The sequence below is a fragment of the Centrocercus urophasianus genome, unplaced genomic scaffold (genome assembly GCF_019232065.1).
Source record: "Centrocercus urophasianus isolate 14NV4802_14NV808 unplaced genomic scaffold, USGS_Curo_1.0 seq_43, whole genome shotgun sequence".
NCBI classification, from domain to species: Eukaryota; Metazoa; Chordata; class Aves; order Galliformes; family Phasianidae; genus Centrocercus; species Centrocercus urophasianus.
Window position 1 is genome coordinate 2,131,131 of NW_024885011.1, and position 70,171 is coordinate 2,201,301.

Below are 70,171 nucleotides of genomic sequence, written 5' to 3' on the forward strand. Positions count from 1 at the left end.
TATGCTAGAGGTGCTGAGGAAGGGAGCCCAGCCCTGCTGCTGGATGCAGTGCTCCAACCCTGCGTGCTGCCCAGCTGGGGTAGCTCCAGTGTAGACATGCATGTATGTGTACATCACCAGAAGGGTTCAGAGAAGCCAGCATAGAAAACAGGAGCATCACATGGGCAGTTCATTGCCGAAATGACAGTAAGATATGATGGGATTTAGTTGATGCACAGCAGACAACAGGAAGAGCTGCTATTGCTGTACAAAGAGCCTTGCGACTTCGCCTTAGGCACTCCCTGATGCTTGGCTGAATTTTTGCCATGCCCCTCTTGGTGAGATTTGTGCCCAATCCCCACTGGGGGCTGCTGTGCAAAATGCACGCCACACCTGTAATTCACTTCCATCTCCATAAATACATAAATGGCAACTTTTTATGGTACATAATGAGTTGTAAGAGGTTCCAGCAGGCAACGTGTCTCTCCTTCACTAACAGCTGAGCAGCTCTGGCAGTCTCAGCGTTGCTCTGTGCCAGCCCTGCAGTTGCCCATGGAGGTTCCCCACTGGGTTCCTGCAGCCAGGGTTGTCCTGCAGACCCTTTGGTAGGAGCTCCTGCCCCAGTGAGCAGCACCGACCTGCGGCTCCGTCCATCTGAAAGGCTGAGTTTTGTTCTTGACTCTTCCCGGTCTTTCATTTAATCTCGCTGCGGTGTTCACTATGACAAGATCATTAGAAACCGAGTTAATGTTGCAGAGCTCTTCCTCCCGAGCAGTGTGTAACCACGCAGACGATGCCTGCAAGACAAGAGACTTAATTGCGTTCTGTCAGTATCCAGGGGGATGTCAGCCCGTCGAATTTAAAGCCAGGCGGGATGGGGGTGGGAAACGCACCTCCATTACTCACCCAGGTTGAATGAGGTTTCGGTTTTATTATCTCCTGAAATAGCCAGTGCCTGGGAGGTGCTGATTGAAGCCATTTGAAAACATGACAACATCCTTGGGACAATAGGTGTCTAATCTAATGAAGCCAGAATGCATTAGCTAAGAGCTGCGTAAAGCGAAGAAAATGCAATTAAAGCATTCCTGAGGACAGATGTCGACCTACGTAGGGGACACTGATATGAGGACGTCGGCAGAAGTCTAATGAAAATAAATGATCTGTTTGAAGCATTCCTCAAATCAATAACGGAGCCCGAGGCACTGCTGCTCTGCCCCATTCCCCTCCGGTGATGCCGGCCCTGGCTGAAGTCGGGCTGGGGGCAGTGCACCAGTTGAGGAGAGGCTGTGGGCAGAGCTCCCCACCGCCCTGCTCTCCTCCTCCCCTCTCTCCCCACCTGAACCCTTCCATCAAAACCTCCATTTGTTTCCCAGCTCTGCCTGCAGGATCCCTCTTTAAGGACTAAACCAGAGAGGAGCACACAGCCATCTCCCAGCGCGGACATCCATGCACCAACCTGCATTTCAGTTCCACCATCAGTAACATCGACTTCGTGTTGCGCTTCGTATTTTAGGCTTCCAGACTGTCTCTGACTGATTTCCTTTCAGCCTCAGCTCCTCAACGACAGGGGAGCCCTGACAACATTTTGATGTGAGCCCATCCATCTCACTGTCTGTCCCCATGACAGTGTGAAGCCACTGTGCATCAGCTGCAGACTCTCCCATGGTGTCTGCTGCCAGCAGGGCTCAGCAGTGCCCCACACACGCTGTGATTGTGCACCTCTTCACCAACCAGGGCTCTGAGTGAGGGCTGTGACAGTTCACCTTCCCATTGCAGTCAGGCCAATGTAAGCAGCTCAATAATTCACGCCTCTCAAGTAAAATACTTCTAATAAAATGAAATAAAAGAAACTCTCCCCAAGCTCCTCAGTTTGCTGAGCGTGACCTGGCTGCAGTCCTGCTGCTTCGTTGACTTGTGGGCTGTTGTCCATGTACTGACAGTCCTGCTCTGCATTATTTCAGTTTCCACCTTTCTCCTTTTCTCATCACCTGGGTTGCGCTTTGGGCAAAAGAAAATGGGCAGAAAGCAGGAGCAGAAACTGCCAGGCTGTGCAGCAGTTCTACAACAGAATTCCAGGCTTTATGCAGGAGCGGACTGCAGAAGGGCCATCTGCTGCCACCTCCTAATCCCACCATCCGGCACCCTGCCTGCACCCTAACCCCAGCCCTGCCTGTTCCCCGCTGCTCTGGGGCTGCAGGGGACGATGCTCAGTGCCTGCAGAGGCACAGGGAGTGCTGCTGCTACCAGCCCTCATGTTTCAATAAATGGGAAGGGAGGAAACGTTCCTTTCCCTTATTATTCAACACAGGTTGTGTTTCGCTCTCTCTCTCTCTCTCTCTCTGCTATATTGGAGCTGTGTCAAGGATGTGGGTTTTCCTGTTGTACTGCTATCACGCACTTAGATAGAGACACCTTCCTCTCCAGACTCCTACCCCTGTTATAAATAGTAATTAAAAACACCCACTTCTGTAACTCGCATTAAATCACGATCCCTTGGCAAAGAGTTTTAATTGACAGCCACGAGTTTATTTCGAGGCCCAAGTTGTATTCTTGGGAGCTTGATTCACTGTGCCACACCACCTCTGGCTGCGGTGCCGTGCTCCCTGACACACACGTTCCCTGCAGGATGAACTGATGCACCAACGGGAGGACCATAAAGAACCTCCCTGCACAGCACTGGGGAGCAACGTGCAAGGAGATGTGCGTGCTCAAAGAGAGCAAAGCCAGAATGATTGCGTCAGGATCCCTGGTTATGAAATGATGGAGAGGAAATAACCCTGACGCCGTTTCTCACAAGAACTACTGTAATAATTCTGGTTCTCCTGCAAAGCTGCGTTACATCTTCACTTCATTCGACTTTGCCCAGAAGCAGCAGCCACAGCAGAAGCAGTGCGAGTCCCTGGGTCTGCTCATCCCCACAGACATTCAGCATTGCCCATTTACATACCACTCACCCAGGGAGCTCATATTTACAGTCACAAACTGCTATTTATCCAGCATGCCAACTGCCATCACCCCAGAGCACCTACAACTCACAAAAAGCATTTTCATTGCCCCGTTCATTTCTTCCTCTCCTGTTGGTTAATAGAATTCACTTTGAAATATTTAACAGCATAAACGCCCACAGCTGAATGCCATTCCTGTGGCTGCTGTGTCTCAGTGTGTGTTCCCAGGGCTCTGCCCCAGCTCCTGGCTGCACACTTTTGCTTTGTTGCAGGCCAGCAGTGCCCTGGGGAGATGCTCATGCATCATGGCATTGGGTTGGTTTCATGGTGCCCTTCCTCTGTTGCTCATCTGGCCCTTATAAGACTGTGCTGAGCTTTGCTTCTTGCATCACCAAATGCAAAAGCCCCAGCGATGCCCCAGCACTGCCCCGAGCACCCAGCCCACAGACACAGCATTCCCCTAGGGAGAGCATCAACCAGAACAGACCTCATTACAGAGAACATGCTCACAAAATAACCTGAATTGCACAGTTCTAAATCCTTACCCAAATGCGCAAGGCTTCTCCGAAGCAGGTCTTTGTAACAGATGATCTAGGGCTCTAGAGGGGATAAGATGCTGCTGCTTTATTTCAGCTCCATTATGGAATTTAAATACTGTGCAAGTTAATGGAGATGTTTATGCCTGCACATAAAGCAGTGAGCTGTGCTCCATCCTGCTGTGCAGTGACAGCAGCTCACTCCCTGCTGCCAGGGCTGGGGGGAGCAGTGCCACGCAGCCCCAGGCACAGGGGGGGCCTCTCCTTGCAGAGCTCCGTGTCTGGGGGAAAATATAAAATTGATCATTTGCAAAGTGTCACTTAATGACCATCCGTGCTTAGCAGCACCCGCAAGCCTCAGGTGGAAGCACTGCTAATGATTGCCTTTGCTCAGCTGTCGCCAATTCCCTGCACTTCTTTGTGCAGTTCCCCTCATGTAATGAGCATTTGATTCGGTGTCATACACACATGCATGCACCCACGGGGGCCCTCCAGGATGGCTCAGTGCTTTTGCAGATCAGTTTGAAACAGGAACTCCCTGGGCTGTCCCAGGAGGTGCCAGCACTGGTGACCCTCACGGTCTCAGTTGGTCCCTCGCCCCCAGAGGACATCTGTGTCTGAGCAGTGCCAGGGCTGCCTGCTGCAGCAGCACAACGGCCTCTGCACAGTGTGTGAGGTGCTGAGAGCCAGCGGTGCTGTGGCCCTGCTGCTGGCATAGGGAGCTGCTGAAAGATACTGCAGTCCCAGGGGATACATCACCCACAGTGATGGCAGTGATGGCACCCACATTTTGTGCCTCTTCTTTCTCCCTTTGCCACCTGATGTGTGTCCCCAGCTTGCAGCAAGCAGTTGGAGGAGGATGCGTGTCCCTGTGCAGCCCCCACCTCACACGTGCTGTGCTTCCAAACGCTGCACCGAGCTGAAAGGCCACGCTGGGGGCACGACTGGCACCCCATGGGCTCCTGTTGTCAGGGCTCATTGCCTGGCAGATAGTTGGAACGCAGCAAAGAGCAAGGCAGGCAAAGGGCCAGCGCTGATCCCCGAGGTGCAGCCGTGCAGCAGAGCCCAGGGATGCAGCTGCACCCCCTGACCCTGTTCTGCTGCTTTTGTTTGTGCCCATCAGCCGTGGGACCGCAGGCCCTGCGCCGAGCGATAACGGCTTCGCTTTGTCTGATGCTGAAGGTGCTTGTCAACCTCAGCGAGATAAAAAGGCCAAACACATTTATAATTGTGTAATTAAATGGCTCCTGTGCCTTCCAGGCGTCTCGCGCAGCTGGGCAGATGGTTCAGCGCCAGCACTGACAGGCTGATGGCACAGCACTGGGATGCATGGCCAGCTCCTGCTGTGGCTCAGCCGGGTGGCACTGTCCCCATGGGTCGCATCCCTTCTCTGTGTCCCTGTCCCTTTGCTGTGTCCCTGTCCCAACCCCAGCATGAGGGAGAGGAGCTGTGGGTCCTTGCAGGCTCTGCTCTGTGCTGGGTGGCTCAAGCACTGCGCCTGCATCCCTGGCTTCAGTCAGTGTAGTGTAAGCAGGCTCTGCTGGGAAACAGGGAAGAAAAGGCCGGGGCTGATGCTACACAAAGTGCTGAACAGTGGAACAGAACCCTAACAGCTCTCTCTTTGACTTGCTTAACACGACTCCACCGACTGTGAGGTTAATACATTAACAATGCATTTTCTACGCTTGCAATTAGCAGAATAGAGCACAGGAGCTGGATGTGCTGCAGGGAAGAGCTCCTAAAGGCAAACCCCAGAGCTGTGGGATGTGCACCCCACATGCAGACAATGCCCAGAGCTGCTCCTCTGTTTGCAGGGCCCAGGCACACAGCAGACCCAGATGTGCCACGGCACCAGAGAGGGAAAAGGTGGAGGAACAGAGGGAGATTAATGCAAGGAGGGATGGTGCATCCGTTCCTGAGACACTTCAAGTGGCAGATCACTGATTATGATGATAGATGGCACCGGTTCTTCCTGATAATTAGCAGTCGTTCTTATTTAAATGAAACTCTCCCCCCAGAGCCAGGTTTTTTCAAATGTTCCCTAGGCATGGCTCTCCCCTGCCCTCCCCAGCCCCTTTCTAAGGCTGCTTTGCCATTCACCCAACAAACAGACCTCAAAGGGGAGCAGAAGGCAATGGTGGTCCAAAGGGAGGCAGGACACAAGGCGAACAGCAAGGTGACAGATGCTGCTGTCCTTGGAGAGCGGGGACATGATTTTCCAGATGTTTTCCAGAGCTTCCTCAAAGGCACTGCGTGTGTCAGAGGCTGACACACGCACTGCTGGATATACAGACACACACACAGCTGCAGCCCAGGCTGGAAACTCCCCCTCAAACCTCTGAGGACTGGGATTAGATCATGAGACGTTTGCTTGTGTCTGTTGTGCGGAAAATATTCAGCCCACTCAGCTCCACCAGCAGAGGATGAGGGGGAAGAAAGAAGCAGAAGCTTCAACGTCAGCCCATGCAATCCATCACTGCAGCAGGACAGGCGTAAAGCAGGGAGCAATAAGTCATGCAGACAGAGCTTCCAGCTCAGAGCATGACATGCTGACACCACGCAGTGCAAATGTGTGACCCAATAAGACCAAAAATCTGCCTCCCTCATAGGTAACACATGGACCTGGCACTGGGAGTGACCCAGGGGGTGATGGAGTCCCCTGGCCCTGCTGCACATCCCTACCCCACGCTGGAAGCATCCCATCCCCACCCCAGCGGCATGATGGTATCCAAACCCCATCCCTACAAGGAAAGTCACCCAAAAAAAGGGAAAACATCCCACACACAGCCCCAGGAGGCAGCACAGCAGGTAAAGCCTGAGCAAAAAGCACCTCTGATGGCTGCGCTGTGATCCGCTATTCACAGGCCCGCTTCAGAGCTCTAATTAGTTCTTTATAGTGCCAATATAGCCCTGGCCGGGCTCCTAGTGAAGATTGGCTGAATTAATTGATCGACAGAAGGCAAATAGACTTCACCCAGTTTAAGCACCCATTCAGTTCCCTTTTTGGAGCAGCTGTCACTGCTGTCAGCACGCTGCAACGAGGCTTTGTATGCACTCCTTGGCATTAAGCAGCCTAAGAAAAAGAGAAGGAATGGGAACTGCTGAATTAGACACAGTGAATTATTTCTTAATATTACTATTTGTGCAGTGTTTGCATTTAACGTGCTGGCCTTACACTGCTTGCCTTTTCCCAATTAAACAATTTGTTTCATGCCTTAAGTGCAGGAACTTGGCGGCGCTTCCCTTTGCTCCATGTGAGCTCCCTGGGCTGTGGGGATCCCTGCCAGCCCTATAGCCTCTCCCTCCTCAAAATGCACCAGCTGCACTCATTAAACATTATTTTTCCCCTTATGGAAATATCAGAAGCAAGAAAGCACCACTGCACCCTCAGCAATAGGAGCAGGAGCTCACTTGCTGTTTAATAAAACAGGGCATCGTTTTACACCTGGCTACTGCTTAAGCTCTGCATGACCTGGCACCCCTGCTGGCACTGTATTTTCCATCAAGACACCTGAAATAACCCACACAGACAAGCCAGGACAGAATTAGTGTTGTTTTTACTTCGGTATTTAGGCATCTCATTATTGCAATCTTCAAACGTAGTTCAATAAATACAAAATTAACAAAAATGTCAATAGATCTTTATTTCCTTCTATTATTTTTATTATTATTCCAAACCAACAGTGATTCCCTGGAGATGTCTGACTATAGCTCAAACATTGAATGCACACAGTGTTCCCTTATGATCTTATATTACATTTGTTTCAAGCTTATAAAAATATATATTGACTTCTCAAGTATGTATTTACAGTATATAACATGTGGTTAATGACTATCAAAAAGCAGCTGGAGGTGAACCAACGTGATCTGGACTGACTCTGCCTCAACTCCTGGCTGCAGGAAACTGCCCCAGAGAGGAGCACTGCTGGGAGCTGCCCTTCTGCCCAGGGGGAATGCATGGCTCATTGCAGGAGGGGAGGATTTGCAGAGAGGAATTTCTCCACGATGTGCAGAGAACTCCCAAGGAGAGGCTGTGCTGTGCCTCTTCTCCCTGGCCAAGAGGAACATCTAGTGGAGACATCCTCCTTAGGAATACAGAGAACAGCACAGCAAGAGGAGGCTGCGTGAGAACAGAGCGTGCTGGGAACAAGGAAGGGAACCAGATCCCAGAGGCATGTGGTGCTGATGCTGCTCAGGGTGGGATGGGGGTCTGCGGACACCGACCTTGGTGAACTCCTGCATGACTTCAGCAGAAACCTAAAGATACCAACCCAAAACACCCATCAGCTCAGGCAGGTCACCTCGTGCTGCTTCCTCACCCTTCTCCAACCCAGTCACCAGGTGCCAATGGTGCAGGTGGGCTGAGCTCTGCCCCGTGCCCTCCTGAGCACCAGCACAATGCGTTTGGGGAGCTCTGCCCACATTGCATGGATGGGCTGAGAGCATCTCCTCTTGAGGTGTTTCCCTTGGCTGAGCAGCTGCACAACAGTACTGCTAATTAATTTAATTATAAGGCATTGAATACTTCCCCAAAGAGGAGGTTTAGAGGGCATAAGTTAATTTTGAAATCGTAGCAAGAATTTATAACTTAATCTGCTCAACTGATTATCTTCAGGGCCGAGAGAGCTCAGCTACAGGTGTGTTCTGATGCCACTTGTGAGCCATGAAGCATGGACCAGGATGGCAAGCACTCCTTGCTCCTGCCCTGGTCACAGAATGATGCTGTCAAGGAGAAACAGCTGTGAAACACCACATCCCTCAACCACAGGAAGTCAGGAAAGTAATTAAACACGGAATTTCTTTTGGGAACAGATAGAGAATGCAGTACAGGAGCCTCATTCTGCAGGGGAAACGCTCAAGAAGTGACTGAAAAATGGTCTCATTTTTAATTGAAGTACTCCAGCACAAAGCCAGCATGCAAGTGCTCAGCCATGTGGATCAAGAGGCTTTGTGAACTCACTGATGGGGAAGGATGAGAACAAGGACTGCCCCTTCTTCCTCACCCCAACATCCCCCTCTGCCTCTGTAGGGAATGCAATCATTCCCTGCACTGGAGCTCGCCAGGTCTGTTGCTTTTGTCAGCACTGCTTTTGGTTGTAGGTTCTTAAATGATAAAACCCGGGAGCATTCCCAAGGAATAACATTTAATCTGTCAGAAAGGAAACTCCACTCTCTCATCCACTTTTTGCCAAGAATTCATTGCTCTCAGGCACTGCTGTGCAGCTCTGCACGCATCCCTACACCTGACCTCACTCACCAGGCATACAGGGATCTGCACTGTCCCCTCACAGTCATGGGGACACTTGTGCAGGAGCACCCAGCACCTCCCAGCTGCTCCAAGGTGCTGCCATCAGAGATGAGCACTCATGGACTGGACTCCACACACAGCTGTGGGCAGAGGCTTCAGCCTCCTCAGCCTCTTCAGCAGCTCCTCAGCCTCCCCCAGTGGGTCAGATGGGTGTTAGAGAGATTGGGGCACCTCCCCAGTGATTTCCCCAGTTGCTGATTGCTGTTCTTATTGCCATAATTTCATTCCTTTTTGCTAGCTTCACTTCCTCGCCATTGCACTTGTGATGCTCAGAGCCCTCAGCACCTTCATAGAATCATACAATCATTCAGGGTCAAAAAGACCACTAGGATGATCCCAACCTTCCTGCACACTGCAGACCCAGAGAAGGCCTTCTGCATGCTCAAGGCCAGCAGTTTCCCAGACCAGGGTGCCCACCACGGCACCACATCACCCTGCACCCAGCCCATCCTACAGCCGCCTCCATGCAAGAGGGACAGGAGTGGGATCAGAAATCACGTTGGTTCAGCTCCCTGCCCAGAGAGCTCTTAATATACTTTCTCTATAGATAAAATGTAAACATAACGAGCATACAAATTGCACTTGATCCTTGGGATCTGGCATTTCTACCAAATGAAGGTTTCAGTTCATAATTATTACTCTTTTGGGTGTGATATGTCTGGATGCTGGCAACGGACCCAATAACTGCAAAACCTAAAGGCAAATTAATTCTGTAAACAAACAAACAAACAAAAAATGACCTCATGGCATTAGGGAACGATGTCCAAACTGCAGGAGAAGAGCACCGAGAGCTGGTGGCAGCTCACTGCAGCTCTGCCTTCAAATGGCAAGATGAGGCAGAAAAAAAATATACTTAGCCAGCACCTTCTTGACTCCGCTTGTTGGAGTTCAGCCAAAGAGCTCTGATCTCCAATGCAATCACATTGAAATAGCTGAACAAAGTTAAATGTAGTCCTGAGCACTCACAGCCCTGGTCTAAGAAGCCAAGCCAGAGGGCTCTGAGGGCACAGCACTGTGCTGGTTTGAAGGAACCCATCAGGAACGGGGCTTTGCTGGATCCTTAAAGCAACTGTGAAGGCTGTGGGGCCAGGACAGATGTGACCTCATTCTGGGCAGGTGGGTGCCATGCCAGTCCTGCAAGCAAGCTGTGTCAGTGCCCTGCAGCTCATTGCCTTTTAGTGTCCCCTTTTGTGTCCCCTCGGCACAGGTTAGCTGCAGAAGATCTGAATCCTACGCATACAGATTTTCAACTGCACTGAACACCTTCCACAGCACTCATTCCTTTTGTAAATCTTTGTCTTTCATCATTAATAATTCACTCGCAATACATACAGATGATAATAAAAGGCCTACAAAGCTCTGTACGAGGCTACAAAGACCCATTTAATTAACTAACTTCAAAGAATTGTTAAGCAGATGCTATTTATGCCTTCTGTCACAGATTGGGCCTGTAGCAGAAACGCCAGCGCACGAGGCACGCTGTGCAGGGCTGCTAGAAAACAAAGTGCTGTGTGCCCACCTGGCGCCCAGCAGCACCCCTGGCTCCATCCCTCAGCCACACAGCAATGCTCTGTTTCTATCTGCAGGATGGGTACCACATCCAGCTGTGCCCCCCGCCGCCCCCCTCCCCTTTCCCAGTGGTTATTTCTATACCAGTCCCCTAAGCTATGGTGCAGTGTTGGGATTGCAGAGCAAATGCAGCTGCTGGCAGACCTCACGGGGTCTGTGTTAGTGCTGGGGGTAACCAGACACCTCCACTTTTTCAGGACTCCTAAAGATGTCTCCTACCTGCAAGGAGCAGCTTGCCACACCTCGCTCCCACTGCCTTCCTGGATCTCTTGGTGCCATCACGCTCCCCCACTGCCAGCGAGGATACAGGATGCCTGCAAGACTTTGCAGGGCAAGAAGCAGGGAAAAGGGGCTAAAGGAGCAGCGGCTGCTTTAGCATCAGCCCTTCAAGGGCAGCAGGTTCCTGCTCACTGCTGCTGCTCTGTAACTCCATCCCACTTGGTGGGCTCACGCAGGGAAATGATGGACCAGGACCTGCACAAAAGGCTGAACGTGGGGCAACCCAAGGCTTCTCTACTTGCCCTCTCTTGGCTGTGGCTATCTTTACCAAAGCCTTCCATTCCCTCCTCTGAAACTGTCTTGTCAAAAGCATCTTCCAAACATTCAGCACTGCACTTCGGCAGCGAACATTTGTCTCTTGTTCACTGACAATGGTGTCAGAATTCAGCAAGGTGACTCTGAGCGGAAGGGACATGGCTGGGACAGAGCTTCCTTCCAGCGTGCCAGATGGGCAAAGTCACCTTCCTGAAGCTGGGTGTGAGCCTCTAAAAATAAAAGCAATAAAAGCTCCTGGTGGGGTTGGTAGAAGATGTCAGCCTGTATAAAAATACCCATGGATTTCACCAGTAGGATGCTAGATAGGAAAATGCTGTCAGCTCTGGATGAAGACAGCACAGAAATGTTCATCCACCCTGTTAATCTAGTTACCATGTGAAATGGTGTCATTACAGTTTGACTCATCTTACAGAGCAGCAATGGGGAGAACCATAGCCACCCAAGTACACTGTACCTGGTGCCTGGGAACACAGCTTCCCCAGCACAGGGGATGGCATGCCCTGCCCTCTTATGACTTGGAACGACACATCTGGCAGCAGCCCACCAGATCCCACATCCCACCCAAAACTGCAAGGCTTCCGAATTTGGTCCAACATGGGCCAGCACCTCCTTCTGCTCCATTGGTCTGTGCTCCACGTCACACCTGCACGCCCCTGCCATGCATCTGGATCACCTGGGCCCGCAGGGTCTGGATGCCACTCAGGATGGTCTTCTGGTGCTCTGCCTGAGTGATCCCCAGGCTCAGGACGTCTCTGCAAAATACACCCCATGATCAGGGGAACAATCCTAATCTCAGCCTCCCGTGCTGGCTGCTCTCCATCAATTAGCAGTATGAATTTCAGGCCGTTGGGCAGTAAGAAAGTCCCCAGTGCATTGTCCCAGCTGAACAATACCGACCTTGGTAATGAGCTTGGGGGTGACACAAGCCCACAGCACACAGCAGTTCCCAACACAGCTCCTGGACATGGAGGCCCCATGCTGCCCACAGTACCGCCTGTCAGCAAATCTCTGACCCCATTCTGTGTCTGGGCCAGGTAACATGTTACTGCTGCTAGAAATTATGGGTTAAAATTCCAAACCACAGCTCCAAAACGCAGCAGCTGAACTGCACAGCACAAGCAACCAAAGCCAGGCCAGCGAGCTTTCAGCAGACACATTTGGGAAGATCTGCCTCCTCCATTCGCCACAAGAGGCTGTAATTTAGAAACCTTACAAATTTCTGCTTAAACTGAACCCAGCAACACCAGGCTGCAGCCTAACGCTCTCACTTACTGCGCTGTCATCCTGGCCACGGACTCCAGGTAGCAGCAGCCTGCAGCAGTGAAGTTATCTCGGTACCTGCCCATCCCTATGGCTTCCAGCCACTCTCCCACAGAGCTGAACGCTGGGAAAGCCACGAAGGAGCGCTCGGTGAGGGGCACAGTGCTGCGGGACCTGCGGGCAGAAGGGAGGTGAGGGGCAAAGTAGGGACTTATGGCAGGGTCCCAGCCCCACGGGGACAGGCAGGCACCTGGTGCATGGAGGCGGCTCTGGGCTCTGCAGCATCTTGCTGAGGATGTCGTGGATGTGGGAGAATTTGGGGCGCTGGCTGCGCTCCTTCTGCCAGCAGTCCAGCATCAGCTGGTGCAACGGTGGCTGGCAGTGTGCTGGGGCAGGCAGGCGGAAGCCATCCTCCACTGCCTTCATCACCTGCACAGAAAGGCAGAGAGGTGAGGGGGATGGTGAATACAGATTGCATCAAATATGGTGAGCCATACAACGATATCAGGCACGCAGCTGGGGCACTCACATCGTGGTGGGACATGTCCCAGTAGGGTCTCTCTCCATAGGACATCACCTCCCACATGACGATGCCGAAACTCCACACATCGCTGGCTGGGCTGAAGTGGTGGTACTGGATGGCTTCAGGGGCTGACCACAGCACCAGGCTCTTCCCACGCTGCCAGGCAGAAAAAGGGCAGAAATGGAGTTGTCACATAGCACAGAGAGTGACACAGTGATGCCCGTGGCCATCTCATGCATCTTCTCCCCCTGCATACCACGTGCAGCTCTGACAACTCGTGCCTCCATTTATTTTAAAATGGTCATGCAATGGTATGCTGCATGGGAAGGCGAGTCCTGAAATATTAATGGCAGGGAGAATGGCTCTGGGAAAAGCTGATGGCATTTTATACATTAATATTTAACGAAAGCCATCTCAGAGCTGCACAAACACACAGCTCCTCCACCCCGGCTGCTCTCCTGTAATTAGCAGCCCTGTCCTCCACCTCTGCAGAACCCTCTGGATGCACCGGGGGAAGCAGGTGACAGACACTGCAGCTAATTGTAATTAACAGCAGAGAGACCTCAACCCCTAAGCTACCAGCTGGGCTCCTCGTGCCACGGAAAGGTTTCTCCCAAACTCTGTGAGTTGCTCAGAGCTCGGTCCCATTTCACCACACTCTCTCTAGGATGGGGATGCTTTCCCCAAGGTCTCCTTGGAGCCCATGATAAAGGCTGAAAAAATATTCTCAGAGATTTTTGCTGCTATCTGCCAGCTTAGAGATGGCAGCAAAGTGCAGCTCCTGACAGATCATGGGCTGAACCCCACACCCAGACCTTTCTCTCCCTGGCACAGCAGTGCCCAGCACTGGGGCACAGCTCCAGGTACCTGCAGCCAGCACACCTCCTTGGCACTGCCTGCATGCTCCCTGTAAACAATAAGGGCTCAGCTAAGTGCACACAATCAGGGCTTTTTAAAACCTCTGTGCCCAGTTAATGCAATGCACTAACAGGTTCAGCTGCGACAGGGTGAGCTGACGAGGTGCAAGCAAGCACCAAACAAGCAGGACTTACGTTCTTAACTGAAAACTATGAACCTCATTATGAATGACAAACTAGAGCTAATGATGCCCAAGGCTGCTCGCCATGCAGAGGGGCAGATCCCCAGCCCAACACATTGCATGTCCAAATCCCATTCCAAAAGGCACCTTACCATGGTGGAGAAGATGGTCTCCATCTTATCTTCCTGCGGCCGTCTGAATCCGGTGATTTTGCAAGCCAGGCTGCTGTTCACCAGGACTTTGTGGGCAGCCAGGCTTTTGTGTATGTAACCCATCTCTGCCAGGTATTTCATGCCAGCAGCGATCCCCAGCAACATGCTGAGGAGCTGGCTGGCCGTGAGCTGGCCCTCGTGTTTCTGCAAATAAAACCAAAAAGAAGGAAAGAAAGAAAAGAGGAGGAGGAAAAGCTGGAGCTGAGCGATGCCTGCTGAAGCCTGAGCAGGTGATGGAGCCCAGCAGCCAGCACACAGCACTCACCCTGAGGAAAGAGTCCAGCACTCCGTTCCCCATGTACTCCATCACTATCATCATGGTGCTCCCTGCATGGACAGACAAGGAGCACTGCATGAATGCTACTGAAGGGGGAATGGAAGCACCGAGCACAACTCCCTGTCCTCAAACCTCCCCACCTGCAAATACAGGTTGTTTGATAGATTTTCCACGTGGGATTTTTGGTCACAAACTCCACCGGTGAGGCGACGTATGTGACCAACAGGGATGGGTGAGGGAGGCTTGCTGATGGAAAGCAGCAGCGCTTTGGCACTGCTGAGCACATGCACTAAGAATTGTGAAGCACTGCTGAGGGAGGACCTCATGTTGGAAGGTGCTTCCCAGCAAAGATGTGATTTTCTTGTTCTGAATGATCAAAACCTAGAGATGCACAGAACTCTGGCACAGTGCTGGGCTTCCTGCACCCCAACAGTGTGGCCACACAATGAGTTCTGCCAGCATTAATGAAGCTCAACAAAGGGAAGATCTGGCTAAAAGGGATGGAAATACAATTGGCAAGAGGAAATCAGGTGAAGAGCTTGTCCTCATTTCTCCAGCTGTCCTGGAAAGCCTGTTACAAAGTCAAGCACTTTCTTCAGAGGTCGTGATATGGGCACAGACTCACATAACATGGACTTATCCAAGAGCAGGACAAGATGCTCCTGGGGAGTCTGTGTCTCTTGACACAAAGAAATCATTTCAAATAAACACATTACTTACAGAATTACACAAAAGCAGCCAGACTCAGGGCAGAGATACTTCCTTGTGTCCTGAAGGGCTGCTTCAAGTCACCACACGTGCTCACATGCCTTTGGATTTACACCAATACCCACTTATCACAGAGCAGCTCACTGCACACTCCCATGAGGGCTGGGAGCAGTTGGCCTCATCTGTTTCACCGACACCACCTCCCTCTAATTTGCTTTTATTAAAAGCACACTGTTGTACTGCTAAGCCGGTCCTACTCCTTGGATTTATTAATCTAGCTGTAAGCACTTTATTAATCATCAGAATGCTAAAATAGCTAACACTTGATTTTCAGAGAACAACAGCATTGCGCTCACAGCACCACGGCATCTCCAAAGCATCAGCTTGAGCACACTGCCCAAAATCTGCAGTGCATCACCAACATCAGCATCCTTGCACTTTGTCAGAGGGCAATCAGGCTGCCATTGCCCCCTGACACCACAGTGCTGCTGTGAAAGGTTCCAGCACTCCTTTCTGTGCTTCTCCAGCAGCACGAGGCATTTCTTGAGTACAAAGTACCTGGCTCCATCATTTCCATGCTGATGGAGTTCCAGAGACCATTGGCATTGTGCTGTGCAGGGCACTGTGGGTCAGCAGCACGGCTGCCACCATGCATAGACACTCCTACATGGGAACATTGTCAGGAAAAAGGAAAGAAAGGTGCAGAAATGCCTTGCATGGTAAAACTACAGACTGGTTTGCACACTGTGCCTTCATCAGGCAGTGCTGACATTGTGCCTCCTGCAATGTTGGATCAGCCATGAAAGAAGGGCGCTGCACACAGGGTGACTGCATGGCCCCTGAACCCTGCAGGCTGCTGGAGGAGCCACAAGCACAGCATGCAGGCAGGGCAGAGCATCCACGCTCTGCAACCTCACTCTCCAAAGTGAGGAAGGAGCAAACTGGGATTTGGGGGCTGAAAACGAGAGGACAGATGGTAAAGCCACCTTAGGTTGAACATACTGAAAAAAAGTTTACGTATATATACACACACACATGCATAACAGTTGAAATGAAAACGCCATCCTACACAGAAATCCCTTGCAAACGCACTGCAACAGCCAGCACTCGCCAGCAGATACAAACAGGGTGACAACGCAGCACAGAGGTGGGTTTTGCTCAGTCCCTCCGTGAAGCACAAAGCCCACCACTGCCCCACGCAGCCCCTTTACCTCTGGTGATGACTCCCTCCAGCCGGATGACGTTGGTGTGGTCGAACTGACCCATGGTGCACGCCTTGGCCAGGAAGCAGCGCTGCTGCTTGGCAGAACAGCCAGCCCGCAGTGTCTGGATGGCCACTGGCAGCTCCCGTTTGCTGGGCAGCTTCAGGCAGCCCCGGCAGATCTCTCCAAACTCTCCTGTATGGCACAAAGAGGGTAAGCAGGATCCCCACTGGGACATCCCTACGTTCCCAGAGGGCCCCTTGCTGTAGCTCGCACATCGCTTGCACCAAACCTTTGTTATTTGCAGACCTGTGCAAGGGTGATGCTGTCACAGCGTGCTCTAAGGACAATTTACAGCACCCACTGCAAAGCAGAGGGCAGCAGTCCTGAAGGATTTCCCTGTAGGAGTTACCTCCTTTGTTTTGGGAACACACAGTGCAGTTCTCCAGCACAAGCCAGGAGCCTCACAAGACAGACCTTCCCATCATTAACCAGAGGATTTGCCAGACCTTAGCCATGCACAGAGCACTGCCTGGATGCAGTTTTCCCCCTGCCGTCCTCTGTGCTGCCTTCCCTGACCCCACACAAGTTCTGCATCAGCATGTGAGACTAAAAAACACAAACACAATGTCTCTTCTTTCTCAGACTCCAAGCTCCATGCTCACAACGCTCTGCTCAAGGGCATATTGGACACTTCTCCATGAGAAGATCAATCCCAGCCACCACACTCACACTCTCTGGCTCCAGCCCCTTCTGCATCCAACCATAGCTCTGCTTTGTGCAGCAAAAAAAGCACAGCAGGACCTGGAGCATCCAAGCAGCACCTGGGGTTGAGCAACCCGCTCCTCACAGCCACGTGCTCAGAAACAGGAGCTACCCAACTCATAGCAAAAGGCTTTACAGCAAAAAAAAAAAAAAAAAAAAAAAAAAAGAGTAGATCTGAAAAGCTTTATCGATCTGAAAGCCAGGTGCTTGTTAGGTCAGCAGCGAGACTAATGCACTCTTAAATTCTTTATATTTAAACATCTCCCCAACTAATTTCTTTCTTGATCTTCTCAAACACCGATCTGTTTCTGGAAGCGATGTGGGACTGCGGGCCCAGCAGCACCCAGATGACTTCTGCTGCTCCTTCCATCACTGCCCTCAGAGCTGGAGGGCAACCCCCACCCCCAAATCTTCTTACTCTGCAGCTGAATTTATCTTTAGGGGAAAAAAAGAAAAAAAAAAATGACAAAGAATAATCGTGTTTCCCGTGTTCTGGTGCACATTAGCAGTTAAAGCTCTAGGGCCCAGCGTGGGGATTTTAATTTGCTTTTAAGTTTTAGGCACCGACGGTGATGAAAATCAATAAATCATTAAGTTCACATATTTATAAATAGCTCTTGTGCTGCTGTCATCCTGCCCAGATGCAGATCACTGCTGATGGCTCTGGTGCACGCCTCACTCTGCTGGCTGTACGTAGTGCCACAAAACAAAGCAGAAGGTGAAATCCAGCTGCAGGAAAACACACCAACCCCATGCCCAGAGCTGTGGGAAGGGATGATGGTGATGGAGGGTGAGGAGCTGCCCAGGACAGCATTGGCAGGCAGTGGCCAAGCAGGGGATGATGCACAGGGACACAGTGTTAGAGGCCATGGGGGAAACCTGCCTGTCCCGATGATCCTCTCGATTTTAATACTGGCATTATCCAGCTCTTTGGCAAAGAGGTGCACAGCCTGCATGGGATCTTCGCAAGTGTCCGGGTCAATGTAAGTCCTCCTGGTCGGTATTTTAACTGCAGCAAAGGAGGGAAATACACAGAGCTAACAAGAGCGACGCCGTGCTCCCCAGGCTCTGCTCTGCACAGAAACCCCCCATGGGCAGCATAAAGATCAGGAGAGAGAAGTCCCAGTGCATCCCAACAGCACGTGGGCACCTGAAATGCTCCAGGGAGCAGAAGAGCCCGTGTGTGCCGAGCAGGCATCGAAGAAATCCATTCCAACGTTGGAATTTCCTCATCTGTAAAATGACTGCTGCTCAGTCACCAGGAAGAGCCCCAGAAAACAGCGCTGCATTCTCCAACAGCCATTTAAGAAAAAAGCTGATGGAATAATCCATGTGACCCAAGGATTGCCAAGAGCATCCCCGCCCCCTGGGCACACCAATGCCCTGCTAGAGGATGGCAGCTGCTGAGCCCACTGCCCACAGAGAGCATCACTGTGCTCAGCCCTGCGCTGGGTAATGTGAGTGGGAACACTTAACATCAAAGGGTCAGGGCTGCGTGGTAGAGAGTTGGGTTATTAATAGCAATTAATTGCAGTAAATATGGGGACCCCACTGGCCATACTAACCATGCTGGCCAGACTGTACTTACAGTGGAAGTAAAGCTCCTCGTCTCCATCCTGGCTGGCTTTGCTGTACCCACACTGCCTGCAATGAGAATTAGGATACATGTCATTGCCTGGGGCAGCCTCCCATGGGGCACAAAAGTCAACAGAGCCCAGTGCCCATGCTTAGAGCCAGTGCTGCCCGGAGAGCTGTAGGTGCCCCATCCCTAGAGGTGCCCAAGGCCACGGATGGAGCCCTGAGCAGCCTAAGCTGGTGGGGGCAGCCAGCCCAAGGCAAGAAGGTTGGGACTGGATGACTTTAAGGTCCCTTCCAACCTAAGCCATTCTATGAGCCTGTTGCTCAAGGAACAGCTTTGGACAGCCACCAACCCACTCACCTCCTCCAGACCATCATGCCAACCACCATGGACACCAGCACCGTCAGCCCTGCGATGGCCACCACTATGATGATAAGGACAGGATTCTGCTCATTTGAGGCCACTGTCACTGCCAGGAGGGAAGCAGAGCCATCAGCATCATGCCTGGGGCACGTCCCATGTCCCACACCTCTCTGTGCCAGACTCTGTCCTCCAGTAAGGCTGGGGATGACCCGCCTGCAGTGCCAGGCTGCTTCTCCCCATCGTCCCAACAATTCACACTCTGGGTCAGGACACCACTTAATACTGAGCGAAGAATCCAGCTTAGTAAGAGGGAGGGGGAGAACAACAGTTTAAAATTGATGGCTATCCCACTGTTTTCCATTCATCCTTCCCCCTTCCTGCTTTTGCAAACAAGAGGGTATTAGAAAGCTACATTCTATATAAAATTTTCATTGGCTTCAATTCATTCCAAAAATGTCTTCTGTGTGGTAAATGGATGCAATTTAAAGCCCTGTTAAACACAATCTGTGCGAGTCGTAGTGAGCCAGCCATCTCAGGGCTTTCATTTCCAGCCAGGGTGGGTTATTAAACTGAAACCCTACCATCTCTCCAAGCCCACTTTTAGTCAGTGAAATAAGATGCTTCTGGACTATAGTTATGAATGGAAACTGTGAAAAGTAAAACCCAGCAAATAACACCGATGCTGGCTGACTCGATCCAGCCACAGGATGGAGAAGTGCCTGAGAGCCAGGGGGCAGCGCGTGGAGGCAGATGCCCCATGTGTTGGGCAGGCATCCAGGGCCAGAGCTGTCTCTGAACTGCTCCTGTCCCCTGAGACAGCTGCCCCTACAGATCATTGCCCCCACTGCCACGACACCATGCTCCCTTCTAGTGCTTGTTTGCAATTGTCTTGCAAACAGGACAATGCAATTAAAAATAAGCCTGGAACAGACTGCCCAGAGAAGCTGTGGCTGCTCCGTCCCTGGAGGTGTTCAAGGCCAGGTTGGATGGGGGCCTGGGCAGCCTGGTCTGGTATTAAATGTGGATGTTGGAGGCCCTGCATGCAGCAGGGGGTCGGAGCTTCATGATCCTCAAAAGTCCCTTCCAACTCAAGCCATTCTATGATTCTAAGTCCTGGGAAGAACCTGCTCTGAGATTCAGCCTTCACATGCAAGACTCACACTCAGCCAATGTCTCCACTTCAATGCTGGGGCTGTAGTTGCCGTAGTCCTGTGAGGAAGATGTCCGGATTTGGAAAATATAGAGGGTGCCAGGCTTCAGGTTATTGACTGTCACGGCTGTTGAGGTGGTTTTCACAGTTGAGTAACTTCGATCTCTTTGATCCTGTGAAATAAAGAGTTGCTTGAGGTCAAAAGGGACCAACGGCTGCACCACAGAGTCCCACTGTCACAGCCGTGCCCCCCCCTCCCATCAGCTCTCACCAGCACAACCCAGCAAACAGGCAGCCTTCACCAAAAAGGAAACTCTTACCTGATCTTTTGGATTGAAATTACACGGATAGGTCACATGAAATGGCAGCTAGAATCAGACAAGGCGCTATGAAGACAGGCAGAGGGCAGAGGTGTGGGGAGGACCCCAGCATGGCTCCTGGGGATTCTATCCACCTGCCCAACAACATGCAGATTCCTCTGTGTGACAAAGGGAGGTGGCATCAAGCACAGCACCCACGACTCAGCGTGCATTCAGGGCTGGGGATGGCACCACCAGAAGGATTTTCTGCTGGATGCACTCCTCGCCTTGCATCTCCATCACTGAAGTATGGTTTTAAAAGTGCAGATTAGGAACCAAGTTGATTTTCCTGTCAGCATCAAGAGCCTCATTCCAGCGAGTAATTGCTAAACTACAGTTTAAATTCTCCACCCAAGCAGGATGTCTCCTCGCTGCACGTACCCTGAGTATCTTGTTGCTGCAGCCCATTTGCAAAGGAATTACCGTATTACTCTCAGCATTCGCCCTCCCCCACAGATTCCTCCTTTCAAATCTATCAGATGCTGAAAATCACATTAATATGAATCAGCTTCAAGGTAGCTTGTTTCTAAATACAGAATGCCAACGTGTCACCTGCACAGTTTGCTTGACATGCAATCAGTTTCATAACGAGCCTGAGCACACGCAGATAAGGTAATTTGCGGAACTGTGTCATAAAATGCATTTATTTTGATTTAGAGCTTTGTCTCTGCTCTCTGCCCACTGGTATCTCTTCTAAAATTCTCATCCCGCTGTGTCTGTCAAATAACAGCTATTTTTTGAATTAAGAGGCTGTCATAGAAATGTTTGCTGGTGGGCTTTCCAGCGTGCAAGGCCACTCACGGCTTACTGAAGTCTGGGGCGTGTGGCACTTGACCCTAAACCAAAGACCACTGGTCCAAAACTTCCCAAAAGAGCAGGCAATGAACGTAGGTGTCACCTCTTCACAGCTCAGGAAGCACTACATGGTTTATAGTTCCTGTCTAGCTGGGTGATGGCAAGCACCCAAAGCTCAGATTTCTATTCTTGAAAAAAATCCATCCAAAGAATGAATGAATGCAAGTTATTGGCTTTACTCTTCTTCCCAGGGAGATGTCAACATTAGGACTGGAAGAAATCTAGCTGAACAGATGGGAACAAAAAAAAAAAAAACCACCAAAAAACCACCCTAATTAAAATAAACCCTCCGAACAACCCAAATTTCCAAAAACTTACATAAGCAGATTTCATAAGGCTGGTGGAGAGGAAAAGCTTTTACAAGCACCCACTGGAAGCGCTTCTGCCAGTCCCAGGTGCCAGTAAAACCCTCAGCATGCATTCACATCCCTTACTGTCCACCACTGAGCCACGGGGTGCTGAGGAACAGAGCCTCATGGGTGCTGGTTCCATCCCCAGAGCCATACCTTCTCGTAGTACTTGACCTCGTACTCGGTGCTGTTGGTTGGGAAGCCTGGCTCCTGCCACGACAAGGAGATGCTCTTCTGCTCGACTTTATCGGTGCGGATGTCAGTGACAGGAGTTGGCACTGGAAGGGCAGAGGGGAAAGCAGGGGGTGATGGCTGATGCAGAGCATCCCTCTAAGCCCCCAGCAGCCACCCCACAGCAGAGCCTGCCCGCCTGGGGACCCTGCCAGCAAGTCTGGGGCACTGCAGTTACCAACAGCCACATTAATAGCTAGGAGAGCATGAGTTAGAGGGGGTTTTACCACTGTCCTCACATTCGTGGTCACTTTGTTTCTGCTTTTGTCCTCTGATGCCAAAGTAAAAGCTTTTAATAATCTGAATGGCTGAAGAGCATTCATCTTGTGCAGTTTGTGGTTTCCTCTCTCTGAATCAGGACTGAAACAGGGCAAACTCCAAGCTGGTGATCATCCAAAATACAACTGCTTTGTGATCTGGTCAGCTAGCAAGGCTCTGTCCTAAAAGAAGCAAAAAGCCCTGATTGCACCCTCTGCCACAGTGCTGCAGGTGTCAGGTGCTCTGTGCCTGCTGCTAACGGTGTGTGGGAGCTGCAGGACACTTTGAGATCCCCAGCACTGCCCCACTCACAATCCCATCCCATCCCATCCCAACACTGGGAATCGGGCAGAGCTGCCCTCCCTGCCTGCTGCCAGCACTTGAGCTGTGCTCCAGAAGCTGCCTGGTTATTTCTGCTCAGCACACACTGCATGCTGCATCGTCCTCCTTGGCATTTCTGCCCCTGGTTCGCTCACCTCCCTGTGCAGGCAGCCCCTGCTTTCACCATGCCATATCCTGCCCAGAATAGCTGCAGCTCATCCCAATGCCCAGACTAGCAAACATACTGCAGGTTCTCCAGCAGCTCCAGCTGCATCACAGGAGCTCACCAAGGAAGCAATGCTCCCCCTGAGTCAGGAGCAGCACTGCTATGATGCTCAGCCCAAGGCAGCGCCCACCACTCACTGGGCAGCAGCAGGGAGGAGGTGGGAGATGCTATGACAGCAGTGGCTCTGGTGCTCTTTAAGACAGACAAGAAATGTTCTAGTAGGGAAAACATAATGTGAAAAATGCTTCTGCTGGATCTTCTCATCCTGGATTGATCAGAAAGCCCAACCTCCCCAGGCCAAGGATCACACCACAGCAAAGGGTCTGCAGCAATTAATCCAACACCTGCACACAGCAGCACAGGGAAAGCTGTGCAGGGAATTGGCTGCTCTCAGCCCGTGCTGCTTCTCCATCAAACCAGGACACGCACTGAGCCCTGACTGCTCCAGCAGGACTCCTGCAGAGAGGAACAAGTCCCTGGAAAGTAAACTTAAGTATCTGTGAAATTTTGTATTTATGACTTAGCTCATTAATCTCCACTGCAGAAGAACGTCCTGCTGATGTTTTATTCATGATGATTTGTTCCTTGATTCCAAGTCCTCTCAGCTTCTTCTGAGAGCACGAGGATGCAGAATACAGCTGGGCGCTCCGAGGGCATCAGGCTCAGCCCTTGCACACTGCTTACCCCCCACTGCCTAAATGTGGGTTGATATTTTAAGGAATAACCCTCTGTGTCCACACACACTGGCCCCAGAGCCGACCTTTAAGGGCATATCAAATTGTTCATGCATAAAGGAGGAGGAGCACAAAGCAAGACAAGAAGTTTGGCAGCAGCCCTGCCGGTGCATGCTCCCAAATCCAGCCTGGGCTTTGCTCCTGTAAAGGGAGCTAAGTGCCCCTTGCTGTGCTATATGATCCCCATCAATAAGATATCACACAGATGTCTGCCTGTATCTCTGAACCCAGCAAACAGACTGACAAAACATGAACAAGCTTCTCCTGACTGTTAACAGAGCCATCAGGAGAAATCATGCCCACCGAGTGCCTCACTGGAGAACAGCACACGTGGAACATGCCAGCAAAGTGAGCACCAGCCTTCACTATGCTTAAAAGGGATTAAAGAAAATCACACAGACTATAAAGCATTTCACACTGTGGGAAAAGAAAAAAAAAAAATAAAAAATAACACAGCTATGTTTCCCATCAATATTTTAAGCTTCCCTAATGTTGTCTCTATTCTGAAAAAGCAAACTTTAAATTATTCAGCGCTCTGCCTGGTTTTATAAACTCCACTCCATTGCATGTGGGTGTGCTCGTCTCCATTAACAGCACAAAGGTGCTGTGCCCTGAGCACCCCAGGTGTCTAAGCAGGCATCCAGAGGGGACGTGGATGCTCTGAGGACAGATGGACGATGGGTTTGCAGCCCATTGACTGATATTAGTATTAAGAAATGAGCTTGAATTCTTCAATTTAAGTGTCCATTCTGTACCCATTAATTACACAGTAATTCAGTATCGCTCCCTGCGAGCAGCAGATCGGGCTCAGGAGATGAGTGCTGCCAAACCTACAGCTGCAGCACGGGTGAAGGTGATGCCCAGAGTCAGAGACAGTGAGGAGAGATGGAGTCAGAGCACAGGAGTGGGAGATCTCCACCTGGGCAGAGCTCGAGGTGCACAGAGACACAGGGAGATGCTACAGCTGACAGAGAGCAGCTCTGCTCTGCTGCAAATCACTTTTCTTCTCCACCCCACGATGCAATCAGTCACCCCAGGGCCCTGATTAGTGCAATCAGCTGCTGTGATAGAGCCAAGACAAAGCCCAACCGACTGCAGGGTCACTCAGCAGAGCAGAAGCAGCAATTTGCACCTGTTAATTCCTGTGAACTGGAAGCACAAGCTGTAGATCCAGCATTTGAGGTGCCCGGGCAGTTGGAACAGCCTAAGCACAGGGCAAAGCACTGAGAGTCTCACAGAGCAGGGAGCTTCCAAAGCAGCCCATACTCAAACTGCTGCAAGGCTCCAATGCCACCACTGCAGGCAGCAAAGTGTGGGCAAGCCAAAGGAGCAGCAGCAATGTGCACACAGAGCAGCTGCTTCAAAGCACCTCATTCAGCAAAAAGCACTTCCCAGTCTCAGAGAGCAGAATGCATTCCGGCACTGGCTGCATTATTAATCTGCAACAGATTTAAAAGCCCTTTAAGACAGGAGCTGATCCCTGCCAGGAATACAAATGACATTGTCCCACGCTGTACATTTACATAGCTGATGTTGATCTGCTCCTGCAGGTAAACAGCTCCGTTCTCTCCTCAAACACTTTTGTTTAGTCCCATGCTGGGGCCAGATTAGAAAAAACACGGTATTAATTTTGCCTCCTGCCGACTAAACAGCATCTTCTCTTTTTCCTCACAAATACAATGAGCAACTGCTAATTCCCTCTTGTGAATGCTGAAGGGGAAGGGTAGCGTGAAAGATGCACTTAGAGCTATATTTAGAGGAGCTGGGATCTGACAGCTAAATAGGGTCTTGTTTCTTTGTTTAATTTTTCCTCTGAATCTGCATATCTCCAGCCAGAGCTTTCCTGATGCTGCCAAAGACATCCCCAAGACCATCATATCGCAGCCATGAAAGGAGCTGCCTCTGCTCCAGGCATCCCTGAGGCCTTCCTCTCTGCTTATCTCTGGCCCCGCTCAGCACTTTGGTGATGGATTTGAACAAAGGGGCCCCAGCACACGGGGAGCAGCTCCAGCCTGGGCAGGGACACCTTCAGAAGCAAAACACTCGAGGGTTTCAAGCAGTTTCCTAAACCTCAGCTGCTGAGCTAAATCTGTGCCACCATCTGCATCCGGAGGCTTGACAGCTCGACAAGAGACATTGATTTTGAGCAGATTACAAGATTAATTATGCCGTATTCTTTATGCATACTTCAATTCCTTCAGGAATACACAGCGTGGAGTAAGGGGGTGAGATTCCCACTTACCCAGATAAAAACTTGCATCGAACAGACTTAGAGATTCGGCACAGGCTGGCACCACGGACTTGTTGCCATGTTCACTTTGGAGCACGGGGACCTCCTGCCTCAGGCTCTGCCCCACCACCCACCTCTTCCCCACCACCCACATGGGAACCTCTGCAGCGACCTCTCATTATCAGCTATAATTAAGCTCCCACCCTCCCCAGCATACGCTCTGCTGGTTCAGGACTAACCTGAGCTTTGGGACGGCTCTTCCCAGCCCTAAATTCATCCCTGAACAGCCATGGCCCTAATGTGGAGTGACACCTCTGCTAAGGGCAGTCTGTGGCACAGCATCCATTGAGCGGATTCACAGAAATTGGGATAGGAGAGAGAGCAACAACACAGGCAAAACCATTTGATCAAGTGGTGGGAAAATTATTTATAACAAGATCAAAGTTTAATCCTTTCTGATGAAATTGTTGGCCAACTCCTGCCAAGAGGTATGTGAGGATCATCTGTCTCCATTAACCGTGGCTTGGCAAAGGGCTTTCATGCAAATTAATAACGTAGCCACAGAGGAGCAGACAAGGACACAACAAGGCAGTGCTGCACAGCCCCAGGACCATGACAGCATCTTCCCCTCATGCTAAGGCAACTCAAACCTAGAGCAGAGATGTTAGAATGGCTCCAGAGGGGACCATGAGGATGCTCAGAGGGTTGAGAGCTGTCGTGCCCCATCCCTGCAGGTGCCTCTAATGCTATAACGGGATGGTAATAGCAGGGTGGCAAAGTCTTTGACTATGGTAAACAAGAGCAAGGCCAAATGCAGCAGCTATGGGTGCAGAAATGAAAGAAAAGAGCTGCTTATCTTTGGAAGGCCTCAGGTAGGCAAGGATCTCCAGCAACAGATACCCCCACCTCCACTGCCAATCCTTAAGTGAGGTCTGGGAAGGGGTGGATCCTGGCTTCACCCCTTCAGTCACTCAGCTGCATTGCATGCACCTGAGCTCCCCTGGGCTGGCCCTGCCTTCTCACCAGGTGCTCCATCACTGTTTCAGGTTGTGACTTAGCATTTCCACTACAGTGTCCAAGGCCACAGATGGGACCCTGAGGGGGCAGCCAGCCCAGGGCAGCGCTTGGAACTAGACAGGCTTTAAGGTCCCTTCCAACACAAGCCATACTGTGAATGTATTCTATGATTCTATTATACGATCAAGTAGATAATTACAGTCAAAAATCTTGCTGTGGACCAGCACAGAGAAGAGATAAAATAATTTTGGTTTCCAAAGCATAACCAATATTCAAAGAGTCCTTTTATAAGTGGCACATCTCTTTGAATATGCTTTCCATGAGCTGCAAACCCAACCTACAGCTGCTCGAATGAGTTGTGACTCCCAGCCCAGCCCCAGCCACTCCCCAGAGTGCCTTTGGGATCAAGGAGAGCAGCAGGTGCCACAAACAAGCCAGGAACCCGCAGCACACGTCACATCCCCACCCCACCAGTACCTGCAAGCCCAGTGGAGACGTTGACCTCAGCGTAGGGCTGTCCTGCCAGCGGGCTGCCAGCCGAGACGCCATTGAGGGCCACCACGCGGATGGTGTAGTTGGCGTGGGGCAGCAGGTTGACCAGCGTAACGGTGCGCTCCACCAGTCCCGTCTGCTGCGGCACGAAGCCCACACCATTGCCACACTGCTCACAGCCACCCCTCGGCGCCGGGCAGTGGCTGCACCACAGGCTGTAGGTCAGGTCGCTGCGGCCGCCCGCGTCGGCAGGAGCGCTCCAACGCAGCACCAGCGAGGAACGCCGCAGGCTGTACACCAGGTCCCTTGGGGCAGATGGGGGGCCTAGGAGGAGAAGGGTAGCCATGTGCCTGAGGTTGCTCAGGGCTCCCATTGGTAGGGCTTGGGGACGCAGGTGATGACGGAACAAGGCCTGGGTTCAGGCAGCTGCCCCACGGCAGCTCACAGGATGGGAATGCAGGACATAGGACTGCACAGTGGGCTTCTCTTTGGAGGAGCCTCCCACTCGCATCCAGCCACAGCTCACACAAGGTGTGAGGAGCACCCACAGCACCTCTCCCTGCCATCCAACCCATGCCTGAGCTTCTCAATGCCAAGCAGGCACTTCTACCCCCATCCATCACAGAAGGAGCTGAGGTCCAATCCAATTAACTAGAGGCCAACTAATTAAAATCTGCAAACTACATTGAACAACTAACCGCCCTAGTTTTACCAGTGAGTGCCTGCATGTCTGACCACATGTGGGATGTATTGAACCCCACACCCCCATGGAACAAGGAGAGCCCATCGCCCTCCCCAGGCCCAGCCCTCCTTGGTGCTACAAAGCTGCTGTTTCAGTGAGACATACGTGTGCAGGAGGCAGACAGAGGGTCCGACGGGGACCTGGAGTAGTTCTTCTGGCAGGAGCAGAAGGTGGAGGCTTCTTCATGTGTGAAGCTGTGCTCAGGGCAAGGAGAGCAGAGAGGGAGGCGGAGGGAGAGCTTGTAAAATCCTGGAAGGCATGCTGGAAAGAGAAAAAGGGAGTTATTGAAAGAACAGCACAAACAGAACAGGGCCACAGCTGGTGACGGCACCATCCTGCTCCCTGGACTTCCTCTGCCTGTTGCTGGCCAGAGGACATCACCCTCCAAGCTCCTTGCTGGGATCCTGGCACCAAGGGAGATGTCCATTTGGTTTGACCCAGAATGGACATTTTGATGCTGTCACTTGGTGCTGGTTCCTCCAGGGCTGTGGGACCCTTTCAGTGGGCTGTGGAGGCACTGAAAGAATGATGGCTATTGGCAGGACATCAGCCAGAGTGATGCTGGAAGCTATAGAGGGATTTGGAGGAGGAGGTGGCTGCAGAAAAATATGGGATACAGAAAGCCCACAGTTTAGTTGTCAGTGCCAGGTGAGCAGAGCAAAAGGAAGTGGGAGTCACAGCAAGACTTAGCACCAACCCAAAAAGGGCAGATCAAGAAGCTGGAGAACTCATTGGCTACCAGAGCTACAAAGCTGTGCACGAGGCCACGTGCTGGCAGCTGTGGTGCCATCACTGCAGATTGACAGCAGTCACTGCAGCCACTGGGGTATGTACTGAAGTCAAACAGCAGCAGCAGCAATTTACTTTTACAGGCCATACACACAGGCTGCCTTTACCCTTTGGAAAGTGTCTTTGATATTCAAACAAGAAAGTGGTTCATCTGCTGGTCGAGGAATTGCTTGATCCTGACCACAGTCTGCACAGTGCACAACCTACCAACCCCAGCAGGACACCTAGGAGCTACTTCTGCATGAAAGACACATTACTTCACAAGAAACAACAACAAAAAAACAGGCTGTAAAACCCCACAGAGCAGTTCACAATAGCTTCACTTTAGCCCTAAAACAACATCTGAAAAAGCAGCAGCCTGCAAACAAATACATTCTGCTTGGCTTCATCTTCTTGATGTGGGGCTGCTGCCTGCTGCCCCTCCATCAGCTCCCTGAGCACGCAGCCTTGTGAAGTCCCCACACAAACAGCTCCCCAAGCACAGTCCCCTCTCTCATCATTTTTAAGGAGTTGGCTGCTGAGACTGTTCCTTTTAATGAAGATTATTCCACTGCACTCCAGTTCATTACTTTTTCTCATGACACAAAACTGGCAGCTCTGGCTGTGATCTGAGGACAAAGCACCAGGCATGGCACCGGGGCAGAGAAGACTTGCATGGGATGCTGAAAACGGGTGAATGTTTACAGGGGACATTATTTCACTGCCGTTAAATAAATCCATCTTGCTGTGATTGCATCTTGCTGTGGGTGGGATTGCTTTGTCCCAGCACACGGACAGCCAGCTGCAGGCAGAGCAGCAGCACGGGGAGATTTCTGCTTTCTCTTATGTCACAAAAGCAGCCTTTCAAGAGTCACCTGAAAGCTTTGCTCCTTTCCACACAAGGTCTCTGTCACACAGTGCAAGCAGACAGAAAGCAGAAGGTTTAGCCACCTCAAGCCCATTCCAGTTGTGCCCAAGCAAGGGGTTTCCTGGTATCTGGAATGAAAATCAGCATTTGCCAATCATAGAATGGCTTGGGTTGGAAGGGACCCCAAGGATCATTAAGTTCCAGCTCCCTGCCACAGGCAGAGCCACCAACCTCCAGATCTGATACTGGACCAGGCTGCCCATGGCCCCATCCATCCTAAACACCTCCTGGGGTGGAGAATCCACAGTCTCTCTGGGCAGGACTCAATGTTGCTTTTCTACACTAAAGATGAAAACCGGTAAAAATGGAGAATCAGAAATGAAAAGCCCTTAAAACCAGTGGGACTGGACAGTCTGCAGCTTTGCCTTTTCCTCTCCCAGTTCCCAGCACAGCTCCAGGACCAGATAACGCTGATCTTTCAAAGCACAGGCTTGGCACACAAACAGAGAAGCAGCAGAGAGGCAGTGTGCAACACACAGTAAATGCCTTCCCCTACTTCAGGCACTGGATAACACACACACAAAAATAAATAAATAGTGGGTGTTCAAACTACCTCCAAAACTTCCAGCCTCCCCTTTGTATTTGAGAAACCAAAGCAAGCCTACTGTTACACCAATACGTGTGGCAATGCATTCAGCTTGCATTTCCTTTTGTACTGCCCACAGCACAGGGCAGCAGGACTGCCATTGGCACGCAGAGCTTGCAGGCACATCCTGAGCTCCCAGGGGCTCCTCTCCTGCTCAGCCATCCCAGCCCAGAGCACGGCATGTCCTGCTCTGCAGGGAGCAGCTTCTCATTACAGCATCAAAGCTCCAACGCTGGCACCGGGTTCCTGCTCGTAGCCTCTGTCAGGCAGAACAGAAAAATCAATCTTGTTTACAAACTTGATGGGACTCGAGCAGTAAAACCAGGGAATATACTGCTGTCATCCCCCGGAGCTAAAGGCAAGCCCAGCAGTCACATAAATTTGACATCTCATGGTAGGAAATTGAGCGTTTTCAATTAGAAGCATCTTTCAGGCAGTTCCTCCCCGTCTCTAATAGCTAGGAGAAGGAAGTTGACAAAACAACATTTAGACATTGCCTAATCCTTCACTGAAATCACAGCCAATAACAGGAGTGCTGCAGCCTCCTGGCTTTCTGCACGTTGTTGTTTTTAACTCTGTTCCCTGGTTGTCCTATTCTGATGCTCCAGAAGGAGTGCAGAAGCACCCCACGACATCTGATGCATCACAGATGCATCTCAGTTTCTGAGACAAACTCCCCCTCTCTCCACCTCATCCCACAGGCGTTTTCCTTGGTCCCCAGTTAGTTTACAGGCAATTCTGTTACTTTGCAGTGCTCATTTTTGCAGAGGGTATGCGGCAGCTCTCCAGCAATCAGGCCATCCACTTACAGAATGAAACTCTCTGTTTGCTACACAATTGCCTCTCCGGTACCACCACAACTGAATTATTAAATAATGGAATCCAATAATCCCTCATCCTGGAGGAGGAGCAGCTGGGTGGGCCAGACAAATTCATCACCTCTCTGCGTTTCCATCACTGGTGCCCACGTGAGATGCTCCCCGTGCCCCCCATTCACTTCTCCAAGAGGGCACACTCCCTCCTTGTCACCACACTGCATTGCCAGCAGCAGAACCCCATGGGTTTCTCACACAGACACATCTGCTGCCACTGTTGGACATGAACAGGTGACTTCAGAGAGCAAAAAGCAGCATCCTCTCCCACACGCAGTCTTAGCCATAGGTAGATTGGAGCAATTAAGGATGCAGAGAGGCACGAAAAAGGCCTGGTTTCTGATTAAGCTATCACAGGACAGCTTTAATTCCCCCTCCCCAGCAGGATCCAGCTTGCAGCACCTCACTGCTGCCACTACTCCTCCTGCTGCAGCCCAGGCTCTGCCCCACACCCCCAGGGGCTGCAGAAGCCTCTCTGTCACCAGCACGGATCTCAGCATTCCACAGGCAGCAGCAAGCTGGGCATAGATGTTTCACCTTAAAAAATAGCAAGGGATCCCTGGCTGAAACCCTGATTTATCAGCTGTGGGGCATCAGCATCCAAGCAGCTTTATCTTGTTAACTGATGAGCAGTGATTAGAGGCAACTCGCTAAGTGCACCAAGCAGGACAACTGACTGCAGCTCTGCAGCTGATTGCATTTCTTTTCAAGTGAAGCACGGCCAGGATTTTGCATGCAGCAGTAAAATGAAGTTATTAATCACCCCAGCTCTATTTACCAGCTGGCCGGTAGCCTGGGTGATGTTGACATCCATCGCTGCAACAGCTGATTACCTCAAACAATTCACTTAACCTTTGTTTTCTTTTTGAAGCATGGGAACGTTGTCCACACTCAAGCAGGGAAGATGGGACAGGTGGGTTTGAACAGGCAAATCCAGGTAAGGAGATGTTCGCTGACACTGCCCCAGCCACTCAGCAGGGCCTGAGGAATCCAAAAATCCATTTCCTGCAGCTTATCGGTGCCTAATTAAACAGCGCTCATCATTTTGCAGAGAGGATGGGGCTGAGACCTGAGCAAACACCGAAGCTTAGCATAAAATATTGAGGGGATGAGCACAGATGGAAGATTAAATACGAGGTGGAAATTGCACTGTATCGCGGATTTAGGACTAAAGCTACTTAACCCACACAGCTTCCAGGTAGCATCAATACAGAAATCAGACAGAGCCCATCAAACACCTCCTGCCTGCCTCCACCACTGGGAAACACATGTGCACACGTGTGCCCGTGGCTTCGCCTCTCCAATCACACTGAGCTGTGCCAGACCACGAGGAAAGTTCCTTTGCAGTCCAGCAGCGTGTTTCTGCCCCCCACCTGAAAGCTTTTGATGAGTTCTACCTTTTGGTTTTCCTACCCAACTGTTTCACGCCAGCTTGCTGATTCACACACCTCACAGATCTCTGAGAACAAAGGGAAAACAGGGGGGACGTTGCATGCACGAGCACTGCTGAACTTATTCATGCTGCTGAATTCCTGCAGACGGCGGAAGAGCCGTGTGCTTGCCAGCAGGAATCAATAACGCCTGCAGATTCACCCAAAACGCCTATACAGTCATTTGTAATTAACACTACAACTCGGTTGTCTTCCAAAATCAATTCCTTTCCTTTTTTTTTTTTTTTTTCTTCCTTTTTTTTTTGGTCATGAAATTGTATTTGACAAAGTCCGCTCTCTTTTAATGCGCGTTAATTTTCTCTGCTGGAACTGCCAACCAGAGGGGCTGCGTGTGGATCACAGCACTGGGCTCCTCTGCGGCCCCCGTTCCCTGCAGACCTTCACCAGGATCCAAGCAGACATCATTTCCAGGAGCACCAGGAAGAAGCAGATCCGTCTCTGTGCCTAAAGCATATCAAGATGTGAAGGAGCCCTTCTGAGCACCGCGAGCCCCCAGCTCCCAGCACAGGTCATCGGCCCTGCCTGAACCACATCAGTCAGAAAGTGCTGCCTCACTTTCTGTTATCAGCAATGGGATATCTGTTATCAGCAATGTTATCAGCAATGGGATAAAACACAGAACTGCCCACACTGCTGTCTCCCACAGCAGCTACAGTGATGCTGACCCCTCGGACCAGGTGTGCACATCCAGCTTCCATCCATCCTAATGCCATTATCAAGCCAATGGTTATTACATCCTAAATGTTTCATTGAAATGCTGGTGGAAATGCACTTGGTGTCAGCAGTTCCCATACCCACGGCTGACCTCAGGGTCTCACACCAGCCTCCCAGTTCTAAAGGAGCGCAGAGAACATTCTTCAGGAGGGCGAAGGGACAGCGGGCAGCAGCCTGAGCTCAGCCTCCACAGAGCTGAGTTTTCTGCTCATGTAAGCACATCATTTCTCCTGTTTTCTTTATCAGATGATCTATCTGTGTGGGCAGGGTGGGTGCAAGACGTGGGATGATGCCTGCCTGCACCCTGCCTGCCCCAGGGAGCCTCTGGCTGCTGTGACATCTGGCAGCAGATCTCCAAAAAGGGAACCCTAAAACCCTCATGTTTTGCCAGAAGAAGGAAATGGGGCCCCAGCAGAGCAGGGCTGCTCAGCTTGGAAGAGATTCCCAAAAAGACACCGTGCTGAACTCCATCCCATCGCTAAAAGCGTGGAAAAGAGAGCATTGTCACTTGTCATTTCACAACACACAAGGCTGCGGGTGCAGCTAATGAAATTATCAAGCAGCAGGCTTAAAGCAAACAAACAAAAATACTCTCTTCATATAGCATGTAATTAAATTAAACCCCAGACACAGACTTCAGAGCTCCTCCTAGCTCAGACCCAGCTTCTCCAAGCACTGCATCATCCCCCAGAGCTCTGCAATTGCTTTTTCTTCCCATCAGAATCGTGCTGGTGCCCTGGAAGGACAGCTGCCACCGAGCACACACAGATGAGGACAGGTAGCCCCAAACCAGACAGGGCACCTTGTGCAAAACATAGCATCAGAGTAAAGTTCCGGGAGTATATTGAGCTGGTGAAAGAGCCTTGTCAACAAATGTCCTCGGGTAATAGAGAGGCTCCTGCCTTCCCGTGCACGCTGGGTTTGCAATCTTGCCTTGTCTTATTGCAAAAGCTGTAATCAATACTTTGCAGGCAGCAAGCGATACCGTTACTGAGCCCTGCCGTGATGAAGGGAAAGAGACCTTCTGCAATCTCTGTGCCCGTGCAGGAGGGACAAAGTCAGCAGGAGGGAGAGATCAATGCGGCACCGCATCGGGTCTCTGCTCCTCTGGGCTCAGTGCTGCCCACCAGGATGGGCATCTCAGGCTGTGTCAGCTCGAGGAGAACTCAAAGGCAGTTTTCCTCCTGAAAACTTCTTTTTTCATAGCCATTTTTTCAGTAACACTTTCAAAAAGCCCACAGTCGTTTCCAGCATCCTTGAAAGCTTTAAGACAACGCTACTCTATGATTTCAGTCCTCGCTAAATAATTGGAGAAGTACTGAAATGAAAACCTGTGTCCAGAGGGTAGATCTTTGTGCATCTCCAACAATGAGCTCTTAATAGCCGAAATTAAATTCTGTGATTTAGTCTAGAGGAAAATTAAATACCCAAGTATATTTAGTAAGGCAGTCCTGAAATATCAAAATCCATTCAGCACCAAGAAGGCATTCACTTGAATTCAGTGCCACAGAACCAAGCAGAAACTCATTGCTGTTCACGCAGGAATTTTCCTCAAGGACACATCAATGCAGGCACATCCATGGAGCCAACTGCTGTTTACTGCTGTCCCTTACAGTTCCCCAGTACAGCCAGCCAATTCCTCCCATGCTGAGGGCTGGCCAACCCACACCTCCAGCTCACCCTGCTTGTGTTGAGTGTGTGAGTCCCTGCAATGCCCCCTGAGCTGGGGGCAAGATGGGTTTCCCTTTGTATTTCAGCAGAACAACCACCGTGTCCATCCAGCAGCCAGGTCTGTATAACCTTAGGCCTGACAAGAATGCTGCAAGCCAACTGTGATGCTTGCAATTTTCTGAGTAGTTTGGTCTAAAATTAAGTGTCATAGAGTAATTTGTGTCTGGCTCTGCCACAATTTCCACAGCCATAATTATTTCAGACACACTATAATACAGCAATATAACATGCAATCCAGAATAATAAATATCTCCGAGCTTGATCATTACTCCAAAAAGAGACCAAAGAGAAAGCATATTTCATATGGGTGGTCCGTCTGCAGAACTTAAGGAGAGCAGCATCTACCAAAGGCACTGCGGGTTCCCCAGGGGCTGCTGATGGGCAGATACTCAGAATTCATTCAGTGCCACGCTCCCCACACCTTAAAAACCAGTCACTTTGCTCAGGTCAAAAAGGGGCTCCAGCCACACTCTGCAAGAGCACAACCCCCAGGAGGAGAAAGCCAATAATTCAGAGAGGAAGCCCAAATCTAAACTTCCTCACCAATTAGTCCTCTAACTGCAGCACGGATTTACTCCCTCAGCCCCTCTCAATGTGTCCTCATTTCACACCACTATGGCATGCCCAGCTCCAGGCCCAGAGCTGAGCATCCCACAGGCTGCACAGGATGCTCTGAGGATGAAAGGAAAGCCTGGTGCTCAGTGCAGAGTCCCAGGAGAACAAATAAATTTATTATGCATAATACCCTGGCATCATTCAGGAGATAAAATAAACTCCAGGAGTGCACACAGGTTTGTAAGCTAATGTATAAAAGATGAAACAAATCAGGAGCCCCAAGCGCTGAGCATTTAGATCCATCTTCTTTGTACTTAAATGGAAAAGGAGACCTTGGGCTTCAGGAGGTACCTTTGTAACGACCCACAGAATATTGCAACTGTTTACTCTAAATTTCTTTAATTCCCACTCAAACTTTTTTATTTCTCAACTACTGTAGAGACACGACGTTCTGATGGGGGCATAAGCCACAGAGGAAAGGATCTTCCCACCACCCCCAGTCAGACACGACTGCTGTATCACATCTGGGGGGGGGGGCAGAACACATAAATCAGCCAGGAAAAGGATGCACTGACACCACAGCTTGCAGAGAAGGGCAGCAAACAGCTGAGCAGTGGCAATATTCCAGCGCACTGCCATCACAAGATGCTGCACTGGTTCTCAGGATCACTAATTTTGATTTTTGCCTTCGACGCAGCCCCTCTCTCAGCATCCCCATCCTGCATTGGGCAAGGGGACTGGATGGTTTCGTTCCCTTCTCCCAAAGAAGAGGAAGCATGAGTGCTGCCATCCAGCACGAGCAGCTGGCCAACAAAAGCTCTTTATGGCAGTCCCAGGAGATGTGTGCACAGCAAAAAGGGGCTGAAGGCAGAGATGGCATTCCTCCACCCTCAGCCCACGGCACTCAGCAGCACAAGGAGCAGAGGGGAGGTCTGGTGGGACGAGAGGTGGAAGGCTGCTTTTATGGAACAGTGAATATTTCCTCTATTGCAGTGCTCCCCTTTGGAAAATCAAATTCAAGGACTACTACTGCAGCCTTGCTTTTTGCAAAATAAGATCCATTCTCATCAAAACTGGCTCAAACAGGCATTGGGGCAGAGGCACTGCTCTGCTGGTGGATCCATCAGGACACCCCAACGGGCAGATCCTGATGGATCCAAGCAGAGCTCACTTGCTGCTAACTGCACAGCATCCAGCGTGAGTTAGGCTTTGCACCACCAGTAGATGCCATTAGCAAAGACCGTGTTCTTCTAGCAGCTGCTGACCCCTCGCCTCATCTCTGCATTTCAAGACCACAGAGACAGCTTCTCACCTTGTAAAGCCCCCGCATCCCCCTGCACACCACCAGGGATGGACACTCCAGGACAACCCTGCCTGCTGCACCACAGAGGGCAAAGCCATCCCTTCCACCCCCATCAAACTCACTTGAGAACAGACTCTAAAAACCCAGACAAAGCACTAGCAACTGTTTTCTCCCTAAAATTAGCATCAGCAATGTATGATCCTCGCACAGAAGGGACACAGCCGCCTGACCTGATTGTCACTGCCACCGAGCCCCATGTAGGTGACAGCAGCACTGCTGTCCCAGCAGCTCCACGCCAGCTCCCACCACTCCTGTCAAAAAGCAGAGGGAAACAAATGGATGAGACTGAACCACAGCACAAATTTACGGTTCTGTCAAAGAAGAGTGGCTGACAGCTATTTCTGGAAGCGGATCTCCGTCACATTAATTCAACGTCTGCTTGAAGTTGTCTCATTTGCAACAAAACTGGCTGGTAAATATTAACCTTGGGCTTTGTCGAAATTCTCCTTGCGGGTGTTGCAAGGGATTGGATGGGAAAGATGAAGCACAAAAGACAACTTCACAGCAGACGTCAGGCAGATCCCTCACATCGCAGCTTCATTTTACACAGAAGCTGTTGCAAAGTGAATGGCGTGGAAGGGCTGCAGCTCACACCTGGCAAAACGAAGGGCAAAAAGACATCAGTGCTGAGAAGCCAACTGAAAACAAGATAGGGATGGACAGGAGATGGCCCACAGTGCTGCAGCACCTTCCACCCGCCCACCGTGCATCTGCTGGAAATAGGTTTTAAGATCAGGGTAAGCACAGGCCAGCAGCTGGCTGGAGGTGTATATTAGACAAGAAAAGCAGTTTAAATGTATTTACAGTGACAGAAGCTCTCCTCTCATTCGCAGGAAGATGTTAAGCAGATGCTAAAGCTGCTCACTTCCACCCCAGAGATGGCTGCGTTTCAATGATCACCAAAATGATTCATCAGAAATGTGCAAACCCAGGAAAGCTGTCGGGTGCTCTGGGATTTCTTCAGAGGAACGGTGCTATGTGGGAAGACGGACAGCAAAAAGGCTTGGCTTTATCACAGCACTAATTAGCAGCGCCGTAAATCCTATTAGTCTTTTCTCATCTCTCCTAATTTCAGTGTGAGGATACAAACGCTCTCGCAGCAGCAGGGTGATTTCAGCACCTAAATCACCAGAGCAAGGAGGTTGTGTGATTCAACTCGAAGCCGCATTCAGCAGGAAATAAAGCTAATTTCCCTGCCTTTCCTTCACCTCTAAGCTCTGCCCTGCATCACTTCTGCCATCCCACTGCCAAGCATGGGACAGGTTATGAGGGGCAACACCAGGCTGGTGCCCAGCATCCTGGCTGCACTGCTGGGCACAGAGCATCCCCAGACAGCCCTTCCCTTTATCCACTTCCAATTCAAGGGCTCCTGTCCTTGCACAGCAATTTCTGCAGCCCGGAAAGGCTTTCATCACAAATCTTCTACAGTTATTCAAAGCTTTAAAAAAAAAAAAAAAAGAAGGAAATAAGACACACACGAAAACTTTCAACTCTTAAAACTGTTTTCTGATATTTGACCAGACATAAGATGCTGCTCCGCTGAGAGTGACTAATGACCTGCTTTCTGTGCGAGGGGGGAAAAACTTAATTACGTCCATTAAATTACTTGAGATATTTTTCCTTAGAGAATATGAATTATTTAAACTCAACACAGAGAAACCTGAAACATTAGCAAAAGCCTTCTGGGACTCGCTATGTAAATTCCCACTCCAAACAGATGGGGAAAGCGTGGCGAGCTGCCACGCAGCCACTGAAGCAGTCAGCAATGATGAGATTTCAACCCCATAGTTTTAATAAGGTCTTTTGGAGGAGGGCAGCGCATGAAGAGTCACTGCTGGGGCACCATAAAAACCCCTCCGGGTTCAGGGGAATGTCTGAACCGTTCACATCCATAAAGCCTCAAGCAGCGCCATCGAAGCACATCTTCTCCCTCTGGAAAACCTCACTCTCCTACTGCAGAGCTGAAGCACTTGGGCCCTGGCAACCCCTGGCCTCGGTGCTTCTTTGCCCGCTTTCCAGCAGCCCCAGGCTGTGCTGCTCTGAAGGCAGCAGGCTCCATGCTGCAGAACGAGCACCGATGCTACCCAACATGTGAAAACAAGAGCTTTTCTCACACCGAAACCCATTCACACCAGGACAGCTCAAGCTGCTCCACTCACACGAGCCCATGGCAATCCCCAGGGACACATCAGAGATGTGCAGACGGATGCCCACATTCGCCTCCCGCAGCTCCCAGGCATCCCCCGTACCCACAGCCACCACCTCTCCTGCTCCAAAATGGTCCCAGCACTGGGTTCATTAAGAAGACCCCAGGGAAGGTCAGGGTTATATTCATTTTTACAGCTGTCATTAAAAGCAACCTTGAGAGCTGTAAAGTCACCAAATTATTAACTTGCGTCTAAAGCACGGCGATGGGGATATTAACGACAGGGGGTAATTTTAGGGCTCCAAATAAAGCTGGGGGGAAATGCTGGTGGTATTCAGAGCTCTGGCACGTCCACCCAGCGCTCTCCCACAGCCAAAAAGATGCAAACAGCCCCGTTACCTCTGCACCTCCCGTCCCTCTCCTCGAAGCCTGGGCTGCAGAGGCACTTCCCGACAGGCACCAACCACTCTCCCTCAGCACTGCAGTGCATCCGGGGGGGATTATCCACATCCACCCGGGCGTGCTCGACACACGTGCCCTTCACCTCCACCAACGTGGCAAAAGCCGTCTCTGCCACCGTATCTGGAAAAACCGCCAGGTTCTGAACGGTGCTGAGGCACTTCTTGTAATAAACCCGCACGGAGACCAGGGCCACGCAAGCACCCACGTCCTGGAAGCCCAAGTGGAAGCCTCTCTTGCTCAGATGCCCGATCTCCCGCAGTTCTGTGTTCAGCTTCATCTTCCTCTCGCCCAGGTCCCCCTGCGTGAAGCTCTCGTCGGCAGCAATGGTGTCAATCTTGGTGTGTTTGCTCTCGCGGATGCTGTGGCCCAGATCGGCGTCGGATTCGGCATAGTAGAGGTTGAAGGTCTCCTTGCAGGTGCCTGTCACACCTGGGATGCTGTTGCAGTCCCGCAGGGTGAACTTCAGCTCGATGAAGATCCGCTGGCCGTCGCGCCGGGCGATCCAACCCGTCTGCAGCCAGTTGTTCTGGTTGGGCTCCATGACGTTGCACACCTGGTAGGTACGGATGGGTTTGTACTCCTCGTCCACACCACTGATTTCCTCCCACTGTGAAAAGAATATAGAGGCCGAGAGGCTTTGGCAGCTGGAGCCAAAGCCTGAGCAGAACACAGCCACCACTATAAGTGCCTCCCCAGCTGCCTCACCACCTACAAACAGCACAGCACAGGCACTGAGCATCCCTCAGCCACCCAAACCACACGCTGTGGTCACAGGGCTGTGGAACCATCCCACACCGGAGCTCCTAGAGCCACCCACAGAAGGCACAGATGGTTCAGGACACACAGAGCCATCATGCAGTGACAACATCACAACCAGCAGCAGCTCCTCTGCTCGGAGAAATTAGAGCTGGGACAGGATGAGTCCTTTGCCTGCAAGTGCAATCAAAATCACCAGCACAGATTCTGAGCAAGCTGGTGATTCAAGCTTTAAGGATGCCCTGACACTTCCCAAAGCAATTCTTTTTGAGGGTATATTTATGCCAGCTTGCTAAATGCACCCAAAACACTGTTTCTTCTGCAGATTGACAGCCAGGGAAGGTAGACGACTCCAGGATGCTTCACTTTCCCCTCTAAACACTCTGTTTGCCTTCTGGAAAACAAAGCTGAAGCAGTGAGGAACACAAACTTTGACTTTGCTGCCATACTCTGCCAACAGCAGCTCCTGCTGCAGGGAACGGACTGGAGCTCACCCCTGTGCCACTCAGATTGCTGACAATTTGCTCTATAGGAGCACAGGGTGCATTTTGGGGAGGTGTTCGCCTTTATCACTCCATCCCCGTGGCCACGCCGGCTCTCTCAGCCCCACACAACCAAGGATTCCCATGCAAGCCCCACGCAGCACCCAGGGCTGCCCTTACCCCGTTGGCAGGGTGTGAGGTCCAGCCCAGCTCCGCTTGGGATTCTTTCGAGTCCATCAGGACGACTGCGGAGAGGAACACAGGTTAACGAACCCGCTGCTGCCCGATGGACCCCGCAAAGATCTCAGCCCGAATTTCCTTTAAATAATACATCCCAGCTTCTAAGTCACTCTTCTCGCACAGAACAGCCCGTTTCTTTCGGCAGGACGGGGCATTTGCCCACGTTCTCAGTTTCAGGAGTCGCTCGCTGGCAGCAAACAGCAACCCGGCGAGCCATGCCGTGCCCGCACTGCGCCCCGCACCGCCCGTGCCTTCCATCCCAGCCCGCTCCTCCCTCCCTTCCTGCGGATACAGCGGTACCCCGCGCCCTCCCTCCTTCCCCATCCCGTTCCTTTTAACGAGCTCACGGCGGATCCCCGAGGGCTGCACAGGGAAGGGAAACCCACAGAGCGGCACCGCACCGGAGGCGAAGCGCTCAACCCGACGGGCGGTGCCGGGGATGCGCTCACCCTGCTCGGCGGCGGCGCGGGGCAAAACCGGCAGCACCGGCAGCACCAGCAGCAGCAGCGGCAGCGCCCGGGGGAAACGGCCGCCGTCGCTCGCCGTCTCCATGACGCCCCCGACTCCGCTCGCCCCGCGCCGCCGCCGCCGCCGCCGCGCTCCGACCGCCGCGCTCCGCCCCGCTCCCCCCACCTCCAGCCAACCCCCGCCGAGGGGGCGGGGCTTAGAGCGCCCAACAGCCAATGGGGGTCAGGGGGCGGGGCGAGCCGCGTTCACTCTGAAGCCGACTGATGGCGCGGCTGTGCGTCGCGAGGCTCGCGGGGTTGGAACGGGCAGTGGGATTCCCGGCCTCAGTGTGAAGGGCAGGGATCGTTGTCTGATGTTAGCTGACGGACTGCTTGGCCATTGGGGAAGCTGAGATGCCTCTGGTCGCAGCCCTAATGCAGCAGGCTTTCCCGTTAGGTGATGTTTGCCTCCTACTGTCGTGTTCCCATTGCTCAGCAGTGCAGGAGGGCTGAGGGGTTGGCTTCACTCTGCACCACACAATGGGCGGCCCCAAAGCTGTACAGCCATGGGGGCAGGTGAAAGCAGAGGGCCTCAGCAGGCAGCAACGCACCCTCCTGCAGCCTAGATGGACAGACTGGGAATGAATGGTGTCCCTGTCCCAGTACTGCCACTGTCCTGTCACGCTGGGGTGGCTGCACAGCCTTGGCCCCCTGCAAACTGCTGGAGAAATGAGAGGTGTCCAGCAGATCACAGAATCATAGAATGGCCTGGGTTGCAAAGGAGCACAATGCTCATCCAGTTCCAATCCCCTGCTGTGTGCAGGTCGCCAACCAGCAGACCAGGCTGCCCAGAGCCACATCCAGCCTGGCCTTGAATGCCTGCAGGGATGGGGCATCCACAGCCTCTTTGGGCAACCTGTTCAGGGTGTTCCAGATCCCTCTGTTCTGACCTCCTGCACCAGCACCACAGTCCCATGTTGCTCCTGAGTTTGCAAAGTCTGTGCTCTGCACAAACCTGCAGACCTCGTTCATGCACCACCTGAGAGCCATGCCTGGGTGTGCCAAGTTCACCTCGAGCCTCAGGCTCTGCCTCTCCAGGCTGGAATTGGATTCTCAGCTGTATTTCAAGGTGCTGTAGATGCCATAAATTTCCACTGGCCAAAAGGAAGCACCAGGAAAGCACAGGCCATGGGTGTGCAGCTGCCTGTGCCCAGGAGGAAGGCAGCGTGCTTCAGTTCCTGCTAACTGTAGGTGTTACAGGTCCCTGCAAAATCTCAACAGGCTGAACACCCGTCAGCCTCCCTGATGGCTGTACAACCCAATGCTGAAGTCTGCTTATGTAGCAACACTTATTCCTGTGGGTTGTTCCCCACGCCGTAATTATGTGCTGTCAAATGTAAAACATTGTAAGCCTGGAATAAAAACATTGAGTCTGCAGCTACGGCAGCCAGCACTGGGGGCTGGGTTGGGCATGAAGGGAGAGGTGTGGGGATGTCTGTTGGAGCAGGAACACAGAGATGATGCCCGTAGGAAAGGGGGCACAGTGCTGCAGGAAGAGCAGCGGTTTGTAACCACAACAAATGCACAGAAACATCTCAGTTCTGCAGTGCCTCCTTCATACATGCATAAGTTTACTGTATCCCATTGAAGCCTGCTGCCAATCAGACTCAGATTTGCACACTGCATAATTAGATTAATTAGATATGGTGATTGCAGTTCATTTGCCTTGTGCCCTGGCTTCCAAGTATGCCCTTCCTGAAGTCAATGAGACCACCTATGTGAGTAACTTCAAGCAATCCCTGCAAGATTGGGAATCCTCAGCGACCCGAGGACCAGCTCAAGACCCTGAGGGCAACGTTGCTTTAATCTCATCTTTCTGAGCGTTTTATTTTAAACACCTAAGGCACATTTGCTTTTTGAGAGGTTTGGGAAGCATTGCAATAGAGAACCAATCTGCTGGAAACCAGGGGTTGTTGGGAGGTGCTGCTGTGGCCATTCTGCACAAATGGAGGGAACATTTTTCCTGCCCATATTCACACTCAGGTTCAGCAATACAGAGCTGTGTTTCTGATTGCCTGCCAGCAATCCCCTCTCACCCCAAAGCACCGACCCCACAGTCAGCCCTGAAACCCAGACCCTGGGGTGCAGAATTGTACTGGTACAGACATCCCCACTGGGTGCCCCATCTCTCACCCACACCAGGCACACATCGACTGCCTTTTCTCAGCCCTGGAGTCAAGTAACAACCTGATTAAAATAAATCTCCCCTCCATCACTTTACAGGGCAGGGAAGCAAAGGACAGGGTTTATTTATAATCTTCCTCGAGTGGAAACCAGAAGAAACGTCCCATTATTACTGGAGGTTTTGCCAGCCACCCAGGAAGGAAAGTGATATTTAGTTGTCGTTAAAGACTCATAACTGCATAACAATTTCATGCTATGTTAACTTCTAGGTTTTCTTTCGCATATAAATTTTTAAGGAGTAAAATAGAAAAACCCAGGCACTTGACCTTTAATCACAGTTATTTGTGTGATCAGTCAAGTGTGAGAAAAAGCTAGTTTGTGCCTGAAAGATGCCCTTTAAAACTAGATTGCTCTAATATGACACACGACTCACGTGGTGTAATGTATGGGATCTTGCTTACCCATCTCTGGGGAGCAGCAGCCGCCCGCTTAGCATTCATAGCCCGGATTTTGCTGCTGGTACACTGGAAGGTATTAATGTCATCCACCGAATCAATATGGACCCTTGGGACAGCTTCATTCACCACTGAGAGCCCTGGGGAGGTGTAGGCTCTCCCTCCATAGAGGAAGCCAACAGGGAAGGGTGTCCTCCGCATACACGGAGGATTTGATGCTCGAGATATTTCACTGGGAGAAGGGTATGTCAATGCTGATAGAGTACAAAGCTCTCCCATTTCTCTGAGATATTATTCCGAGCACTTATAAAAGCTCAATATTAGAACAGCCAGAGGTATTTTAATTACGGGTTTGAAGCATCGTGTTGTTGTGGGGGAATGATCTCATGAATTTTTCTTTGGCAAGACGAGATGACTGAAAACCGTCGCGGGGGTGAGGAAACGGAGCAGCTTTTTTGAATCAAGACTGGGATTTATTCATTCCTGGGCGCAGACGTGGAACAGGGAGAGTCCCCTGAGCCCTCATGGGCTGCACTGAGGGGACACAGCCCCACCAGGCACAGGGATGAGCCCCACTGACAATATGGGGACAGCAGACCCGGCTTCAGGCCACCCCAGGAGCTTCTGCAAAGAGCTGGGACCAACACGGCCCAGAAAATGGGTAATTCTGCGAGCTGAGCTATTACTGACTGTAAGTGGAGACAGAAGGATGGCTCTGAAACCACGGTGAAAATAACACTCCTGGAAAAAAAAAAAAATCAATACAAACACCAAGGAAAGAGGATCAGAACCCGAGACCATCAATTCCTGAGATAAAGAGTTGAAAGTCTCAGTGGGAGGACAGCCAGATCCAGACTGAAAAACAAAACTTTGCTTCTTTTGCTGACAAATGACTTTTTATTCTAAAGGACAAAGGAGCAGGAGGATGCCGGCCTCCATGCGCGGCTGCCAAAGCTGCCCTTGAAGGAAGAAGGAGCAGCAAAAAAGCTCACCGATGCTTTTCTGCGCCTTCCCTTCCCCTTCCACACTTGAAAAGATTTCCCTACAGCTGAAAACAAGAGATATGTGCGATTTTGTGCCGTGTGAGGCATTGCCACAGGAATCTGCTCCAGCACAGCTCTTGCTGTCCTGCTCCTCGGGGGCTGTGCCCAAGCAGGGACCACGGATTGCCAAGGGGTTGCTACTCAGTGTGCTCCCTGCCTTCACCTTCCATGTTGTTTGTCTGGAAGTCGAAACGTTTGTTTTTGAACAGCTTAATTTTTCTGTCAGATGCGCCCTCCTCGCTTCAGAATCTCCGGGTTATAAATGTTTTGCAGCAGCTCTTTAGCTTTTAAGGTAATCATATAAAAGATCCTTGACTACATAAAGGCAGCTAATCCGGGTAAATGCCTCTAAGCATCTTTACATTCCATGCTAATGGATTTCTAGGCAGCCCACAGGGATCCGCGTTCTAGAAAATAATGTAAAATATAGTAAGCGTCTCGTTTTTTTTTTAAATGCCTCAGATTTGTCATATATTGAGAAAATCCAGAGCTCCAGGCAGCGTAAATCATCACACTTATATAAGTAATACTCTGTTCTGTCATAATCAGCGTGAAGCCCAGCCTCTTCATGGGGGCAAGCATCCATTTAGCGTTCAATTCCAACTCAACTGGAGACAAATTATCACCTACCATTAATTAGAGCTGGAGAGGAGGGACCTGAGCTCTGCAATCGGTGACAGAACCAACCTGAGCACACAGAGGGCGATGCCACCGTGGGGTTTTGCTGTGGGAAGGTCAGAGGGAGCAAAGAATGTATTTTTAGGAGCAGCACCTCCCCAGGACTCAGCCCTGAGCCACCCCCAGGAGGCACAGCACCCTATTTTAAGAGCTGTCTGATGCAATTAACTTAGTGGAGGAAGAACCCCGAGGATGCACGAGTGCAGTGGGCCATCTCCTTCTGCAGATTCATTACGTGCCTTAATTAGGCTCCCAGCTCCCGGGGATGGCTCTGTTCTGGTGGCACGGAGGGAAGACCCGCAGCCTGGTGGGCAGCAGCATTGGGATCAGAAAGGAAATTTCAAAGGATGGCGGAAAGAAAAGAAAGGGAATGGGTGATGTGAGAGGAGCTTTAAGCAGAGGCACACCTGGAGCATCAATCACTGGTAACAAAAGCAGCACCAGCGCAGTCCCAGCAGCAACACAGATCCACACACAGTGCTGGGCTGCAACGTGCACAGGAGAAACACATGCTGGAAAAACACTCACTTTTTTTCTCCAGGAGAAAAAGAGGCTGCATTCACGCACCTAGTCTTGCTCCAGCAAACCCGTGGCAGCACACAGGCTCCGTGCTTTGGGGCATTTTGGAAGCAGTCACTCACTAAGCAACAGCACAGGAGATGCCAACTGCACACATCACTCCCTGACGACTGAGGCTCTCACCCTCACCTACATGGCATCAGCCCAGTGGAAACCATTCAGCACCAGCAGCAAAGTTATCAGAGCTCCAGAGGAACCCACGTGTAACTTAGTGATAATTAGCATCCAACAACTTAAAGCAAATAGACTGAATTTAGATCTGAATACTCTCCCCCTCTTCCCCCCACCCTTCGATCCAGTCTGTAGGTTCAGAAACACCAAACTCTTGAGCTGAGATTTGCTGCCCCATGTTTCGGGGGGAAGGGAGCAGCATCCTCCTCCCCCCAGCACCAAACCCAAGGGGAACGGCTCAGAACACAGACCTGCAGCCCTCCCTGGGGCAGAGCCCTGCAGAGATGCTTTGCTGGTGGTGCTGAGCATGGGACAGGACTCAGCCCCCCTGCTCTGCACAGAGAGCCCTCTCTGGAGGCAAGCAGACCCTCTGCTTTTCCTCACCCTGGTTGAAACACAGCATTTCAGGTGCCTGAGCCTCTGAGAGCTCAGCTTTGTGATAGAAATGATGATACACCTCAAGTATAATGGTGCAAACAGCCATTATCATAATTTTGATACCAATTACACGTAATTTGAACAAAGGAGTTGTCCTAGCTTTGATTTGCTCTCCTTGTATTCCTGGCTGGTTTCATTAAAATCACTTACAGAGATTTGCAGCAGTTCTGTTTGAAGTGTTGTCATTAGGATTTTCATTTCAGTGGCATCAGGAATAATTTCCCACTGGGCTGTTTATGCCTCAAAAACGGCTCTGCAGAGTGTGGGCCACCATCCCCATGCATTTTCGCTTGGATGGGGCACAGAGCAGACAGTGAGCTCCAGGATGGCTGTGCTCAATGTTGAACCTTTCTAAATCAGAAGGCAATGGGCCAGGCTGTCCCCTGCACTGTGCCCATTTCTATTGCGTGTCCCCCACCTGGGGAACCTCAGAGTGCCAGCATTCACAGGTCTGGATGTCCCTTCCTATGGTGTTTTTTAACAGCTCCTTCACCTTAAGTCTGTGCACTGCATCACCGTATAAAATCAATTACTGAGGTTTCCAACTTCATTGGCCCCTCAGGAACGTGAAGATAAATGTCCCCTTAACAACAGGACTCTGCAGTCCCATTCTTTGAGGTGAGCGCTGCCTTGGCTGCTCTTTGCCAGGCCATGGATGATGCTGAAGCACGATGCTCACTCTGTGGCTCCATCAGCACCAGCCTCACCAATTATCCCCCAGTCACAGTGTGAGGGTAGCAGGGAGGGCGTGCAGAGCGAGTCCTTTTCATTTGGGCATTAAAAACAACAACAAAAAAAAGAGAGTAATACACTTTGCAAATGACAATCAGCAATTTACTGCAGCTGGGGCTAATTCCTAGATGCATTTTACTCTCCAGGACTCAGCGCTTGGGCAGACTCTAAATCAGGCACCGGCACGTTATGTCCAGCTCCATTAAAGCTCGTTGCTAATTGCAGAGCTCTGGGTGTGCAGTGTGGAGCTGGAATCCTTCCCGAGCCCCCAGGAGCTGCTCTGCTGCCAAAGCTCTGGGCTGGATCTGGCCCCTGAGCAGGGACGCCCCTCCATTGGTCCCCACTGCACAAGTCCTGCTGGCTGCATCCCACTGATGGAGCCACCCAGCTCCCCAGCCCTAGGATAAGGATGCAGAGTGATGCCAGCAGCCCTGGAAAGCAACAAATCCTCATTCACTTTGATAATAAGGTTGCATTCGTGTCCCAGAGTGAGATTGCCATGTAGGTTTGCAAAAATACTGCTTAAATAAACAGAAAGGGAGGAAACGCGGGAGAGAGCGTCCAATCTGCATTATAATTAAGGGAAAGAGTAACAAATAGGAGAAACAACCTGTTCCCATCTGCAGCTGCAGTTTGTTCCGGGTGCATCTGAAGGGCCACGCACCCCCCGCACCGGGAGCCTTCGCTGGGAACGTGTGAATTGAGAACGAGTGGGGAAAAAGAACAGCTTTCTGCCTATATGGCAATTTTTCCTATAATGAGGCATCAGAGGGAATTTTGTCAGCCCAGACACTTAGTGCTATGCTCGATGCTGAGAGCCCAGAGGCAGGAGAAGAGGCCTGGACCACACCAAGGGTCACCAGGAGGAGAAACCACAAAGGAGGAGTGGTTAGCAGTGGGGCAAGGCTTACCTTGGTCCCAACAACGCTGCAGCTCAGAGCCACCATCGGGGTCCCCCTGGGGCCACCCCCAGCCCAGGGCTCAGCAGATGCTCTTAGGCTTCTGTTTCAACCCTATCCTCATTTATTTGTAAACCATCCTAATGAGGCCGATAGCGTCGGGATGGCGAGGAAGCAGCGTTATTATCTGTAAGCAGCAGAGACTGACAGCGTGTTTAATCATGGGCTGCGCAATGGCAACATCAGTAGAGGACAAGATTAGACACTTCTCCAATTAGTCATACATCAGAGGCACAGCCTGAGGGTCACTGAACCCAGCAATAGAGGAGCACAGATCCTGGAGGCTGGCAGGGCTGGATCCTCCCCCCAGGCACCCTGCATCCTCCTGGCTCTGCCAGCTCCTAACACGATTTTGCAGCCTGTAGTGGATGTGCTAATGGGATCGAGAGGTAAAGAGTTCATCCTCCTCCCTTTTCTCTGCTGCTTTCCTTTTTTCCCCTCGGCATCTCTCTCGTCCTGGCTCACCTCCCCATGCCTGCGTGCTCCTGAGGTCTGCGGATTAAAAGCACTAATAAAAGCCAGAAATTATTACAGCAGTCCTATTTATCACCAAGCAAATTGTATCCAGCAGCCTGCAGCAGCCACTGGTCTCCGAGGAACACCGTCACAGCAGTGGGGCTTTTCCTTCCCCACTCCATGGGGATGTAATGGGGTGAGCAGGCAGACTCTGTCCTGACCTGGGGGTAATGGGGCTGTGGCATTCCAACTGCCAGACGTGCTCCCAAGCAGCGTTCAGCACTTGGTCCCTCCTCAGGCCAATATCTTGGGGAAACCTCTCTGCAGCAGTGTCCTGATTTATCTGACACATCTCATTATCAGCCTTTGCCACAGAGGCTCTGACCTCTCACTCCGGGGCCTCTTTGAATTTACTCCCTGCCCCAAGCTACAAAAGCAACCGTGAGAAATCCATTTGCCTTCCTCAATACCCCCTGGTTCTCAAAGAACTTCCAAAGGGCGGAGGAGCCACCAGTGGGGCACCTCAGACCCTGGCCAAGGTTCTCCATCACATCACACACTGATTAATCAGCCCTCAGTTCTCCCTCCCCTTCTGCTGGGATCTCTGGTGTCCCTCCAGCCCCACAGAGGGACCCGTCCCCATGGAGAGACCCATCCTATGGCCATTCCCAGCACCAGGCACGCCGCTGCCACGTGGATCTCAGATATAATATTCATTTAGGACCATCTGAGCCACGGTAATAAAGCAGCCATTATGACAATACAGATCAATACGTCCGGAGACGATCCTTTGCTGAAACACGCCGCAATTGTTCAAACCAAGTCTTAATTGTGACAGGAATTGATTTCCTTTTTCTAATATCTCTGACTTTTAATTAAAAGGCAGTTAAGCGGGCGATACATTTCCAGGATCATTTCGAGGCAGAACAACATTGGGGAGCACACACTAAACATGCACAAACACTGCCCTGTCCATACAGTGTGGGTGCAGGAGCTGCTCCATCCCATCTCTGCTGCACGGGAGGGATGGGGTCATTAGGGACACTGGGGCTCCTTGTGCCGTTCCCATGTCCCAGAGTGCCCACAGCATGGAGGGAGATGATGGTGATGGGAGGAGCCCCTCCAGCCTATGCTTGTTTTAATTTCCAGGAAGCTCCCACTGGGCTGGGCAGCACGGCACAGCCAGACGCTCCCCATCAGCCCTGATTAGACTGAAACAGGCCAAAGCGACTTCGTCTGACTGGAGAGAGGCCATTAAGATCGCAGACTCCATTAAAAGAAGAAATGGGCCTTTTATCTACTCATCAAGAATCATAAAAGAAAAGAAACGCTTGGAGCCACTCATAAATCCCCCAGGAAACCCCATCTTGGAGCGTGGTGCAGGGGCTCTGATGCTATCCCACGAGTATGTCTGAGATACAGAGGTATGGCACAATCTCTGATGCCCATGTGGCACAGCAGCAGCTTCACCCCAGGTGCCTGAGCTGCCCTAGCTGTGCCTGAGTGGTCCTCCCAATGGGGCAGGGTCCTGGGACAGCCCACAGCCCCATGACCCTGCCTGCAGCAGCCCCAGCCTGGAGGCAGAAGCCCATCTCCTACCTTTGGGAAGAGGGGCTGCACTCCAAGCTGGAGCTTTGCCATGGGCAGCACTGTCTGGATGTGCAGCAACATTATCTGCCATAACATGGGCTTTAACAGCAGAGCATTATCAGAACTAATCAAATCTCCCTTGCATTACCATCCAGGCTGGTTTCTGCCGGACAAACACGTGTGATGCAGGCAGCAGAGTGGCTTTAGGACCAGGTTTAAGCGCAGCCCCCAGCCCCCATCTGCCCATCCTGCCTCCAGTGAGGTCTGCACTCTGCCATGACCTCTGCAGTTGCACTAAGGGGACAAATATCACGGTTAGCATTACCACAGTGTGGGCCATGGGAGCACAGAGCTCCCCAGGAACAGCCAGTGGGATGCTGAGAGCCCCTGAGAAGCAGAACTCCATTCCCAAAGCTGACATTTGTAAGCACTGTGGCCACAGGCACTTCTTATTTTTTCCTATGATTTCAAGCAGCTGTTTGCATCCTTTGAAAATCCTTTTCCATTTGCCTTCATAAATGAATACAAGCACCAGTAAAGAGCTGTACGGTGAGCTGCTGTATCAGCTTTCATTATAAGGTTTAGAGAAAACAGGAATTTCATCTCAATATGGAGTTCCCTGTATACACATCCTGCTCGGTGCAGAGGAACATGCAGTGCCTTGCACCAAGCTGGCACCAACATGGGACTGGGAATTCTCCCCACCCTTCTTCTGGCTGTTCAAGCCAGTCAGAAATGTGGCAGCACCACGACTGCTAGCAATCCAGTCCATTCATTTTTACTATCTAGGTCCATCAAGTCTGCCTTCCCCTAAAGCCTCCTGCCTAGAAAGAGGGAACCCAGGCCATGAGCTCTCCCTCAGGGCAGTGCTGCTGCCTGGCAGTGACACCAGGCAATAAATTCAGGCCCTCTAGCAATTAATCCAAACTCATCAGCAAACTGTCACTGTGCCCTGGGAAGGCTGCTTCTCCTAGGTGAGCGGGACGCAGGGAGCCTCAAAGCAATCTCACCAGCCCACAAGCCATGGGGAGGAGCACTGCACCCTGCCAGAGCGATAATGTCGGCACCATAGCAAAAGCAAAGTGCTAATTAGGAACTTATCAACAGCCAAGCCTTTTTGTAAATGACTTCCTGACCAAATAAGGGACCTGCCCTATGTGACAGCAGATCCCCACTGGGACCCCACAACCCCCAAAGACCCTTTGCAAGAACCCTATACTAACGCAGCATATGCATAGCGTTGGATTTTAACATATAGAGCACTTCTAGGAGTAGGCAGGCACTCCATAGAAGTTGCATGAACATTCACACATTAAAATGGATACAGTCTGTGTGCTTTAGCTCCTGAGGGTCCCTGTTTGGAGGAGCGATGCCCCACACACCCAGTGCTGCAAGAACATCCAGTCTGCAGGAGCAGAACAGCCCAGACAGCTCCAGAAGAGCCAGGGCTGTGCTGTAATACCTCCTCATGCTGCTAAGCTTTTAATTCATCTGGCTTTGTTACCTTGGATATTTTGTTCTCTAAATCAATGCAGCCCCCAGAATGATAAAAACCCTTCATTAACACCACTGGGTTATTGCCTAAAACAACAGCACATGATCTGGCACTTTTTAGTTTGATTTCACTGTCACTTGGGATGGGATTAGAGGGAAAGATATCTCCTAATTCTTCCAATATCCTTCAGCAAGCATTGGTTCAGACCAAAGAGGACATGAGATGCCAGTGTCAGTAATTGGAGAGAAAACTCTTCACTTGCAGATGGTCGGAGACCCTTGATGGCACCTCATGCTTTGACATAATGATCACAGCCACAGAGCAGCTGCCAAACAGCGCAGCACTTGGATGAAAAGGAGGAGAGCTGCTTAATCACACGGCCTCTCCTCCTAAGAGGGGACTTTCAGCCTCTCTAAAGCCCCTCACGGTGGGTGCTGCATGAGCCACAAATTGAATATCAATGATGGGGGGTTACGTGCAGGTTCATCTCCTAAGGCCAGAGTCAGAGCTGGGGACATCATGGAGAACCACCCCATGCACTGACAGCCTCAGATCTGCCTTCAGCACAGCAGGTTCTGGCCAACGAACTTCCTTTGCAGCAAAAATTTGTTGCCAGGCCTGAAGTGTGGCATTGCACTTCATAGCAGATTTCATCCCATTTCCCTCACTCCTGCTTTTTTCCTCCTAAGCCACCAGCACCTCCCAGCCCTGCCTCTGCAGGTCTTCCCCACTCAGCTCTTGCTGCTCTCACCTTTCTCTTTCCAGTCTCACTTTGCTTGGCTTTACCTATTTATTTCTCTCTCATTTGACAGGAATGCATGCAGTTTGCATCTCCTGTTCTCCTGTTCAGCAAGTCGCTGCTTCCACACCTGCCCTGCCCTGCTGTGCACAGGACAGGCTGTCCAGACTGCGTGCTGAGGAACTCGCAGTACGTTTTATCCCACTTTCCATTTACTGCTATTTTTTAATAGCTGTTTATAATCCAACCAGCTCAAGCATTGCAGTGGCCTTTCTCAGAGCAGCCAAAATTTTCTGGCCGGACACCGCTGGCGCTGTGTCAAGCACTGTTTTTCCAGCCAGCAGCTCCCACTAACTCCACTCATTAGAGCTCACAGCACTGCCTGTCCCTCCAAAGCAGCACAGGATACCTCTTGGAGCCCTGGGACTCCTGCAGGAAGCCTTGGCCTCACCACATGAGAGTGTGGAAATCGAGTCCGGGATGGCTGTCCATCCATCCATCCATCCATCCATCCATCCATCCATCCATCCATCCATCCCCTGTCCATAGAAAAACAGGAGGAGAACAGCCTTTGTACCATTACTACATGAACATTACCAATACAGGGCATCTCTCATCCTGCATCTCTCATCCTGCATCCCATATCTCTCATCCTGCATCCCATACCCCCCATCCCATATCCTGCACCCCACGTCCTGCTCCATCGCAGCACAGGAAGGACCATCCTTGCCCCAATGCTCGCCCGAGGACCACGTTTCACATTTTGTTTTCTCTTTGCAGCTCTGTATTTCCAACCTTGAGGCTGTTAATTCTCAAATCCTGACCTTAAGACTCGCTAACGAAATTTCGCCTCGCTGTTACCGTAAGGGCTGCACAGTGCTGGGAATGATGCTCCATCAAGGCAAGCCGCAGCAGCAAGGGGCACTCAGGGCACCACTGCTGTGGTTTGCTTTACCAGCACAGCCCAGCACCTGGCAGAACCTGAACCTGGGCGCATTGGGCCCCAAAACACAGCGAAAGGAAAAACAGAGCTGTGGTGACATAGGGATATGGGGATGCAGGGACATGGGGATGCAGTGTGAGCAGCTCACAACCACGCAGGCTTCAGAGAGAAGTAATTAAATATTGACTGAGAACGTCCTAAGTGAGCCCCGGATGCACATTACGTCCTGCTTAACTCAATAATTACCGTATCTATTATCCCTTTCCGCTCTCTATCTTTATTAAGCTAAAAGGTCTGTAATTAGCTACTTGGTTTAAGTGTAAGATTTCAATTAATCCACATTATGAAATATAATTGCTCATTAGAGGTAATGTTGCACATTCTATCACGCCAGTATCTCTTTGTAGCTTTTTAACCAAAATACAATCGTTTATGTCACAGTGGGCGAGCAGCAGTTTCACTCATCAGGCAGAGGGATGCCAAACAGCCTCTCTGAAGCCAAAACAAAGCAAGAAATCAGCACACGGAGCCAGCCTTGCATCTGCCGACCCATCCCCAGCACCATCCACCCACCCCAAATCCTCCCTTGGCCAAGATCTGCAACACTGCACGCACTCAGAGACACCACCACAGCCCTGCAGAGCTGGGAGCTTTCCTGGTGATGCTTTTAGAAATGAGCAGGGCTGACAACGCCACGAAAAGACATGGGATGTTTTCAGAGCACAGCTCAGGAGCAGCACCGACTGCAGAGGTTCCACGTGGCAATCGAGGAACGCAAATAAAAAGGGAGCCGTGCTGTTGGCCGTGAGACCTGTTTGCACAGCCTTCAGCTGAGCTCATTCCTGAAGTTCTGTTCTCTTTCTGTGTTTGGAGGGATTCAGCCCATGGGGCAAGAGTGACCATCGGGCATCCTGGGTTGGGAGGACCCCATAAGGATCTCACTGCAGGACCCCGTGCCATCATCCCACCACCGTGCCCAAACCAAGCTTTGATCCTATTCAATTTAGACATTAGAATAGCTTTATTATTGGTTTTTATATCATGCTGGTGAAGGTGGATACGTCCATGCAGCACAGCCAGCAAGCAGCTGTTGCTGCTTTGGGACGAGGCGCTGTGTAGGACAGGACAATCTGTCTCACTGTGTAAAGTCAATTCCTCAGCACTTACACAAATGTAAAATCACTACAACATTAGAAGAAGGAGGAAAAAAATAAAACAACAGCCACACTAGAGACTGAGAGAAATACCTTGTAAAGCACGCAATGAATTATTGAATTTACAGCGTTTGGTGCTGAATTAAAATGATAAACCGAAGTTTTTATCCGCCGAAAGCTGTTTCCATGGTGTCGAAGCAGCAGATGGCCCTTCCTGGAGATAAAGGATTTCAGAGCTTTGCCAGTGCTGAGAACTGGGGCTCTGACATACGTACTGGGAAACGGGAGAGGAGAGCACCTGATGGCACAGCCCCAGGGTGGGCAGAGGGCTGCACGCCCCATCCCTGCTCCTCAGGGCCCCTCCAGATATATTCAAGGGGGAATGGCCAACAGCCACAGCTGCCCCTTCACCCACACCAACCGCCTGCTCTGGCCCTGTGTTCCGAGTCATTAATTCCTAATAAGTAGAAAACTGCACGATGAGCTTTGGGTACGAATAGTTTACCGTATCAGAGACAATTCGCCATCCAAATTACCAGCTATAAATCAATTTTGGAATGTTGACATATCTTTAATAATGATAAATGGAGAATTTATGGGTGCCGCTAAAGTTCACGGCGAGATTTTGATTTATGAGAGAGCGGAGCTCAGGTGGATCCACCAACCCTTGGCCCAGCACCGTGCCCCAGTGTGGTCACCTCTGTGCCTTCACCTGCCCTATGGTGGCCATGAACCTCTGTCCCACTCTGCTGCTGTCCCTACGGCCTCATCCTGCAATAGCACTGCGTACAGCCAGGGTTGGAGCTCCTTTCTGAGCTGCAAAGCAAGCAAGACCAGCAAGCAGATACAGACGTGGGCACTGCACCCCTCTGCCTGCTGGCTCTGTTTGTCCCAGGACAGCACCCCTTCCCCCCCCCGCCAAGGGCTGCTGCTCTGCACTTGTGCCAGGAAAGCGGCTTTTCATTTGATTTCAATTTACTGGTGGAATTAAGCTGGTGTAAAACAGAGTGTGGAGGGAAAAAATTACCATGTCTGTTTAGAGAGCGTAAAATAAGCACTTGACTGTTTGACCACTCGGATGGCAGGGTCCAAGGTAATTCTCACCCAGCTCACGTCCTACCACCTTTATTAAGCTGAAAATGATGCTTGTTAGGAACAAACAGTAAACAACAACTAGCTGCAGCGCTGTCCCTCCTTCAGGGCTGCCTTCCTCCCATCACATCAGCCATCCCACCCACCCCAATCCCACCATCTCCCACCCCTGGGACTCCCCCATCCCCACCTGTGGCAGAGCCTGGGAGCCACGTCCCCCAGCCAGAGCCATGACATCTCCCCAGCCAGCCACAGAAACATTAATTGCTAAGCGAGTCATTAGTGCCTACAAAATGTGACCAATATAATCACCCCAAGGTGGTTTTTTTTTCCCCTCTCTCTCTGTCCAGAGCTGTGGCACTGAACGGTCTTATAATGAGATGACAAAACTGACAGGCAGCTCTGGTGGAACAGCCCGTCCTCGCCTTTTGCAGAGACTCCCCAAGTGTTCTGCACCAATAATCACTAATCAAGTTATTCCTCACAGTATTAAAAAGACATTCAGCACAAACTGCTGTAACAGCAGGGCCTGGAGCTGGCAAGCAGCCACCGACCCACAGAACCCAGCAGCTCCGGGATGGCTTCAGCCCGCTCCATCCTCTCCCTCACTGCACCAAAGAAACTCCGAGAGCTGCTCAGATTGGCTGTTCTTATCTCAGACCCAAAGCAGACTCCAGCACCCAGATGCTGGAGGTAATTTAAACGTCAGGGTGACCCTCACTTGGGTAAATGGACCCCAAAGCCATCACCCACTGCTGCAGGGTCAGTGCTGCAGCACCACGCAGGCGCTGCCCTTGCGCCGCAGCCTTGAGATGGTTTGGGTTGCTGCGATCTACAGCCACGTTAGCGAGCAAATTCCATCCCAGTTCCTCACTGCCGAACTTAGAGAGGCTGAAAGTCTTCTGACACATCCCAGTGCCTTAATCTCAATCCATCCTGCTCAGAGAACAAAAATCACGGGTTTGGTATGCAGAAAGGAAGCCCAGCAGTGATGGTTAACAACAGCTTTCAGCCACAGTCCCACTGCCCCGGCTCTGCTCTCTCATGCCCTGGCTCAGCAGCACACGACGTTGTCATCCATCCACGTTTTCTAAGACTACTTGGGGAAAAAAAAAACAAATCTGTAATTTGCCATTATAACACAGACCTGGAGAACAGCTGAACAAACCGCTAATATCGAACAAACAAACAAACAGACGATGCAGCGCTCCAATCGAGCGTCGCCTCAGAGCTGATGGATGACCTGCAGCAGCACGGGAGAACTATTTGTGAGGGGCTATTGATTTCCAAAATCAAAATGTAAATGTGGCCTCAGCTCTGAAGTTTTTCTTTGAGAATCTCCTTTTTTTTTTCTCCCTGCGACTTTTTCTGGGGAGGAAGCACCACGACGCAGCCAAGTCCATGCTGTTCCCAATAGCACAGAGCGATGCAGTGGAATGCAGATGCCCACATCACAGAATCATAGAACGGCCTGGGTTGAAAAGGACCACAATGACCATCCAGTTTCAACGCCTTTCTATGTGCAGGGTCACCAACCCCCAGACCAGGCTGCCCAGAGCCACATCCAGCCTGGCCTTGAATGCCTGCAGGGATGGGGTACCCACAACCTCCTTGGGCAACCTGTGCCAGTGCCTCACCACCCTCTGGGTGGAAAATTTCCTCCTAATATCCAACCTAAACCTCCCCTGTCTCAGTGTAAAACCATTCCCCCTTGTCTTATCACTATCCACCCTCACAAACAGCCGTTTCCCCTCCTGTTTATGCACTCCCTTCAAGTATTGGAAGGCCACAATGAGGTCTCCTCGAAGCCTTCTCTTTTCCAAGCTAAACAAGCTCAGTTTCCTCAACCTAACATCACCATGCTTGGGACAGACTCAGTGTGTTGCTGTGAAATAGAAGCCCACTGCACGCCACAAGCAGAGCTGTGTCATTAACAGAACATCTGGCACATACAGCAAACAGCAGCTGCAGAGCTTCTGCCATCACTTCTCACTAACAGCACTCATCTCACTCCCGTGAGCAGCGTGCAGCAGCAGCCCGAGCCGATGGAAACCTCTCTCCTTCACAGTGCAGAAGAACCACAGTGAAATCCTGCCCAGCGCTGCAGCCCACAGCATTTCCCACATCAGCAGATGCTCCTGTTGCCCAGTCCTGGTGCATCCCTGCTCTGCTTCCAGCACTTGCCTCCATCCACAGCCTTTTATCATTATCTAACCCATGACAAACCTATTATCATGCTAAAGATTGGAATTGCTCTGATCCCAGGCAGATGCCCAGGATCCGTCCCTGAGACACAGCAGCGCTTTGCACGAGGCAGTAATAAATTACTGAAGGTCACCTACGATTTATCACTGCTTTGGATTCCAGACAGTGACACTGGGAAGCAGCCTCATGGGTGCCAGAGCATCTGCTCAGCCTGAACCTCTAATAGCGATGCTTTTGCTTCCATTATTGGATTGGAAACATCCCCAGCAGCACCACATGCAGTTGAGCAGTTCCTTTACCCACAGACTCCTGCTTGCTGCCCCCTATACCTGCCCAGCACACACAGAGGTCACAATGGGACACAGCCATCCACGACATCCCTTCTGGCCCCCTGTCCCTTCCATCTCCTCGGGAGTTGCTGCACTCAATTCCCCACACTTTGGTACAAAGATCGGGTCCCTTCCAGAAAGCAATTTGTGTTTCCCAGAGCAGGCAGTCGTAACATTTCCCATTAAAATGTAAATGCGGCCAAGTTTTCTGGCATCTCTTTTCCTTCCTTAAGGTAAAAAAGAATATGAACTCCTATTATTTTTTCCATCAACGTTATCTTCCTGCTTTGTGCTAAGTAAAAAAGCTGCCCGATATACACCTTCTGCAAATTAAATTTGAATCGAGTCTGACAGCACAACAGGGATCCGGATTACAGAGCTGCGCCGGCCTAATTGGCATCATTTCGAGGAGGTTATTTGCAGAAGCACTGAGCAGAGATGCAGGAGCCACGGGCTCAGCACTGTGCTGGGCAATTGCCCTGGTTGAGCTGCTCAGGACCACGCAGGTGCCAGGGGTGAGCAGGAGGAGGGTTTGGGGCAGCTGGGTGCAACCTCTATGGATCACTCAGCATTAAAGCAACCACCCTGCAGGCTTTAGATGAGCTTCGTTCATTAAGGTTAAGCATCTCCTTGGCCTTGCTGCCTCTTCTCCCTTCTGGTACCTGGAGCAGGGAGCTGCTCTCTGCACCTCGAGGAACTTGTGAGGGTCTGAAGGGTGTTTAAAGAGTAGGACTGCAGAGCAAGGGAAAAAGGCACTGAGCATCACCTGCTGGTAGGAGCTATGCAGGAGGCACCGGGCCCTGTGGACACCTGCATTCAGCCCAGGGCTCAGCCTGGCACAGCTCAGCCATAGCACGTCAGAGAGAGAGGCTGTGGAATTAATTAAGGGAGCACGGTGAATTAATTACCATCTCCAGCCGCATTTCTAGTGGGGATAATTTCAGGTGCAACCGTTTGAATGACATCTTTTCAAAGAAGAGCCTCCCATTCTCCTGCCTAATTTGAGGTTAACTAAATTTGCATCTCACTGGGAGAAAGCTCAGCCCCCAGCAGAGATGCAGGCTGCTGCAGGTCCTTGGGCTTGGGGCTCTGAAGGCAGCAGGAGGTAGCAGTGCTCCCACAACCCCATGCCCAGGTGCTGCCTCACACCCTGCACCTCCCAGGCACCACCACTGTTTTCTTCTTACACGTATAACATAGTGCTCGAGCTGCACAGCTCCTCCTGTCCCAGACTTCTCCAGTCCTCCTCGGGCTGGTGACAGTCTGCATCACTGTGTAACGAGGTAATCACACTTGACAGAGGTACAGCCAGCCCACTTCCCAGCACAGAGTCAGCAGAGAGCATCGTTATGCACCCAGGGGAGGGATGGCACGTGGATAAGAACTGATAACTGATTGCAAACAGAGGGCTGAGCCCCTTCCCTGGAGGCCCCCCCCCTTTCCTGGAGGCAGCAGGGGGGGAGTCAGGCACTGCCCTCAGCCCTCTGTGTCCACAGCAGCAAGGAGGGAATTAGCAGCATCAGCCAGCATTAATTATACAGAGAATCATTAGCTGGTGAAATTAAAAAAAAAGAAAAAAAAAAGAAGAGAAAAAAAAAAAAAAAAAGAAAGAGAAAGGATCTAATTTAATCACAATATAATTAAATGAATAGTTAATTTAACAGTTCCACAGTGAAACCCCCCTGACCTCTGGAGCCATCCTGCCTGCAGGCACAGCTCCGCGTGCAGCCCTGTCCTCATCCCCTCTGCTCTGTGAGCACCAGAGCACCTCACAGCATCTTACACTGAGGGGAACAAAAGCAGAACTGCAGCTCAACATCCCTCCCTACGTGCAAAAATGGCCTAAACGGACAGGATTGACTATTGCAGCTGCAGCCACCAGTGACAAATCCTCATCCCCAGCTCCAAGCATCTGGCGAGGCGGGCCATGCTCCATCTGGAACCATTTCCCCACACATTGGGTTATCTCCTGTGTGAGGCATTATGAGAAAATAAATCAGAAGGAGATTAACATAAATATTGTTTGAAAGATTTAATCAGCTACAAATTGTAACGTTACATTTCTATCTTAATTAGCCCAAGCCTGGTTGTCTTTGCTCTGTATTGTGAAATGAGGGTGCTGAGAAGCAGCATTTCAGGGCTTGGTTGGTGGAGGAGGAGCAGAACTTCTCCATGGACAGTGCTGGCAGCTGTCTGGGACAGCAGGACCCAGTCAAGGCTGCTTCCTTCTGGAAGCCCAGTGTTGCTGAGCACTGGTGGCATTGACACCAGGCAATAAATTCAGGGCCTTCAGCAATTAATCCAAACTTGTCAGCAAACTGACACTGTGCCTTGGGAAGGCTGCTTCTCCTAGTGATCAGGACGTATGGAGCCTCAAAGCAATCTCAACAACCCACGAGCTGTGAGGAGGTGCACTGTGCCCTGCCAGGTTGATAACATAGGCACCATAGCAAACGTTAAGTGCTAATTAGAAACTTACCAACAGCGTCGTTATTCGTAAATGATTTCTCGACCAAATAAGTGACCTGGCCTGTGTGACAGCAGGTCCCCTTTGGGGCCCCACGACCACATAAGACCCTTTGCAAGACCCCCCATCTATTAATGCAGCACAGCATGCTCTGTGGCTGCTCTGCCTTGAATGCAATTGAGGCTTTGCAGAGCTGCAAAGTGAGGCCTTTCGCCTCAGGACCCCCATGCTGCAGTGGTACCTCACACCCCCACTTCTGCCATCAGCAGGGCCAGAGCTCAGTGCAGCTCCTGCGATCTCTGCTGGATAAGTCTGAAGTTGCTCTGCTAACGAGGTTCCGAAGATGCTTTTTTATTTGGAGGTCAAGTGCTCATTAGAATGCAAGCTGAGTACTTCCTGCTCCGAGTGCTCACACCAGTGTGATTTCAACAAGGGTTGCAAACACAAGAGTCACCCTGACTCCGCACAGCTCCCGTGAACAGGGAAATGTTTATAGTTCCACCTACAAGATCTAAATAAGCAGCTCCCCCAACTGCAGCAGCTGTGATCAGCGCTTCCTAACCGTGAAGAGAGCGTTTGCACAACGCATCTCATCACCTGCAGTGCTCTGATCACCATCACCCCACGTCCCCTCACCTCCCAGCACCACGGTTTGGCTGGAAGTCAGCCTGCCCAGCAGCAGGTCCCTGCTCATGGATGTACCAACACCACTAAATAAGCATCGAAACCAATGCCTTCATGCTGCCCAGGAGCAAAACAAGGGCTGCTCCCCGCAGCCTCAGCTCAGTGCAGAGCCATCCTGTGATGGGAATCCCCACGTCTGTATGAAGGCAGCTCTGTCCTGCACAACCTCGTGCTGAGACACTGCAGCCCTCTGCACTGCCCCAGCTGCATGCATGCTCTGTGCAGCACCCCCAACCTCACACACAGCCCTGCAGAGGCGACACCTCCCGTCCGTGGGCTCTGAGCTCTGCTACATCTCCTGCAATTACATCGCATCATCTGATTTCATGGGAAACCGCTGAGCCATTCCCAGCCAGCAGCAGCTCCTGCTCACATCCACCTCCCTCCATCCCCGCCCCAAATCTGCCTGGCTTCACTCCGTGCTGCTGACGGTGCCCAAATGCTGTCACAAGGGCCAGCTGCCTTAGCTGGTGCTGAGTACATCATCATGACAGCCACGATGGCCTGCGGACACCCAGAAGCCAGTAAATTGATAGTGCCTGCATCTCCTGCGAAGGAGAGGGGTCACCAACCATCCCACCCTCCTGACACACAGCTCATCCTCCTGCTGCCAGCAGCACAAATAAAGCTGTCACTTGCAGGGACGCCGAGCACCAGCAGCCCGGGATGAGCCACAAACAGACTGACATCAGTATGTTTCCCTTTGGCTCTCACAGAGGCCAGGAGAGAGGGACAAGGCTTTGGGCACCTCGGAGCAGACAGCAAAGCAAGGATTTCTCTAAAGTTTGCTCTGTCTCTTGGCTTTTCTACAGCTCCTTAAAGACCTCCAGCTTTTTGGTCTTGGAGGAGCAAAGGCACCTGGCACTCAGCACACAGCCAACACACGTCCTGCACCCAGGGGATGTGGCTCAGCTCCGTTGACCCACAGCTCTGTTGGTCCGTGCCAGTCCCAGTGCAGAGGTCAGAGCACAGCTGCACCCCGGTTATTGATGGCACAAGATCAGCTTGTCTGAGCAGGGAAATACATCACTGGAAAAATAGGAAACATTTGGAAAGTGGATGGCGGGTGCGAGAGTGATGAATGAGCGCTGGAGGAGGCTGGCAAGGATCAATGAATAGCTGAGGAGGTGAGAAATGAGAGTGGGGGAGGGAGGGGGACAAGCTCCCTATGCAAATACAGAGAGCAGCAGAATTAGTAGGGAAGAGGAGAGGGTCCTGAGCAAGCAGAGCAAAGAGAAGCGATCCCTCTCTCTTTTCCCTCTGCTGCAGGGACCTGATTTGTGAAGAAGACAAGGCAGAGGAAAGGCTCAGAGGAGGGGACCCCTCACGCACACGCTCAGCAGATGGCAGCCCCTCACATCCCTCTGCTCCCTGACTCCTCCAGCAGCAGCTCGGCAGACAGCAATTTCTCTGAAGCCATCATTTTGGGGTCAGCTCTGTGAGTATTACAGTCCATTAGCAGCAACAGAGACAGCTGCTCGTGAGCAATGAAGATACATAACCACAGCATTCAGACACCGGGAAAAATCATCGCAGCGTGGGCTCAGCGTGCACCAAGCAGAGCTGCTGCCTCGTGCTCCACTCAGCGCCCACTGCTCAATGCTCTGAAGCACGGAGCACGCTGCTGGGCTGCTCCAGCACTCCCTCGGTGGCCGAGCACTATCTAGTGGTCAGACAGAGCTCCAGGGAGCAGAAGGCTGCAGGCGCGCTGCACAGATCCATCTACAGACGGATGGCATCGGATGAAACCAGCAGGAAAGCTGGCCAGGACAAGCGTCATCACAGCACAGTAGTAAAAGGTGCCCTGGTGAAATCGTTTTGGGGAATTTGGGAACCAAAACCCACCGGGAGCACAGAGCTGCTGACTGTGCCATGCCAGAGCTGCACCACATGGGGAGTGGCAGTGGGAGCTGAGCACCCCGACTGGCACATCACACCTTCCTATCATTACTTCCAAGTATTTGGTCTCTAGATGGTTCTGCCCCACCTGCAGATGCCATCTCAAGCAGGTGGCAGCATGTGAGGGGCAAAGGGCAGACGGGGGCTCAGCGTGTGCCTGCAGAGCCCAGGCACCCATCAGCTGGCAAACAAGCACAGAGCATCAACCCCGAGCTGAACCAGGCCTCCCAAATCACAACACAAAGGGTCCTAGAGGGATCTGAGAACTAAATGCCTGGCTTTTATTCACCTTGGAGTCTCTAAGTCACTAAAGTACACTCAGCCCATGGCTTCCAATCTCTCCCTGCAACCAGGAGGTCCAGCAACTCCCTTAAGAAAACACAGCTGCATTTCTGCTCTGAGCCAAAGCAGAGGCCAGAGAGGTGGGAGCCAGGTGGGTCAGGTGTGTGCCCTGCTGAGTGATGCTCAGCATCCTGCACACCAGCTCTGCAGTGAGTCCTCACCCCCACCTGACCCAGCCAAAACCCACATCCAGCTCTGAAAGACAAACTCCTGCTGCTCACCCGCAGAGCACAGCCCCACGCAGGGATGGATGGAGGTAAGAACTGCTGCCAGAAGCTTTCAGTGCCGTGGGGCGGCACGAGCTTCAGCCGAGCGAAATAATGGAAGGCCTAACCCTGCTGGGGAGCCTCAGAAACCCATTTGTGGTTTACGGGCAATTTGTTCCCTCAACAGGTTTATCTCATTACTGGGTTTCCATTTAGCAGGAGTTTTATCGCCTGTAACGTTTGTGCATAACAGATTCACCCAATTAAAATGTTATTTCCTTTAGCAGCCCGGATAGTCACATCTCAGCGTTCGCTGGGGCTCGTTCACCTTTCCTTAAGTTTAATCCTTCACCAACCATTCGTTTCAAGTGTTTCACTTGGAGACAGATAGAAGCCGTGTCCTCCCGCAGTGCGCGACAGCCGCTTCCCCACCCGGGGCTGCGATCGGAGTGCTGCATCACCACCACTCCCAGCACCACGGCAGTTCCTGGGTCACCCACATCTCCGAGCGGGGGATCCAGGAGCTCCCGGCTCCTCGCAGGGCGGCGCGGGGTCCCGACGGCACAGCGCGGCTGGCGGCGGCCGAACCGAGGCCGGGATCGAGCGGGGCGGAGGCGCTGCAGTCCCGGCCGCCGCCAGCAGGGGGCAACAGAGAGCACGCAGCCACCCAACGGGGCCGGGAGCCGAGAATCTGAACGGCGCCCGGCCGGAGCGAGGCGTCCCCCGCCGTGCCGAGCATCCACCGCGGGGCCGGGCCCGAGCAGCCTCCTCCGAGCCGGGGATCCGGTAGCGGGAGCTCAGGCGATGCGGAGACGGCGGCGGCGGGGTGGGCTGGCCCTGCTGCTGGCCGCTCTCTTCGTTTTCGGTACGGTGCTGGCGCTGCGCACGCTCCGCGCCGCCGATGCTCTCCCCGCCGGAGCGTCGGGGCTGGCAGAGCCGCCCGCTCCTCCCGGAGCCCGCGAGCCGGCAGCGGGGATCGGCCCGTCCTACGACCTGCACGCCTTCTATTACGCCTGGTACGGCAGCCCGCGCTTCGAGGGCCGCTACCTGCACTGGGATCACGCCCTGGTGCCGCATTGGGACCCCAAAGTGTCGGCCAGTTACCCCCGGGGCCGCCACCGCCCGCCCGATGACATCGGCTCCAGCTTCTACCCCGCGCTCGGCCCTTACAGCTCCCGGGACCCCGCCGTGGTGGACGAGCACATGGGTCAGCTCCGCGCTGCCGCCATCGGTAAGCACCGGGACGCACCGCAACCCGGATCCGTTCCCGCAGCGCCCCGGGATGCGGAGTTCGGCCCCCCCGCCCCGCCCCGGCTCAGCATCCCGTTCGGCCGCTGCCCTCTGCCACCCCATAGCCAACAACAGAGCAGCGCTTAGAGGCTCTTCCAAGCAAACCTCGCACGGCACGGATCGCCTCAAGCATTGCAGTGCCGTGAATCAGTGACCTCGCTGCCGTTGCACGGGAGGAGGCAAAGTTGAGAAACAAAACGTCTGAGCAATCCGTGATTGTGTTCCCACAGGAGTGCTGGTTCTGTCGTGGTACCCACCCGGCCTAGCAGATGACAGCGGGGAACCATCAGACAGCCTCGTGCCATTCATACTGGATGCTGCACAACGGTATGCCATAAAGGTAACGCTTTTGTCTGCTGTCTGAGGCCACTGAACTTACTGTTCAGCTCCGACATGAAGCTGATGCTATGCCTAGGCAAAGGTCCCACTCCTCTGCTTCAATTAGTAGTGAAGTAAATGGGCACTTCACGTAAGAGCTCTTATTTCATGGGAACAATTTTTCATCAGCTAAATACTAAGGGGTTGTTGGTTTTCTTTTTTCCCCTTAATTCTCAGTTTACTTCCCACTCCGACATCTCTGAGCAGACTGCCCACGTGTGTCACACAGGGGCCCCCCCAGCCCATTCACCTGCAGGGCACAGAAGGTCCTTTGCAACAGCTCTGGGATGATCTGGGAGGTCAGGGGGAAAAGGGAGCGAATGGGACTGTGCTGAAAATAACCCCCCCTTCCACCACCTCCTCTTTTGAAGGTTGCCTTCCACATCCAGCCGTACAAAGGGCGCGATGACCACACAGTGCATGAGAATATCAAATACATCGTGGACAAGTAAGTCTCTCACGTAGGCAGAAATCCAGCTGTGGAGTGCTGCTTTAAGCAGAAACTGCTTTAAGCGGGCTTTGAATTAAATGCATCAGAACAGCATCCAAAAAGCAGTGCACAGTGAGAATTGCCTACAGCTAGCCAACAAAGCAGTGCTGAGCAGCAGGAGCTGTAATCAAATCCCACTTTTTCCACTATCTTGCCTCTAGAGCCCAAAGCTGCTTTCTGCTGTTCAGGTTTCTAAGCCTGTCACCTCCACTCTTTCCTTCAAAAGGGAAGCAAAGTAACAAACAGCACAGTTACAGAGCACTCCCAGAAAGGAGAGAAAGGTTCTGAGCAAAGACTTGGCAAACCAAGTCTCACATCACTCTTGCCTTTAACAGCAAAACCTGCTGAGGGCTTATCACTCCAGCCTCTGAAAAAGCTTTCTGCTCTCTCTGTAGATACGGATCTCACGCTGCTTTTTATAAGTACAAGACCAGCACTGGCAGGAGCCTCCCGCTGTTTTATATCTACGATTCCTACTTGACACCAGCTGAATCCTGGGCCAACCTTCTCACACCATCAGGTTCCCATTCTCTCCGTAACACCGCCTACGACGCTGTGTTCATAGCGCTGCTGGTGGAGGAAGGGCACAAGAAGGATATCCTCTCTGCAGGATACGATGGCATGTACACGTACTTCGCCTCCAACGGTTTCTCTTTTGGCTCATCCCACCAGAACTGGAAAGCCATCAAAACTTTCTGCGACTCCAACAACCTGATGTTCATCCCCAGCGTTGGACCGGGCTACGTTGACACCAGCATTCGCCCCTGGAACAACCACAACACTCGGAACAGAGTCAATGGGAAGTACTATGAAACAGCTCTGCAGGCTGCTCTCATGGTCAGGCCAGAGATCGTCTCCATCACGTCCTTCAACGAATGGCACGAAGGCACCCAGATTGAGAAAGCTGTTCCCAAGAAGACCCTGACACGTCTTTACCTGGACTACCTTCCTCACCAGCCCAACATGTACCTGGAGCTGACCCGCAGGTGGGCAGAACATTTCAGCAAGGAGAAAGAGCAGTGGTTGATGTGACTTCAGCATCTGCGTTCCTCAAAGCCATCCCACTGACAGAGCTGCAGCACAGACAGGTGCTTCAGAAAAAAACCAAACCAACAAAACCAGCTGCAGAACCTTCAGGCTGCTCAGTGAGCCTGCAGCAGCCTGCAAGCACCCCAAGGACTGCAAGAGTCCCAGCTCTGAAGCCGCAGGAGGAAGAATTACAAGGAGCAGGAAATCTCTGAGCAGCAAAGTCTGACTTTGTGCAGATGTAGCAGAGATGACCTTTTCAGAGCTCTTCTGCAATGCATGGGGGTGCTGGCTTCAGGGCCAAAGATCCATTTTTCCTTATGGTGTGTACGTTCTGTGATGTCTGACATAGTTAGCTGGGTTCCAGCATGCATTTTACCCTCTGTCTGCTGCCACCACAGATCCCTCACTCCACTAGCAACTTCAAAAGCATTTCTTTACCAACTGGCTGCAAAAAAAGAAATAAAAGTTCCTCTAAATTGTTTACTGTAGATGAAACTAATCCATGCAGTTACCCTCTGGCTTATGCAGGCTCTTCTACACCAAGTTCTGTGCAAGGTGTTGTTACTATGGCTCACTGTTTCCAAATAACTCAGGGTAATTGCAGCCCAAATGCTAGTGGCTATTTACCCCTACTACTCAACATGCTGGAAACCAAGGAAATGCAACCATTTCTCTCCTAAAAGTTCTTCAGTGGTTGTTTACTGCTCCAAATTTTGAAAATTTAGACCTGAAGTTGCTTTATTCACTTCAGAATCAAAGGGGGAAAAAAAAAAGAAAAAAAAAAAAAAAAAAAAAAAATCAAACCACTTGCAATAAAAATGCTGCTGAAAACACCATTCATTTGTTTTTTGAAAGAAGTCCAGCTCACAGTAGCTTTCCTTCTTGTAACATGATGGAAAGCACAGCAGTGATAGCACAGCAGCAAGGTCACAGGCTGCAGCAAGTGAGGATTTGCTCAAATGCAAGAGATGTAGCAGAGAAATACAAGAAAGAAGCTGCTTACCTTCAGAAGGCCTCAGGTAGGCAGGGATCTCCAGCCAGATGCCCCCTACCTCCCCTGCCAACCCTTAAAGGAGGGCTAGGAAGGGGTTCAACCTGGCTCTACTCATTCTGGTCTCTCAGTGGATTGCTTGCAGCTGAGCTCCCCTGGGTTGGCCCTGCTTTCCCACCAGGTGCTCCATCAGCTGTGACTCAGCATTTCCACTACACCTCTGTGGTTTAAAAGATGCTGGGACCCTTCTAAATGGAGCCACAAATGAGCTTATACTTGTGTCAATGAAATGAGAAGCAGCAGCTCGGGATGTGAAACAGGGCTCTGTTCACAATGACTCCACACACACTCCAATTAAGCACCTGGGCATCGGAACTGATGCAATAAACAGACACATGGAACAAGTTTTATGGGCAGAGAGGATCAGAGACATCATGCCATCTTGAAAACAGCCTAATACTCACATTATTTTATTTTAGATCACGTTACTAAAACAGGTATTTGGAAATTGTACAGCAGCACAGTTTAGCATAAATAGTTTCTCAAGATTCGGTAGATGTAACATTAATTAACAGACACCCATCAACTGTTATTCTCATTACCTTTGTTTACTGACCTGACACAACTCATCAACCTCATTAAACAAGGCCATTAACACCGTCTACTGAATGCACAGGCACATAGTGTCCAGCTTTACCAGCTCTGTAGAGCCTCAGAGTCCGAAGTCTTACGATGATTCTGGGATCAAGCCATACTTCTGCCTCAGGATCTCAACTGTAGATGTCAGTGCACTGGGGGGGGTGAAACAACTGTCAGAAAAAATGTTTTCCCAAGGATTAAATTGCTTTTTTTGTGTGTGTGAAAGAGCAACCAGCTAAAAAACACAATCATTTTGAATTAAGTGAAGTGCAGAAAGAAGGATGTTTCGTGTAGAAGCTTCTAGAAAGGAGTCTCCTGGGCTCAGCATTTGGAGTTGTCCTTCAGGATTTCTGAGGATGCTGATAATTTAGTAACCAGGAAAAATGTAAAACAGGACCACCATAACTTGAAAGCTTCATTTCATTTAATTAAAAAGCATTGCTTATGGATACACAGCAAAGAGTGCTTACCAGCCAGGACGAATGATGGAGAATTTCCCCGACACAGATAAGTCAACCACAGTTGAGCCCAAACGACATTCTGGGCTCTGGACATCCCCTATTGGGCCTCCATCAACAACTAAGGACAACTGAGGCCAAAGGTCTTGGAATTCCTGGAGAAATAAGAGATCTGGCTAACAGGCCTGTTGAACAGTCTGTTGTCTTTACTGTCACTCTCTTTCCTCTGTCACAAACACATCCCAGTTTGACATCTGCGAACACATGTACCTTACATCCATAGGGAAGCTACAATGCTTCTCAGCTTCAAAACTGCCTGGTGGCAGCACTGTTTATTTAAGAGCATGTACACGAAAACTAGCAAAGCTTTCGGTACAAAAAAGTGTCCTTTTGGTACCTTGCTCATCTGTATCCCCACCAAGGTCCACAGCTTAGCAAGAAGACATCTCCTTGAGCTGGTGCTCAAGCTGCAAGGAGCTGTACAGATAGTACATCCCCATTCCACATCCAACCCTCCTACAGCAATTTCCTCTCTTTCAGATTTGGCACTCGCTTCTAAAGGAAGTATGAGCATGTAAATATTACTTTTAAGCCCCACCTTCCACGCTTTCTAAGGTGAGGATCACAGACAGCTCCCCCACAATGCAGATCTGCAGGCTGTTTCAACTACACACTGCCATTTAAATGAACAAGCAAAAGGAAACAGCAGCAGAGAAATCCTTGTTTTACTACTAACACTGGCTTCCAATTATGGATGCCTCGGGCTCTGAC

At 51.3% G+C, this 70,171-nt stretch overlaps 3 protein-coding genes across 4 annotated transcripts in view; 1 reads left to right on the forward strand and 2 right to left on the reverse strand.

Moving 5' to 3' along the window:
* Positions 1-11,529: 11,529 nt before the first annotated feature.
* On the reverse strand, positions 11,530-41,391 carry EPHA10 (EPH receptor A10). 2 transcript variants are annotated; one of them, XM_042833921.1, is made up of 17 exons: positions 41,289-41,391; positions 40,780-40,844; positions 39,299-39,968; positions 27,891-28,046; positions 27,029-27,367; positions 21,691-21,812; positions 19,981-20,143; positions 18,818-18,926; positions 18,467-18,522; positions 17,762-17,887; positions 16,123-16,308; positions 14,192-14,253; positions 13,867-14,070; positions 12,682-12,831; positions 12,403-12,581; positions 12,165-12,326; positions 11,530-11,644 (listed from the first exon to the last, which is right to left on the reverse strand). In XM_042833921.1, exons 1-17 carry the CDS (start codon positions 41,389-41,391, stop codon positions 11,530-11,532), a joined length of 2,967 nt encoding a protein of 988 aa, XP_042689855.1. The 2 variants fall into 2 exon arrangements, with proteins under 2 accessions (XP_042689855.1, XP_042689856.1); XM_042833922.1 differs by lacking the exon at positions 41,289-41,391 and adding an exon at positions 19,164-19,186 and having other exon boundaries at positions 17,762-17,871; positions 18,463-18,522; positions 19,983-20,143; positions 40,780-40,839.
* A 23,538-nt stretch (positions 41,392-64,929) lies between these two features.
* MANEAL (mannosidase endo-alpha like) lies at positions 64,930-68,069 on the forward strand. The gene is made up of 4 exons (XM_042834023.1): positions 64,930-65,356; positions 65,646-65,755; positions 66,165-66,241; positions 66,679-68,069. Exons 1-4 carry the CDS (start codon positions 64,930-64,932, stop codon positions 67,313-67,315), a joined length of 1,251 nt encoding a protein of 416 aa, XP_042689957.1. The 3' UTR covers positions 67,316-68,069.
* Positions 68,070-68,745: 676 nt separating this feature from the next.
* The window catches only part of YRDC (yrdC N6-threonylcarbamoyltransferase domain containing), a 2,412-nt gene continuing 986 nt past the window's right edge, over positions 68,746-70,171 (reverse strand). Inside the window, exons 4-5 of the mRNA XM_042834013.1 lie at positions 69,413-69,555; positions 68,746-69,094 (exon numbers count right to left, since the gene is read on the reverse strand). Coding sequence (XP_042689947.1) covers positions 69,031-69,094; positions 69,413-69,555 — 207 coding nt within the window. The 3' untranslated portion in view covers positions 68,746-69,030. The remainder of the gene's footprint in view (positions 69,095-69,412; positions 69,556-70,171) is intronic.

Excerpts from the sequence above, each read along its gene's own strand:
- EPHA10 (XM_042833921.1), bottom strand. The coding sequence starts at position 41,391 with ATGGAGACGGCGAGCGACGGCGGCCGTTTCCCCCGGGCGCTGCCGCTG. Across the intron at positions 12,832-13,866 it reads AGACCATCTTCTCCACCATG|CGTGGGAAGAGCCTGGTGCT; the intron begins GTAAGGTGCCTT and ends TCTGCCTGGCAG. Across the intron at positions 12,327-12,402 it reads GAGCCGCCTCCATGCACCAG|GTCCCGCAGCACTGTGCCCC; the intron begins GTGCCTGCCTGT and ends TTCTGCCCGCAG.
- MANEAL (XM_042834023.1), top strand. The coding sequence starts at position 64,930 with ATGCGGAGACGGCGGCGGCGGGGTGGGCTGGCCCTGCTGCTGGCCGCT. Across the intron at positions 65,357-65,645 it reads GCTCCGCGCTGCCGCCATCG|GAGTGCTGGTTCTGTCGTGG; the intron begins GTAAGCACCGGG and ends GTGTTCCCACAG. Across the intron at positions 65,756-66,164 it reads CACAACGGTATGCCATAAAG|GTTGCCTTCCACATCCAGCC; the intron begins GTAACGCTTTTG and ends CCTCTTTTGAAG.